We start from the raw sequence: 61,539 nt of genomic DNA on the forward strand, positions 1-61,539 counted from the left end.
AAACATGTTGAGAGGGAAACAACAATTGTTTTTTTTGAAAAATCAAAGGAGGATAAGAAAGTTGTCTCGCTTTAATTGCAGAAGAAGTATTTTGTTAATATACAGCAATACATGCACACCGGTTGAACTTTTTGGTTACTTATTCAATCATAAAACTGCGTCTTTTCCTTATCTCCTCCGACTGGAAACTGCAGAAGAACGAAATGAAAACGGAAGACATGTCGATATCAACAGTGTTGGACGGTGGTAGAAAAAAAGTTGATAATTGAAATGGCACTGGGGTTAATATTGAAGAAGTGATGAGTTATTGGTATATAGCTCCACTTGTTTATTCCTTTTACTATTATTTGGAATCTGACTGTTAGTACTCGCGGTGATAACTGATAACTGGTGGCAATAGGTAGTCAAGTTGAAATTTGTACTTGCATGTTTTGTCAACATTTGGGCTGTTCCCAACTTTCCATTGAGTTAGAACTCATTCTTGTTGCCTCTTCATCATACGACATTACTAAAGCAGCCAAGGGATGAGGAGAGCAAAACCTGGAAATACTTTTCTATAAAAATGCAATATCAATAGTAAAAACCCAGGCCTTCTTTCGATTTCTTTCTTCTTTTTTTTCCAAATAGTTCTCTTCAAACAAAATATTATTCATATTATATTACTAAATATCTCTAAAGAACTCAATTCTTACTTTTCACTTCAGTTTCTGGGTTTATTATTTTAATTGAATTTGAATTGGTGATATTAATTATTGTGTTTGTGAAAAAGGAGGAATAAAAAAGTGAAATGAAGGATAGTAATTAGTAAAGAGGAGATTGAATTTGGATGAAGGGAGGGTAGGTAGGTGGCGAAAAGTTGGAATTATTTGTACCAAATGCAGAATTAAGTAGAGGCAGAAAAGGTATAGTGAGGCTAGTGGAGTAGAGTGAGATTAGGGGGTTGTGAGCAATATTAATATTAAACCTGAGTAGAGAGAGTACAGAGTTCAGAAGTTTAGAGGCAGTGGCCACATTTGGCAGTGGGGTTTTCTCAAAAGCTACTTAATTAATCTCCAACGTCTCGTCTCTTCACCTTTCACTCCTAACTAAGCATGCATGACACATGACACCAACTGTACTTAAGACAAACCTTTATACTCTTTTGTTTTTGTTTATCCATCTTTTTTAATTCACTTATAATAATAATAATAATCATCCCACTTTTTTCATTCAAAAATCATTTATATTTTCATGTTTATTGAAGTTTTTTGTATGAGAATATACAACAATGCGGGTTATCGGAGAGCACAACCCTAGTGGGTGGTATCTCACTATGTTATGTAAATTATGTATGCTCTTACTTCATCTCTTCTAAAGTGCTCTGAATGTACCGTACGCGCATGTACCGGAGAAAATCTTGTATGCTCGTGAACAAAATTTACCTCTTTCAACATCCTTCTTTCAACGTGCACAATATTATTAAAAAACTAAAGTAACCAGTTTTCTGTTATTTAAATAAAAATGAGAGAAAAGGAATAATCAACAGTATTCCGTCTCTTTTTTTTTTTTTTTTGAGACTCATTAAAAAAATTTAGAATAGTATAAGCCAGTGAAAACCTTTAAATTTAGAGAAAACTTATGTTACTTCCACTTGAAGAAATAGATGGTCATTCCAAATATTTTAAATCAATTGTTTTTCTTATTTCATTAAAAAAGTAATTTATAAAATTAATTTATTTTTTATTGTAATAATATATTAAGAACAAGGTAATTTTGTTGGACTAATGAAAATAACATATCTTGAAAAGTCTCACATCGTCTAGGACAATCAAGGAAGTGAATGTTAGTGACTATATAATGGGCTTTAAGTCCATGATGTTTCTTGTCCTGAGTCAAAGGAACTTCAAGCTTGTATTCGACTCTTCTTAATTGTTATGGGTTAAATTATTGCTTTGGAAAGTGTGAGTGTACTCGGAGCCCAAAGGCATAGGTGTGTTGTTTGTCTGTTCTATTGTGTTTATTTTATTTCTCTATTAAAAAAGTGATTCTCGAAAGTTTTTTCCAACAATTTTGTATCATGTGACACTTTGGTCATAAACAAGTTGAGAAAAATTGCGTTGAATATTTGTTACATTAACTCTCCCTTCTTCTGCAATTGAGAAGAACAATTCAATTTATGTTTTTCTATCAATTTTTTTCCTTCCATTTGGAAAGTGAGCTATAACTAGTTGGGGATTCAAGATATTAACAATATTAGGTCTACCCTAAATCATTAGCTTTTAATTAAAAAAGTTTAATATTTGTTAAATTGATGTTGATACTTTTTTATTTTAAATTTATTTAATTTAGATTTAGCCAACATTAAATTAAATTTATTTTTATATTAATTTAATTTGTGAAAGTTTAATTGATGTTAATGTTAATAATTTTAAAAAACAGTTTCTTAGATAAAACCTTTATTTCCAACAAAATAAAATATAAACTTTTTTTTCCGGTAGTGAATGAAGGAAGTGAATGGCAACAAAGGAAATATGTGTAAATGAAAGATTAAACGAATAAGATGAGATGAAGAGTATATGAATGAAATATAAGTGTGAAATGAGGAGACGAATGAGGGTGAATAACATGAGTATAAAAAAATTTATATAGAAAATAAGAGAAAAAAAAGTTAAGAGTAATAGAGATTTAGAATCTTTAAATATGAAATTTTATATTAAAAATAATATATCATCCTTATTCGTTATCACCATGACACAAATTCATGACATGTAAAATAGTGTCAGCTTAACTGATAGACTTAAAATAAATATTAAAACCTTTCGTTTACTAGGTAATAGAAAAAAAAAACATTTACTTATTAGTCTTATTATTATTTTTTTTTCGTTTGAAGAACTCTTTTGTTTCATTAAAACAATTTTTGTTATTTCTCAACCACTGAGTATATATGTTGATATTTTGATATTTGAAAAATTTTCTTATATCTCTAAGATATTTTTCAACTTATCATACCCTTAATTATACATTTGTTTTCCTTTGTGCGATTTCTTTCGATAGTCTCTCAAATTGTTTGTAAACATTTGTTAATTTTTTAATATTTTTATTTTTTGTTTGTTTTCATTATGTATAATACTATTTTGATATATTTATCTAATTATTTTTTATTTTCTAACTCATTATCAATCATACTGTAATTTTTTTTACTATAATTGTATAAATAACTTTTATTTACTACAATGTAAAAATTTAATGTAATTGTCATGAATTATTTTTTATTATCATCCAACATAATTGAAGTTCAAAAGATACAAGATCTATGTTAAAATTTTATTATTATGATTATTATTTGTTCTTTGTATCATTTTGATCAAGTAATGTATTATAACTTTTATTAGTGTATAAAAAAAAGATTCATTAGAATTTAAAATATTGAAGTAAACAAACATTTAAAATATATTTTAGTTTGAATATTTGTTGTCTTTTTATATTTTTTAAAAAATATTTTTAAATTTTATCAACTAGGTTTCATTAATGTTTGTAAATTTAATAAATGTGTTGGTTCTCATGAAATTTTATTTGGTATTATAATCTAAAATGTAAACAATTATAATTTATTTTAAACTTTTATTATGATTATTATTTATTCTTTGTATCATTTTGATCAAATGATGTATTATAACTTTTATTAGTGTATGAAAAAAGATTCATTAGAATTTAAAAGATTGAAGTAAACAGACATTTAAAATATATTTTAATTTGAATTTTTTTTTTCTTTTATATTTTTAAAAAAATATTTTTAAATCTTATCAACTAGGTTTCATTAATGTATGTAAATTTAATAAATATGTTGGTTCTCATGAAATTTTATTTGGTATTATAATCTAAAATGTAAATAATTATAATTCATTTTAAACTTTTATTATGATTATTATTTGTTCTTTGTATCATTTTGATCAAATGATGTATTATAACTTTTATTAGTGTATAAAAAAGAGATTTATTAAAATTTAAAAGATTGAAGTAAACAAACATTTAAAATATATTTTAATTTGAATATTTGTTTTTATTTTGATATTTAAAAAAAATTTAATTTTATCAACTATGTTTCATTAATATTTGCAAATTTAATAATTGTTTTGGTTCTCATGAAATTTTATTTGGTATTATAATCTAAAATGTAAACAATTATAATTTATTTTAAAATATTTGATATCGAAGAAACAATAATCCTTCTAATATTGAATATTTGATAATATTATGTTTCCTTTATCATACTTTTTTTATTATTTAAAAAAAATAATTAAAATTAATATTGAAGTAGTAAGAAAATGGGTATGGGTATGGGTACGAGATTATACTCGTTATCCGGTGGGGATGGGGATGGGACAAAAGTTTGATACATGTTGGGTTTGGGTATGGGAATGGAGATAAATTTTTTTTACGGAGATGAGTATGGGATAGTGAAACCCGTGTCCGCCCCGCCCCGTTGCCATCCCTAAGTGTTGAGATAAGAGAAGTTGTAGATTCAACAATTAACATTTGTTAATAAGAGAAATTAAATAATTAATGTAGTTATAACATTAATTAATTATATATTTTTTAAATTAAAGTATCAAATAAAATTTTATGAAAATTAAAAGTTTATTAAATTTGCAAACATAAATAAAACAAAGTTGATAAAATTTAAAAATATTTTTTAATTTTATGAAAGAAGAAAAAATCAAATTATAAAAATATTTTAAATATCTTTTTACTTGTATTTTTTAAATTTTAATTTATACACTAATAATAATAATTAAAATTTAGCATAATCTTTCCTCTCTTTGAACTTCAATATATGTTAGATTAAACAATATTAATGACAATCACATTAAGTTAGTATGTTATAGTAAATGAATTTTCTTTATACAATTCATATAATTATATCGATAAAATTAGAGTTATGATAACTAGCGAAAACACATGCGTAGTCAGGTGTGTGTGTGTGTGTGTGTGTTTGCACTTTTTAATTTTCATAGAAATTTGAATCAAGATCAATAAGAAATACATAATTAATCTTTACAATAGTTGTTAAATGTAAAATTAGAAAAATAAAATATGTACACAAAATAAGTTTATAAAATAACTATTAAAGACAAAAGAGATTTTTAGAATAACAGTTAAAGGTAAACTATTTATAAAATAATTCATTTTTAAAATAACAATTAAAGTTAAAACTGAAATAACGAAATGTGAACACAGAAAAATGATATCATCTTTATATATTGTTATAGATGAGTTAGAAAATAGAAATAAATATATAAAAAGTATCAAAACAATATTTTTCATGATAAAATAAACAAGTAAAATTATTAAGAAAAGTAAAAATGATAAAACGTTTGTCTTATAAACAATTTGATAGACCATTGAGTAAACTTATACAAAAAAAGTATAATTAAGGGTATGATAACATGAAAAAAAAAGCTTTAGAAATCTACGAAAACTTTTCAGAAATCAAACTAATTGAACAATTGAGAGATAACGAAAATTATTTTAATAAAAAAAATCAAGAAAAAAGAGAATAAAAAAGATAAGTTTTTTATATTACCTAGTAAATGAATTATTTATGTTATTGAACACTTAAATTAAGAGTTAAACATTCTCATGTAAAAAAATAAAATAAATAATGAATAAAAATATTAAAAAGAAGTAAAAATATTCAAATGTGAGACATAAAACTTATTTAATTCACATACATCATATTTGCACAAAAGTTGTGATAAAAGAAAAAAAAAATAATTAGAAGAGAGAAAATAAAGTACGTTGGTGAAAGAAAGGTTATTAAATTAAAGATAATGATATATTAACTCACTTTTTTGAATTTATTTTTAACCTAACACTCCAATCATTTTTAAATCAAAATATCATTATCCACTAACTTAAATACTAGAATTATATATATATATATATATATATATATATATATATATATATATTCAAGATCGTTGTATGTATTTCGGTTACTATTTGTTAAATTGAGAAAAATAACTCATAAGTATTCGTGAAAAAAAGAGAGTCAAGATAATATACATGACACACTATAAATTGATTTTATAAAAGGATAAAGCCAAATGTAGAGTTTGGTTTAGAAAAAACATTGTACTACTAATAATTGGCCCATAAAAAATAAATTAATTTACAATTAGCAGAGAATTAATGAATGTTAATACTACGTACGAAATTGATTGAGTAACTTATTAAGTTGTGATGGGGAGAAATATAATATTAGAAAGGGAAAGAAATATTTTTTATAAATGTTATAAAGAAAAAGATGAGAAAATATATTTAGTGCATGGATGGATGTGATGTGATGAGATGAGATGAGATGAGAGTGTAAAGAAGAAGGAAGGAGGAAAAGGCAGTGTCTGAAAAAGCCTGGTAAGAGGTGTTTGTTGGTGTGTTTTGTGGGGATTTGAGGATCTTTCAAATCTCTTCTTCTCACATGCACTCATCGAAGATAAGAGCTTCATTCACTTCCATCTCTTGTGTAGAAACCGATAAAGTAGAAAATTCAATGTGCATGCCATGCTATTCCTATTATTTTATTTTATTTTTTTCATTTCCCCTTTTCTCTCGCTATTACTAGTGCCCTCAGACACAAGTACATTACAGTTTAAACAGAGGACGCTGCTCACAGTACCTTTTGTTTTTTTTTTTTAATAAAAGTAATAAATACTAGTTTTCATTTTCTTTAGAATCATTTTGTTTTAACCATTTTCCAGAGGTGCTAAAGTAAGTCCAAGATTCTGACTCAGTTTGACTTATCACGTATTAATTTAGTTAAAAAATTTAAAACTGGGTAGCAAACCAGGTAAGTTTATGTTTATTTTTGGAGTGAAAATGTGGGAGTAGATTTGAGAAAAATAGAGAAAAAGAAAAGTGAAAGCTTAGTTGTTTGAATTAAAAGAAAAATAAAGATATTTTAAAGAAAATGAGAGAAAATTTTATGAAATTTGATGAGTACATGATAAATTAAAAATAATGACTTATTTGATTAAAAGTTATCATTTTATCTTTATATATAAAAGTAATTTATATTAAATTATAAATAATGTATATTATATTATAATGAGATGTAAATTGAAAAAAAAAGTAATATTCATAAAAAGATATGGTTTTTAGAAATTATGATGAAATATAATTTTAGGGATTAGTGTAATTAAAATTAAGTAAAAATTTGACTTTATAAAATTATTTTAAATTGATATGCTATAAAGGTAAAAAAAAAAAACAGTAAAAAAGTGAAAAATGAAAAATATTAAAGATAACATGATACTTGTGTATAGTTTCATTCTTTGTGGTATTTCAGGAAAGATGTTTTTATCTATTGCGGTTATTTAAGAGAAATGTTTTTCATCTATCATTCTTTTGAACTTTTGCATAGAAGATGTGTTTTTTATCTTGATCGGAATTTCATTTGTAAATAGTGATTGTAATATCAAGATAATAATTAGTGATCATTTTATTTAAAGTGATTGCAATAAGATCTCTTTTGATCTCAACCAATATAAAATTTATGAGTATGATTTTCTCTATTTTTTATTCTCTTTATTTCACTACTTTTGAGAAAGATAAATTTTTACATATTTCTAATATTTATTATTACAACTTGATATAAACTTAGATTTATTAAAAACAAGTTTTGAATAGGTGAAATTTTTTAAAAGTTTAAACGTTAACCTCAAACCAAACTCCTCTTTTATTCCAACAATTAGTTTTATTCTCCAATGTTTATAGATCTTGCTACGCTGACTCTTTCCTTTTATCTCTCCTTTCACTCCTATTTATGACAACAATGAAATGATGACTATATATAATTAAATAATTAAAGTTGCTTACCTTAGTTGGTTTCAATTCCAATCTTCATAAGTTACAGATATAATTTACTAACAAATACCTCTTCCGTTTTTTCAACATTTTAATTTCACCAAATTGTACTTTTAGATTGTACTTTTATAACTCTGTTATACATTTTTAAGGTATAAAAACTAATACATTTATAGTTTAAACTACTATTTCAATAAATCATTTATAATTAGTAGAATGATTAGATAAAAGTGTATTGTTTTTAAAAGCTGTCTTATGACAAAACTAAAAACAATTATATTGTAGAAATCAAACTAAAGAATTACTTCAAAAATACTAATTAAGTCAGACCTATTAGACTATACATAGAACAGTGTAATATTAATAGTCTTCTTTTGTGTAAATAAAATAGTTAAATATCATAATACTATTGTTTTTCTATAAAAAAAAAATTCAATTAAATTAAAATTGCCATAATTCAATTGTGTTGATTATATAATATTGAAAAAAACATAATAAAAGTGAATAATATAACAATTAGCATAATATGTATATATTTTTTACAGAAAAGGGTAAACAAATAAAAAGAGAAAAAAAAGGTGCTAAGGAAACATCGTAAGAAAAAAAATAATCGTAGGAAAGTAATTTTTTATAGTAACAAACAATATAAATTATGGAAATATAATTGTTTAGCAAACATTATTAATGTGAATAATACAACATAATATTTGTATTTGAAAAATATAAGAACTATCCAAATGATGGAGGTGTGGGAAGAAATGACGTACAAAAGTCTCGTTCTGGTGTATTGGATTCAAAATGTGCTTTTGTACAGGCCTCTTGACTTCTACACCCTCTAGTTTCTTTTTCATCCCTATATAGTATGAAACAAAGATCTAAATGGTTGATATAATACATCTCTAAATTATATCATCTAAAAAATGTATTTTATATAGTGTAATATAAAAATATATTTTATGTTAATTCATATTTATAATTATATTTATGGATTGTATACTTTAAAATATATTTTTAAATTGAAGAATATATTTTGAATTATCAAATTTATAATTCATAATTATTTTTTAGACTATCTATTTAGGAATTAACTTTTGAATTCACAATGTAGAAGTTAAACTTTTAATTGTGAATTGTACATTCTAAAATTTGTATAACGAAATATCCTTTTAAATTTTACAATCTAAAATACAATCAATCCGTTATAACTACGGATTGAACAATTCTAAATATTACAATTGTCTTATAGATCGAATGATTTATAACTTTGTTGAATATAAAATCATTATTTCATATTATTCTATCCAAATTTCTTTTGTTGTACAATCTAAAAATAAGTAAAAAATAAAATAAAAAATCAATAACGCCTGCACATATGTTTGAATCCTTTAAAACAAATTAAAAAACTTTCATTGTTAGAAAAAAACACATACTTTTTTGTCAATTTTCTTTTTCTTTTGAAAGTTTTTTCTTTTGGAAACATTTATAAATTTTGTTATGAATAATAGTTTACAGTAATTTTCAATCAATTTCTTTACAAAATATTTTGCATAAAATTTTTTTCGCAAAATTTTTATATAAAAAATACTTGCAAATTTTATAATTTTATAAAAAATAATTATTCACGAAAAAATTATCCATTAATTAAAATTTGTAGGAAAAATAGCAAAAAGAGTCTTTTCTTACAAAATTTTATAATAAATTTACAAAAAAAATCTTACGAAATATTAACAATTATAGTAATTTTCTTTCTAGCAAAAACAAATATATCGAAAAGGGACAATTGGATTGTCCCAACCTATACAAACTAATATATACAAAAGTAAAAACAAATACCAACAATATAACTCTTCCTCTTTAATGGTATGTTTGGATTCACATGAATACTGTTCATGCGGATAAAAAGTGAGTTACGAACGTGCTTGATTATAGTAATTTGTGTTGATTTGAGATCGTGAATTTGTACATGAGTTGCAGATTTTAACACTTACTAAAATATAAAAAAATACAAAAAAAACTCATCACGTTCAAATTTCTTCTTTATCCCTATATTTAACAAATTAATATTAACTTTATATTATTGTATTATGAAATGTGTTCTATAAACTTATAATTCTTCAATTACGTAAATTTAAAAAAAAAATTCATTCACTTACATTTATATATATAAAACGAATAAATTCTTTTATATATATATATATATATATATATATATATATATATAAAAATTCATTTCTTTTATATATATATATAATTATTATTATTATATTAATTATATGTATATTATAATATATATATATATATATATATATATATATATATATATATATATTATAATATATATATATATATATATAATATATATAATATAATTTATTATTATATTAATTATATGTATATTATATATATATATAATATATATAATATATATATATATATATATAATATATATTATAATATATATATATATATATATATATATATATATTATAATAAAATTATATATTATAATATATATATATATATATATATATTATTTATTTATATGTATATATTATAACAATAATATATATAATAATCATATTATATATATATATATATATATTATAATTATACATATATATTTAATAATTATTTTTTCAATATTAATAATAATAATAATAATTATAATTATAATAATAATTATAATTATTATAATAATTAGTATTATATAATAATAATATTGTAAATATTATGTACAGTAAAATAAATTTAAATAAATGTGGAGATATAAATTAAATAGTCTATATTATAAATTATTTTTGGTTATAATTGACAATATTAATAAATCATTTTAAGTTATTAATGGTAACATCAACAAATTATATTTTTATAATTTTAAATGATACTTTAAATTTTATTTTAATACTATTTCTTCTATTTACATGGAAAGGTACAATAGTAATCATACAATTTACTCTATTAAAAATTATAATTTATTAAATTTTATCAATCACCTCGTAGGTAAATTTTCATAAACTTTTCACTTATATCCACTCAAATCATACTATCTTTTCCTTAATTCAAACAATCTCATCTTTACCTACAAATCAACTCAAATCTACTCTCCCAAATTCACATCCTAATTCAAACACAACATAAATGATGCTGCAAAAAACATTAACATGCAAAAGATATTAAAAATTATAGTGGTGTTTATCTAAAAATGTTAACTAAAGTAACATTTACAAAACCTTCTTCTTCAACTATACTCTTTTCCAATTTAATGTCCAAAGCAAGAAACCAATGCAAGTTGAAGTTATATTGAAACAGAAAAGACAGAATAGACATTTCAAAAACACTGGGGTGTAGGAGGAAAACATAGGATGTAAGAAGAAATTGCCTTATAATGACGGATAGATCAGCCCGTAAAATCTAATCCATAACACAGCAAAATTGGGCTTCTCTCTTTACAAACCTTGTATCGGGGGAGACCTTTCTTTAACTCTATTCTAGTGTTATAAGCCTATTCGTTTTAAATTTAAAGAATAGGACTTAATTTTTACATTATGTACAACTTATAATGTATACTCTATATATGAGACTAATTTAGAAAACAAAAATGTTGTAAATTACTTTTCAACTCAAAAGTAGATTGACATTAAATTTTGAAATACTCTGATTTCAGTTCTTAAAAGATACTTGCTTTTTGGTCGCTACATTTATTTATTTATTTTTAACTAGTTCATTTGAAAAATATTTGATGAGAATTAAAACGAAATGAATCTCACATTATATGTAATATAACAAAAACTAAATAAATGTATTAACAGGAATGAAACAAAAGAATAAAGTAAAACTAAAAAGAAGAATATTATGAAAACTAAATTCAAGTAGAAATTTGTTTGGAAGTAAAAGAAAAATGCAACTCCATTTTAAAGAAAAACACATTTTAAGTATTTTTTTTTATCTATAATTGGTAAGGTTCAATAGAATGGAATAGAATTTGAATATCTAAACTGAACTAAAATAATAGAAAATGGAAATGAAATGAACTACCTTTTTGTTTAATATTTGATAAATATTATTCATGAATCAATTTCACTTTTAATCTTTGGATTGACGATAACAGGGTATTTTTTTTGTCATCCTTAAAAAAAATTATCTTCTATACTTTTATTTTCTATTTTTCATTAATTTGATGAGAAAAATGGATTGTACACTTTTCTTTACCAAGTAATTAGTTTTATCTTGTACTTTACTCTTCTATTCTGATTATATATAAGATTTTGTTTTGCATAAACTAATAGGTAGTGGAATGCAGGAACAGCAAGAGCAGCTTTGCGTAAGTTGAAGCATTGAAGGAAAAGCCACAATGAGACAGTGAAGAAAACCCAATTAAGATCTCAACAATCATGTTGCTTCGTCTTTACAAAATCCTTTCTTTTCTTTCTATCTTTTTACATTCTCTTTTCTGAGTTCTTTCTTGCCTTTCAAGTGGATTTATAAACTAAAACAATAACATAAACAGTGAATTAGTTGTCTCCTTTGTGTGATTTTTCCCAACATGTCACACAGCTAATGTGCCCTCTTTGCATTACACTCTTTTTTTACTCATTCCAATGTAAAGGGACCACCACCTACCTAGGCCTCAAATTTCTCACCATTCTTATTGTAGCTTTCGTCACCTCAACCCTCAAACTCTTCTCTATTATATCATTTAGCATGATCCACTAATAATAACGTTTGTCTTTCTGCTTCCCAGTATTTTGTACTACATATTTTGATGTAATCTACGTATATTAATTACTTCTTTTTACCCTTTTCTTCCTCAATCATTTGCAAAAGGAGTTTCTTTTTTCTTTAGTGGCTTAGAAAAGTAATGTTTAGAAAATATATATACGCCTCAAAAACGAAAACCAGACAATCCTTATCTTATCCATGGATATTTTTCAGAACACATGAATATGATGCGGTGGGAAGGATGACACCAAGTTTGAACTTGTAGGTGTATCTATTCCCTTAGCATGACACTCATTTCAACTTATCAAGAAAAATATTACTTTAGTAGCCATTTATGAATAGATGATTAAGAGGTTAAGTAATACACTGCTCTATTCATTTTTTTTGCGGTTCTCAATATTAAAATTGATGATAATTAATGTATTATGAAAATACAGTAAAAAAAAATAGTATAAAAAAAAATCTAGCAGAAAATTCAAATTTTTAAATAAAACAGTATTGTAATTTTTAAATAAAGCTGTACTGTGATTGTATATGTTATAAATATATCATTAGTTATATACTTATGTAAGGGTTTTACTGCTCTGATGTACAACTTATGATTTAAAATATATATGACATAGAAATAACCATTAATTAAATATATAAAATTCTAAATAATTCTATGAATTATTTAACATATAAATCTGTACTTTATCGTAATTTCAAATTTTTAACTTAACTTTTATTTTCTAAAAAATCTTATTAGCTTTTTTATATTTATAAAAACAGTTTTCTTAGGGAGAAGATTCCGTTGACTGTGTGTCGCTAGATGCATTAATGACCTATGTATGATAATAACTTTATTGTGTTCAAGGATTTAGCTTTTAAGGCTTGAAATAATTTTACAAATTTAAATAAAGGATAATAATTATTCATTATTTATATTTAGTAGATAAAATTTAAAATAAAAACTTCAGAATTCATGAATATATGGCACACAAATTAATAAAACTTTAATATATGTTTAATTGAAATATTATTTTTCATTTACAAAAATCATTAATTACTCTACGTATCCTCTTATTTTCCATACATGAATGTGCAAATTATTATTTTTTTCATGTTGATCATTAGTGAAGGACATTGTTGCACAAAAATAATTTTTAAATGACTTCACTGTTTATAAAGTTGGTTCAGTTAAAGCTAAGTTGAAGTTAATTATTATTTAATTTTTTAACAAATAAATATTTGTGTTAATATCAACTATTAATAGAATTGATTGAGTTAATGCTAACTATTTTTAATATTTTTTAATAAATAAAAATATTCATGTTATTGTCAGACAAGCGTTGATGTTAATCAAATAAATACTAAAAATAAAAAAAAAAAATCTAAGTTGAGCTGATTAACACTCATTTCCTTCGTCCATTCATGTCTTCTTAATCCATAATTACTTTTTTGTCCATTATCATTTTCATCTGCAAACATTTTCTTCATCCAGACTCTCTTCCCCCATCTTCTTTATTCATATAATCTCCTTTATCCACACTTATTTCCTTCCTTCGTTACATTCTTCTTCTCTTTTCATTATATATTTTTTATATATATTTTGTTTTGTTGAAAGAGATTTTGTATTGATAACTTTTTTAATGAATGCCATTATCGTTGACCAAACTCGTACAAATTAAATTAATATTAAAAATAAATTTTAATTAACATCAATTAAACCAATACTAAATTAAATTAATTATAAAATAAAGATACATTTAGTTGATACTATACAACTTTAATTAAAAATCAATTTAAAAATTATCGACAAGGTTACATATCGCACTTAACTTGAGTTGAGCAGATTTCACTCATATCTGCATCTAAATACCGATCTTACCAGCTTAATTTTCGAACTTTTAGCGTCACTTGTATATGGTACATAAGATAAAACCAACAATTAGTATAAACTTTTAGCCTACTCTAACAAGTATTTTTCCTATTGTCAGCTTAGGGTTTAGTCAAAATTAGGGTTAATTATGAAGATGAATATATATATATATATATATATATATATATATATATATATATATATATATATATATATATATATATATATAAAATCTCATATCATTTTGCATACAAGTTTGGATACTCCTTTGCACTTATATTTTGTAATTGTTCTTTTTGTGAATAAAAAGAAATAAAGAATGTCCTTCCTCTTCTCTTTTTCTTTTTCTAATTATTATTATTTGTTTAGTTTTGTTAAAACAGTTTTTTATATTTTTTTAATATCAAAATGCAATTATTATTTTACTTGGCAACGGACTGAGGCAGTTTAAAACTTTGTGAGAACTAAACAAAATGATGTAACTTTTGTTACCTTCATATGAGGTGAATAACATGGTCAAATCCTGTATAAACAAAAACTTTAATAATCCTACTTATTCAGTCACAGACGGCACCGATGAATGCGCATGGCTTGGTTGTTTTGGCTTTAAGTTGAGGGCGAGCCCTAGTCTATAATTTCTCTCCACTCTATTGTCCCCAAGAAAACATGTGAAGCAATAATATGAAAAGATAAACCCTAATGAGGTAAGAACCAGTAAGAAAGAAACACTTGATAAAGTTGTGTTTGGGTGCTCCCTCCTCATCCACACTAGTATGATATGAGAATTCTCGTGGCAAGCATGCTAAGCTCTTTCACACTCCTCTCTTTCTGTGCAAGTGATGAGTCTCTCACTATGAGTTCAAACATGCATCATCATTAGGTTTATGGCAGCACGCCTAATCATTGTGTCGTTCCATTACTTGAAAGGAATTTCGTTTGCTTCTTTAATTCACTCCGACACAACAATTTTAACCTGTCGTCAATATTCAATGACGGCCACACAAACAACCACTCGTTGTCCTTCAATATCATTCACATATATGATTGGTTGTTTAAGATTTGCTTCGACATTCGTATATAAACCAACAGCTTTTGAAAACTCACGTCACTCTTGGTCGAACTTTGAATAACTCAACTCCTCGATCTCGTTTCCGACCAGTTATGTTGAAACATTTTGAGACTTCTCTGACAGCTTGTAGTTACTCAAAGTGGCACGTTATGCAGAGAAAACGCATGGGTTAGATGGAGGAGTATTTTGGCAGAGAAGCTGAGGAGCCATCTTTGTGCATACAAAGCAATTCATGCCCTGAGAATGGAGCGAAATATGCCTCTTAGTGAAGGTAATCTTTGTTTGATATAAAACGACATTTTTGGATTCGGGAGTTTCTGTAATTGGTATATGTTCCAGACCTTCATATGATCATATCTTCGTTTTAGTTTGCATTGATCAACTATGCAGTTAAACTCGTGATTTTTTTTTCTCAGAACAGTTTGGTATAGCTTCCAGACTGTGTTCTTAATTAATGCTCTCAAATTGGATATCTCCTCTAACTGTTACAGTTCACTTGATTTTTAGCTATGGTTTTGATTTTTTGACACTGATATACGAGAGAAACATTTGATTGACACCATTTCTTTCTTATTATCATAGTTTTTAGGACATTCTCTGTTTTTTTTTTCTTACTCACTGCGTCTTACTAGTCTTTAATTAGTTTAGTTTTTCTAAATTATTAGTGTGAGGCTTTTACTGTAAACTATAACAAAAGATTACCATATAACATGATTGAGTTAACCAACTTAACATATCTTCTACGTTTTCTGAGTGGACGACACTACAAGTGTATTTATTATTTTCAGTTAGCTTGTTGGCAATAATAATCTCAAACATAGGAGTTGCTTATTTTTGGAATTACCATAAGGTAATAATCCACACATATTGAATTCTGGAATTTGTTTCTGCTTTAAAACTTATTATTCTATGACAGTTAAACTGTCACAAAAATTTTACCCCTAACTTAGTCTATGCTTGGATATACATTTTTCACCGTTTGCGATCAGTCTAACACTTCTTACTATAATTTCCACGTTTTATCTGATTTTAGGGAAGTCATATTTTGAAACCTTCTAAATTAAAAAAAAAAAAAAACACCCCCTTAGCAACAATATAAGAAATTAATATTTCAATTATAATATTATTTTTTTGACTTACTAAATAAATTTTATTTTTCTTGTAATTGTCAAAATATCACCACCTATTTATTATACTCATCACTGACTAATTTTACCGTCAAACTCTCTTATTTTTTATTCTTCACATTAGTGTCGTCCAATTTTCTTCTATCTTTTTTTTTCTATCCTTCACATGAATTATTAAAAATTAATGTGAAAAAAAAATTAAGTTAGAATATAATCATCACCATCCACCTTATCTATCCTTTAAACTAACTACTCCAATATCAAAGAAGAATTGACTTTGAGATGCATTTAATAAAAAATGTTGACTATTCTGTTTTTGTAGATTTTTTTACGCATGAATAAAAGCTAATAACATATTCTACTACTTAGTGAATTTAGAGTGCAATAAATTAATATATATCTGAATTGTTTGAGTATATGTTATCTTCATAAATATTTCGACATTAACTTCACATGTTTTTGGAGTCCAAAATATTTCAGAATAAGGCAGGTATAGGCCATTCAAACTAAATAAATGAATGGAAATTGTTGCATTATATTTGTCCTTGTGCTTCCTTTTTTATTTTGTTATTTATCAAAATATAACAAAAAAAATTGAAATGAATCCCTCAAAAACACATATAGGGTCAAACCCAGCCAACCAATTAAGAGGAAAAAAAAAGTTATAAGAACGTATAGAAGTGTATAATAATAATGGTATAGCTCTTACAAAATAACGCAATCCAATACGAATATATGTTAACTCTCTAACGAAACAAAATAGTAATGGATCGTTAGAAACAACAAAAATAACTACAAAATGAAATTCATTTGTTTACTTTTCTTGGATTCATTGAGTCGTTAGCATATATTTCCCAATTATCAAAGCATAAACTCATTCTAAATTTTGATCCGAGAGTCGTGTCCACTCGAACGAGCAAAACTGTTGAAAGAAGACACGCGCATATAGATAATGGTTTCCAGTCAATGCAGGGATTAATCTCTTTAACATGGTGTTTAAAATTTCACATCTATTTTGCCATACAGAATTTTTGTACGCTTGCAGAAAAGAGATATTAGTAAATTAAACTAGCACAGTGGAGAACGTGTGTGTGTTTACGTAAGAAGCATGTAGAAATATGGTTTAGATTCTCGAATGTTCATACCTTCATTCTCACACTTCTGGATTCTGATAGATCCAAGTAATCTCCTATTTCAAGTACAAACTGAATACACATATCTGTAATGCAAAATTAAGCTGTAGTAAACAAATTACTTTTATCATTAATGCGCAGAAATCTTCCCACCATGGATCGCTTTCTGCTGTAGAGAGTAGAGTTGACCTTGAAGCACTATATATAGGAGAGATGAATTGCATCTAATTAATGGATGCATTTTCAGCCCATACTCCAGCTTCCAGAGGTTCAACAACTAATGATATATATATAGATATAAAACATCTGGGTTTATTATGTACAACAACCGGGACAAACACTATTGTCTTTTTTTTTTTTTTTTTTTCCAACATTCACTTGTACGCACTTCCTATAATTAGTATATTATGCATCATATATGTTTTAGTTACTATATATAATATATATTTATAAAGTTTCACTTCCACAGGTCAATCTGGCAACTGGAGGTAGATGTCGAAGCATATTCCTGGGAAATTTGCTCCTTTTTGGATCCATTGGTTACCACAGAAATTTGTTCAGCCACTTGGAAAATAGGAGCATTGGAATAACTGGTCTCCTTGGAAACATCTTGGTTGTGGTGACTGAGCTGAGAAGCAACAAATTTGTCAAGCACTCGCCAATCTGTGACTTGGTCAACCGCATTATCATTGGTACAGTAGAGGGAATTTTGACTCTGTTGGTGGCAGTATTGTATCTGTTCTTCCTGAGTGAGTGATGAGAACTGCAAGGTGCTTCCGTTGCTTTTGTTGTTGCTGGTTTCATAGGCAAAAGGGACAACGGAGCTGCAACTCAAAGTGGGTGCTGAGTGAGTTAGTTTGGGGCTTTCGAGTTGCGGAAGTTGGAGGAATGCATCGTGGGGGATGTTGTTGTATTGCAATTCCATGAGCTCGGGTTTGCATGGGTGGTGGTGATGGTATGATGCATAAGGCTGAGAAATGCGTCTGGGGGATTCAAAATCTTGCATGAAGGAAACTTGCTCATCGTACCAACATGGTGACTGATCATACTCTCCCACTTTCTGCATTGTAGTCATTCGCTTCTTGAACACTCTGCACACAACCCAGCCTTCTTCCTGAACAGTTCAAAACTATTAAAACCCTAACCATAATCAATGAATATGAATGAACAGTGTGAAGGTTAAATGCATGCATCTTTCAGCAGAATATTATTTTCTCTGAAATTTCACCAAAAACTAGAAACATACCACTAATGTTGTAAGGGATTAATTCCATGAGTGTGAAACTATTGTGTTTAACATTATTCATCTTGAATACATATTATAGAAATTGGGTATGAAACACTTGCGTACCAAACAAAGCAATCACACATGCCTTATCCATAAATGGGTCGTAAGGAAACATTTTAATTTTAGCATTAGTCTGTCAGCGGAATCTTTGTCAAAGCTCGAACAAAAAAATAATGATCTATTATGTCTGGATTTATGTTTTTTATTTTATTTTAAATGGAGAAAACATAGTTTTGAATCCAAAATCTTATGTAAACTGTTCAAAATCACACTGTTAAGCCGAAATTAAATAGCATTCTATTTGTATTTAGGCTAATAATGCTAGATAAACATTGGGGAAGGGAGCAAATAGGCTGGCTGGAACAGTTTTATAACCAAAGGTGAGGTTTGGTTCTAGTTTTCATTTAGTCTCAAATTAATTTGTGTACATTAAGATTCTTAATATATTATTATATTTATTTATTCATAAACAAAAGTTTACATAATCCAATTGAAGTCAATTTAATGCAATATTCAAGTCCACAAAAAAACAAAAAAAATCCAATATGCACATGTAATTAATTAACTTTTAGATTTTGTGAGATTTAAAGTGTTTCATTACAAGTTGTTGTAATAGGGTAATTAATAGTTTTCATAATTGTATATAAGAGGGAGGACATCAGAAATAAAATCATACAAAACTGTTGAGGGTGAGAAACACTTTCGGCCTTGATAAAATTATAAGGAATAAATTATACTTTTCTTTTTTCTTTTTTATTGCAAAAATTATACAGGCATTGAACATTATGCTACTAATCTTTAACATATTTGTATGCATAAAAAAAAATAATAAGCACGATAACTATATGAATAGTTTTTAAATCTTTAACATTTACGAGAATTTAAATCATTAAAAATTAATGAATTAAAACTAGTTTTTAATACAAACATTTTTTTTTTCTGATCGGAAAATTATATTTAAAATAGTTCTATACATATACGAGTTTTACTTTATTTCTTCCATGCAGAATAATTTTGTGTTACTTATTTATTAGACAATTTATAGAATACTTGAAAATATTATGAAATAATATCTATTTCGAATAGTAATTGAATAAACTAGCATGCAGTGAATCACTAGAAAATCAACAAAAAAGACAAAAAAAAAAATCGTGATTTTTGATTACTGCAATACTTATATATTTGAATTTTGGTCGAATAGTTTTTTTTTTTAAATAAAAACTTATGAGTAAATATTTTTGACTAAAACCTGAATGAGTAAAGATTATGAATAGAAACGAAAGCCGAGAAATGTAAAGAAAAAAAAAAACTATGTTTGAATTTGAATGGGAATTACCGGAGGAGTTCCATTTTCATTAGTTTCTAGTCTGTACTCATGCATGATCCAATCAGACTTCTGTCCATTCGGAGCTCTTCCTTTGTAAAACACAAGAGTTTTTCTCATGCCAATCAAGCAATGCTTAGAGTATATTGCCTTGTCTCTTCCCGTCGCTTTCCAAAATCCTGCTTTTGTTGCTCTATTCGTCCGAGTTCCAGTTGGGTATTTCTTATCTTTATGACTGAAGAAATACCAGTCACTTTGTTCATCTGTTCCTATTTTGCATAACTCTGTTTACATCACAATACAAAATGTCATTATCTTCTTCTATGCATGCATCTACGTATTATTTGCTATAATCTATCATTTGCTTGCATGCAATGCCTTTCTTAACTATAACTTTGTAAGAATTACGTACCTTGGAGATCCCATGGCTCAATCTTATACAGATCTACATCTTTGATCACATCTAGATCAATCCTTTTAGACGCTACCTTTTTCCTAAGGTAGTAACCTACAAGCTCTTCATCGGTGGGATGAAACCGAAAGCCTGGAGGTACATGCGAAAATGTGTTCATTTCGCCTCTCAAACAATTAAAACCTGTATTTCAGAAAAGAAAAAAACAAAACTAAATACCTCTTTTGTAAATAAACATAAGGTTTAACATATTTTTCTCCTACATACATTGAATACTATTGCTGACCAGTCCAGAAATGATAATGGGCATCAATGCTATGCAGGTAGCAATATATATATGATACATTGATAGTTTGGTGGAGAAACATGATCAATAATAAGAACATAAAATGATGCAAAATGTTATCATCCCGACATAACATCAGACATGCGTTGTAATAATCGGAGAAAAAAAGGGAGAACATGAGTACCGATAGAGCTGAATAAAGGTTCAAGATAGTTTAACGAGTCTAAATTATAAAAATAAAAAAAGATTAACGAGTTAAAGACAACAAATGAAAAGTGGAAAAGTAAAGCAAATGGAGAAGAGTGATTCATGCCTTAGACACTACGTAAAACAGTTGCTTTGTTTCTATATCTATCTAATGAACGTTTTATATAAAGCAACAAGATTGAGTTGCCGATAATTCATGATATTAACAAGCAAGAGAGAAAACTGGGTAGTTATAAAACACGTCCCTTGAAGCTCTCAAAGAAAGAGGAAAAGAAAACGAGTAATACAAAGTGAGTATGAATTAGTTGTGAAATTGTACTGGGAAACGCACATGTTAATTATTCATCCACTGAATTGCTGTGCAATGTAATATACCTTAATTTGACAAAACTGTAGACATCATGCTATAAAAAAGGCGATAGACTAAAACATGTATTAAATCAACAAAATTACTAATGGCAGAGGCCACGCAAATATCTGTAAGTTAATTAACATTCTTTATCCATACATGGACAATAAGAAACCACTTCTAAGAATCTCCAGTCTTCGTCAAACAAATCTGCTCCAAAACTAAACAACTTTACGCCATAAAAAAATTTGCACTATACATAAAATTTCTCGTCTTTTCCAGGTTCATATTTTCAACATCGAATGCGATGCTTTTGATTAATTAGATCCAAGGAATGAACTCAGAAAGCAGAAGAAATAAAAGAATGAAATGAAAAAGAAAGAATACTAAGTACTGAAGAAGATTCCCACACCCACACGCATCAAATTGAAGTTGTAAAAATGAATAAAAGAAATGATAATAAAAGCGGAAAGAAAAAAACAAAAAGATTATCGATGGCCTGAGTAATCGCTTCACGAAGAAGCCATAGGAGATATTCAAGAACTTTACCTTGTGAAACGTTGACTCATTTTCCCTAAAGAAGAAAAACTAAATTAAGCAAGGGCACACGGCATAGAGAAAACACTTTTTACAAAGCAATTATGGGGTGGTATGAAGTAGTGAATGATGTTGTATGCTGTAGCACCAAACCTTCAGCCTTTTCAGCCTACGGAGAGGTTGATAGAGCACTCAAAGGTAGTCACATTTTCATAATGGCGTCATAGCACGACTTAGAAGTTTCTCGTTCAAGCGATTAGAGTTACACAAAAAAAAAAACATCATCAATTACCAGAAACAGTGCTTTGTTCAGTTTACACTTGGATATATATGCAAATAGACTTGTATGGTTAGGTGTAAAACAAAAAAGAAGACCGGCGTGAGGGGTTAAACCATGATTTGGAGGTTGGTGTCGATGAGATACAATCACCAACCGAACACAGATCGCAGTCTTGTCAAAGATTTTATGACTTTTATTACCATTTGACTCGGGCTTCTCCTTTGTCTGTCTTTTCTTGTCTCACTTGTTTTTTAAAGGTTAAAAAAATAGAATATATCAATTGATCCACCATTTCAACGCTGCTAATTATTTAGAAACATTCTCATGATAAATATATAGTAAAGAGCATGAACTAGAAAGCAAGAAGCCAAACCTCATATGATATAACAGATCGATGTGTAGAAATGTATAAAGCACTACATAAAGAGGATGTTAGAAAAATTAAGGGCAAAGAACAACCTTGATTTATTGCTTCCTCTGAGGATATGACTATGTGTAGACTCCAAGTAGAGTTCCGGAACGGATCTGATGAAAGAAAAAACTGGTTCGCAGCACTAAATCTTGAGGTATCTAGGGTTGATGAGAAAGTTGTTGAAGCTCTCTTTCATCAACAACCTTTTTGTCGTAACTTGGTCAAAGGAAATCCAACAGAACCAGACAAAAAAAAAACAGCACTGAAAGAAAGGCAGGGAGACAGAAGCGGACAAAACAGACAGGAAAAGCAAAGTAGAAAGTTAATTGTTTTCCTCGGGAATTGAACTCAATCTCCTTCTTCTTTGTTCTCAACACTTCTTTGCTTTCACCAGCTGCATCTAGTAGTAGTTTGTATCCGCAAGATGAGAAAGAGATCAGATCCCGAGGATTATTGAGAATGAGAAGAGAGAAAAGGGAAGGAAAAGGAGAGGTTTCAGGAGCAGCAGTGGATGAAAGGAAGCAAATATGAGAACCCTAATAAAGCATTCATGAATCCCTCTCTCTCTCTCTCTCTCTCTCTCTCTCTCTTGTTATTCGTTTTGGAGCTAGATTGCTGTAAGCTGAGTGATAGAAGGGTGGCGCTAAAACGGCTTGAGAATGAGAGAGAAAGAGATGTCAACCTCTAAGTCTAAGTCCACCCACCAGCAACTGATAGAGACCTAAAAAGAATGATGTGGTGTTAACGTTTGAGGTGGCCGGGACCGCAGAAGAGAAAACACAACAAAGATCAAATCTTGAGGACGAATGGAATGGGGTTCTTTAAGATGCATAGATGTTCAAATATATAATGAATACAAATTATGATAATGATGGACAATCGATTATAAGGTTTTTATTTTGCTTTGCTTTGCTTAAGTGGTGACCCTTAATGGTTCCAACTATAACATCCTCCCTCCCTCCAAAAGTTACACAATCCCTTTGTCCCCATTTTTCTATTCCATTTCTTTTACCTAAACAAGTTATAAAATAACAACACATTTCCGATAACATGCTGAGATTGCCCATAAAACACAACTTAAAGAATTAGTATACAGAATCAAACTACAATTGATCTTTAACCATTCTTTTGTTAATCTTTGCTGTTGAGGATGTTTCAAATACAGTAATAAGTAATACAGTGTCGTTGATTTCTTCCCTCTTGAACTTGTGTTACGATGCTTTCTCCCAAAAGAATTGACTCGTTGCATTTATATAATCGTTTATTAGAAACAACAAATCGATCATGAATAGTAAGAGCTAAGGATTGGTGGAGTGATTTCAAAAGGTGAGCTAAACTTCCAGTTCACTCATTGGGGTTATTAATTAAAGTTAATATATAAGTTGAAAAAAGAACTTAATTAATAGTCTTTCTACGGTTGGTGTGTTCAACTTTAATTCAACAAGTTAACACATGTATCAGAAATTTCGCACAGAGGTTTTTTAATGAGGTCTGACAACATTCAAAATGTGTTTTACATCCATTGATTTTGTTAATTGTATCTGGTGATTAAAATATATGTAGGGTTTTACGAAATCTAAGTGTTGCGTAAAGTTAGTTGGTCCACATCTTGCTATAGCCCCTGCTGCTGCTGTGTGAAAATGAGGTGGTGAACGAAACAGTGGTGCAGTTGCTGCTGGTGCTCTTGAAAAAGTGCAAATAAATTAGTAACAGAGAAGTGGTGCATCATTTTAAGGTTTGGAAAATAATAATAATTCTTTTTCAGTTGCATAAACAGCACGCGAGCCCTGGTTGGTTGGTCCGCAATATTTGTTTATTTAAAAATTGTGACGCAGTGTGTATATGTTTTGCCCTTTCTTCATTATATTACTAAAGAAATAAAATCTGTTGTTAAAGCTTCCTCGAGAGAGGAGGGCCCACGAACCGACCGTAGGCAATACGATAGCGACACATCTCCAAATACAGCTTGTGGTATAAAGATAACATAAAAAATGACATTCTTGGAGTCTGCTAAGCTAAGCCGAACTCGACTCCACCAATGGCTTCGTTGGCTTCCAGATCATTGCTAGTGGCTCCCAATCCGTTATGTGGGTAGGCGCATTTGGAATGTTCTTAATTATTTCGGTTAAGTGTAACTTGTCTAAACTTTTTTGTATGTATTGCCTTTTAACTCTTTTCTTTTAAGTATGTGAAAATACTAAAGTGCAGAATGATTTCATAAAAGAAAAGTGTTTTTATATTTTATTTTACCTATAGATAATATTATGTTTACAATTTTTTTTAATTACAAAAACGTGTTTTTCTTTTAAGAAGATACTACTTTTGATTCGTATAGGCTTAAAAAATAAATGTGTTATTAGAATAAAATATAATTAGATAATATATATATATATATATAATCAGTTTTTTAATTATATATATATATATATATGTATATATAATATGAATATTATACATAAAATATGAGGTGCAACGTGTTGAAAACAAAATATGGGTTCAAGGAGAGTGACGATTAGACTTAAGACATGTTCTTGTATTCTTTTGGGAGGAAGGATTAGAAAGAGGGAGAGGAAGAAATTGAAAAGATTAGAGAGTGAAGTTACTCTTGTTTCTTTTAAGAAATTCAGAGGTGATTTCATTTCATAGTGGATTAAGGAGTGAAATTTGTGAAAATTTGTGACTGAATTGACCACGTGACATATTAAAATATATTTAATAGATAAAAAAGATAGATTACCAAAATGTCCCTATTCTTATACATAATATAAAATTATATATAAATAATTTAGAATTATTTTTATAAATTTTATTGAATGATTGAAAATATAAAAAAAAAATTATTAATAAAAAAATGAATAATACAATATATTTTGTATAAAAATAAATTTAATATATAAGGTGGAAAATAATTTACTTACATGGGTAGTGTCACCCTCTAATCTCATCATGGATAGTGAGATTAGATTTTTAGTAGATCTCCTAATCATATCCTTTCATCACTTGTATCACTTCCAAAAGAACACGCTATTCACTTGTTAATCACGCTTCTTATTCTTTGTGAATAGTACATCCACCCAAAAGAACAAAGTGTTAGAATGTGTTTGTTTCTTAAGATGAATTTAGAAGAGTGAATTTGCGGAGAAATAGAAGTGAAAGTAGAGTTATTTGGATTAAGAGGAAGATGGTAAAAAATGAAATTAAGATTTGATATGAAAGTTATTGAGTTGTGTAATAAGTTTGATAGAATAAAAATTATTTTAAAGGATACAATTAGATGATTATTTTTCTTTTATTTGTTTCCCAAAACGGTGTTTTCTAGGAGGTTATGTTTGTAATTTACATATTTGAAAACTTGCATTTCTTGATTTTTCTTCGCATCTTTGTGAGGAAATGAAAATGGTAAGTCCTCTCAAATTCATCCTCGCATATATCAGAAATCATCCGAACCAAACACATCCCACCCACTTTTCTTTCCTTGTCTACAGGACATTTGTAGAAAAACACACACCATTAGGGAAGGTAATTGGGTGTGTTCAACAAGTAATTGGTGGGAGGGAAATTTGGTTAGACTTGTAAAACACAACCAAGTAGTGAGATTTTTGGAACACATATAGATGAGAGTGTTAGAATTTTTGGGTTTTATATATATTATTTAAATGCTTTAAATGTGTTAGCTAGGGTCATTATTTTATTGATTAAAATTATAAAGTGGTATATCAATATTAAGTTTATGACTAAAGGTATAATTGCTATAAATTGTTACTGTGTAAATACCCTAAATTAATATTCTCATTTGATGAGAGACCATGTTTTCGATCAAAAAGTGAAATTTAAATTTAACTAAACCCTACAAAACCAATTTGTAAGATGAGGTTTTGCACCCATTTATATACTCTAAATTAGTTTTATTTCTAATCGATGTGAGACTTCCAACACACTACCTTAACGTCGAGGTATATACATCTCGAGCATAAGACTTGTTAAGAATATTACTTAATATTTTTTTTATTTAAATTGATTTTTAGAAAATATTTCAGTTTTAGAGATATGTTTCAATTTTAAAAATTAGTTATTATTTATTTTAGATTAGGAATGAGATATTTTAAATATTTTATACTTGATATTTGTTATATTTTGCGGTATATCAATAAAATACAATAATATATTCCTCCGTACAACATATTACATATATCTCTTATATATTTCATATCTCTCATATTTTTAAAAGCCCTGAAAATCTCAACAAAACTAAATATTAATGGATAGTCTGATAGCAAATGAAATAATATATCCAACCAAAAAAATATTTCTTAATAACAGGTGATCCAAAAGCCAAATAAATGACAAATGTTGCTAAAATATGCTTCAAAGGTTCCAATACCATAAGACAGTATCTCCTCTGCAGTATGGTGCTGCACTGATAAAGTGAATCCAAGTTCTTATCTTGGAGCAAACACGAGACAGAGAGAAAGAAGAGGAAAAAAAACTTTACTATTCATTAATTAGAAAGTTGATACGAAAAGTTATTTATAATAAACACTGAACAAAAATAATTACAAAGGTCGGTTATAACTGAGGGAAAAGAAGGAACAAAGTAGAGTATAAATTTTTTACATTTGAATCAAACCTAAACTAGATCTACCCTTCCATAACCACCCATAAATTAAAATAAACTTTATTTTTGTTGGAATTAGTTGTTAAGTTGGTAATAAGATTATAAGATTTTGGGGTGTGGAAATAGAGCATAGGAGAATGATAGTTGTGCATGCCGGTACGTTAAGCCATAGCAGCCGTCCGGCTAAAGTGGGAGGGAAAAAGCAAAGAAAAGAAATAAAAGGGTATGATAAAAGGTAAAGTAAGAGAGTTTACAGTGCACAATGGTTTGTCTGTAAGTTGAAACTAGCAAAGAAGTGAAGCAAAAGTCTCAAACGTTATCCAAGTGTCATCCTGTCCCCACCATGCCATGCCACCATGGCTACGCGCTTCCCTTCCTTCCACCTCCATTAATATATCATCAAACTCTTTATTTCTATCTAGATATCACATTTTATTAGTTTCCCTGAATATTAGCCCGAAAGTAATGGGAGGAACAAGTGGAAGGCACAGCAGAGATAATGATTGTTGATATAGACACATTATTGTTTCGGTTCCCCACGTTCAACTGGGGATGCCCAACTCCTCAAAAAGCGTTCTATAAAAATTGGAAAAAGCTCTCAATCCCTTTCTACATTACCATCTGCACCTGCCATCTTACTCCAACATTCTCTGCCTTATCCCACACACTCTTCCTTATCAATAAACTTTTCCTCACCATCATTCTTTTCATACCTTTTTTATCTCTATTTTTATTTCAATCCATTCATGTGTTTCTAAAATTTTAACATTTCTACAATAACTTTTACTTTCTCAGAAAAATTCGGGTAAATTAATTTAGTATAACTATTTGACATCGAGTTGTAGAACTCACTGTTCTACCTTTCTAATGCATTAGCGAGAGAAACTAGGAGTTGTTATTTTATATTCCTCTGGCTAAGATTCCATGTTTGTAAAGCCTGGTCGAACATCTTGCCACCAAAATTTACAAATTTAGGTTTATAATATTCTCTACTGCGGATGTGTTTTCAATGGAGTGAAGAAAATAAATGAGAAATATGAATAAAGAATGAGGAATATATTGAGGAGTTCAACTTTAATTTATTGATAGACCTATCCTTAAGACAGATTTCTGTTTGAAAATGGGCGGAGAGATAACCAAGTTATCATTAATGGAGCCTGAGAAGAACAATATGTGATCCCTACCGTATTCTACTTAAAAAAATTGTATGGGTTGAAGAAACATTTAGGACTCTCAATAGTTGGTTTTATAAGGATTTTACGTGGTTTTAAAAGACAAAAGGACAATATCTTCAAGAAATGTTTTGGTTTGAGTTGATTCCTTGATGGCATTACTAACGATTTTCTTAGAAATGAATTTAATTTGTGTGAATATAGGCATTAGTTTGGTCTCCTATGTGTTCATATATTTAACATCTATAACAATGAATTAGAGTTCTTGAACCTATGTCTACAATATAGTTGATTGAGTTATAATTTGTTTGTTAGTTTACATAACTATGTTTAACTTCTATTTATGGTATGTACTTTATATCTTGAACTGTAATTTGCAATGTATTCTTTATACAAACCCTTTTAATAAAAAATTTGAGGGTGCTTTCTCTTAAATATGACATTATTTTCTTCCTAGCTCTTATAAACCTTTGATAACAATTGGTTGATAATCCTGAACTACTAGACTTTTGGAAGTCAATAGAAAATTATGTTTATCACTATAAAAAAGTCATTAAATAACAATCAATTTTAGAGACAAAAAATAATTAATCACTATACTAACTAAAATAATCTCCATTATGAATAAAAAATTATAATTGATTTGTGAATTAAAATCTAAATTAATCTTTAATATTAGCTACCAAGAATTGTCTAAATTAGTTTTTAATAATAAATTTTTAGAAGGTAGAGGAGGAGGGTGTGACGGGACGACGACAACAAGTAGGTGTCGACATGGAGGTTCGCTTGTGGCAAGGAGATGCATCGATGAGGTAGATGAATTTCAGTCACATAGAGAAATATCAGATGATGGTTGCTCGGGTTAAAGAAGGAGGTGAAGGAAGAGGAGATGATGGTGTTTACTTGGGAAAAATCCGTGTATTTCAAGATAGGTTAACAATACTCCAATTTGAGAACTAAAAAGCATAATATAGTCTTTCAAAAAGCTAACAGATATTCTCTAACTCACAATATACTAGTTCTTCGTAGATAACTCCAACTTCATTGCTAGTATCCCATCAGCTCCTCCTAAATATGTTCCTTTATATACAAAATATATGTTTGATCGCAATAATAATAGAAACTAGAGATAAAAAATGCAAGGGTGAGCTAAATATTACAAAAAATAATCTATAATTGAAAAAGAAAATTAATTTTTTTTCCAAAATATTAAAATAAAGTCAGTTAATTAAAGTTCAATCATCAAACTATAGATAAATCTCTAGACTTTGGACTCTTGTTTCCGAAAGACTGGTATATTGAATGGACTCATGAGACTATGCATCTGTCATACTGACCCTCTTCTCCTCCTTCTATACAACAATAACTCAGGTGGAACATCATATATCTCATCCAGTATAACTTCACTAGCTCCTTAAGTATGATAGTCTTTATTATTGTATTATTTGCTATGTGAAGTCTCCTTCGACTCTCACCACCTAGTTATTATCCTCTATATGAGATTGATACTTGTAGAATCAAGATAGTCTCATATCACAAGTCCCCTACGCTTGACCTTATCCTAGATTAGCATTTCTCTTCAGAAAGCTAATGTGACAACCATAACACACTAAACTTTCACATGTAAATCTATGTTCAAGAGACACTATTTATAATTGAATTTGTAATATGACTCTACAATAGACATTATAGTTTAATGTTTTTTTAATAAAAATATTCATTCTTTCTATTCTTCACAAGTTGTACAGATATTTGTACAAAAATTTAAATGTACAAACAAATAAATTTTTGTACGGTTAAAATTTGTAATTTTGTACGAAATTTATTTTTATCATTTTTTTAACACATAACACAATTCAATGATAAAATATAATTTATGACAAGCAAAGAAAACCATTTGGCAATATATAAACTGTTACGAGAAAGAGGCTCTTGGATGAAAAACTTATTCATTTTTTGTTGTTTTCTTATTCATGCCATCAACGATACAATATACAGGCTTATAATTTTTGTTTGTTGTACTCTCAATGACTATAAACGGTAGTACATTAACTACCCAACGACTATAAATGGCTAGTATACTAACTACCAACAATGGCTATAACATTTATTATGTTTAAGTTTACCTAACATAAATCACCTCTACTATAAACAAAACTTCACAGTGTTACTATCTACGGGTAAGGCTACAAAAAAAATATTTTCTCTGGAAGTTTAGAACTTCCCCATCACTTCATATTTTTTTCTCATTCCTATCCTCAAATTACAACATTTACATGCATACAACATTCTAATAAGCAGCCCAATATGTCATATTCATCATTATGACGTCAAATTTAACTAACTCATCTCTATATTCTTACCGTATAAATAATTACACTTAAGTCATGTTCCAAAACCACTCACCAATTCAATAGGTTTTAAATTATATATTTTAACTGAAAATTTTCTAAACCACTTTGCTACTCAGAAATCCATAATTTCACATAATTAAAAGTCTCAATCAACTTCACACTGCGAATCAAAATACAAAATAATTTCATATATTTCTCCTGTCTAGGTCAACATGCAACTACATATTCCTACTCCAATATCTAAATTCAACAATATGACTTTAAATTTTGAAAGGAATTTAGCTCCTCTTACCTTGTAGAATACACTTATCATGTTCTTTCCCATACCATACATGCTTCCACCACTTAAGATTGTTATAACTATACAACAAAAAAACTCAATCAATGATCAATGCATGATTTTAAAATCACAGGGAGATAAAGTTTTATTTAGGAAATGAAGAAAATACATGCAGTTAAGGAAAACTACATGTATAAAAGAAAAAAACATATTGATTCTACAAAGATGACAGAAACTTGAACTTAGCTTAAGATGAAACTGAATTATATGGTACAACCCTTCAGTAACCACTTTTATGACATTGAATCTTCAAGAAAACAATGAAGAAGGTCCATTTTTGAGGGAGAATAAAGAATGATGGGAGAATCTAAATTATGGGAATTGAAATGGGAAGAGGTTTTTAGTTTCTGAAATAACCCTCTTAAACCTTTAAACTTTTAGTATAGAAAAAAAATATACATAAAATGTTAATTTCAATTTTATTTATTTATTTATTTTTAGGTCTCATGGAAGGAGGATGAGTTGGAGGTGTTGGTGATGGCGTGATGCGACACCAGTGAATAGGAAAGGAGGAAGAAGATGAAGAAATAAAGAAAACAAAAGGAAAGGAAGAGACCTAGTCACCTATTTTATTGATGGAAATAATCGATGATTAAAATTTGTTGGTAAGTACCGACAGATATAATCAACAAATTTGTGATTGTCGATAATTATCAACAAATTTTTGATTGTTAGTAGTTCGTTTATAAATTATTACTATTACCAACCAATTAAACACATGCATAATACAATTTTATTATAATGACATTTTAATTAATTCTTTTTAACATTTTAATTTATTACTTTTCAATACGGTCGATTACCATTAGTTATACCAAAGTTGAAGAAGACATATGTTTTCAAGAATCATGTTAAAACAACTTAATCAATTAATCCTATAAAATTAATTAACTCACAAACTTATTGAGATATAAGGGTCACCTTTAATTAATTATACTTCAGATTGTAATCTCAATAATATTAATGAAGACGAATAATTGATTATCTTTTGTTATGGACTATATATATATATATATATATATATATATATATATATATATATATATATATATATATATATATATATATATATATATATATATATATTAGTATTTTGGAATTGATTTTAAGCCTTGAAGGTATTAATTACACTTGCTTTTAAATATTATATACATTCTTCAAGAAAAACTCCAAGAACTATGAGAGTTTCTTATCAAATATTTTTAAAAAATTCTAGTCAAAAGACACTTTGGTGACATTATTGCAGTTTCTTATTGTTCTTTCAGATTTGGAATATTTTTCATTTTAGATGACCTTTTTTATTGGTTTTTAATTTATATCATATGCCTAGGCTAACGTTTTATTTAGTAAGTCTTTGCATTGATTGTATTTCTTGATAGGTTTTTCAAAAAGTTTTAGTTCATATATCGAGTAATTGCATGTCTCACATGTGGTATATAGTTGTAATAAAATATTATTAAGAAAGTGAAACCAATCTTTTTGAAATTGTGATGATTATAAATAGATATAGAATGGAGAAGATTTAATTTAACTTTTAAGTTATATTATTATCCCAAAAGAATAAAGAAAGTGACATCATATGTATCTACTGGTCCGTTGCTGTATTTGTTAACATATTCTTTTTTTTTATAAGGGTTGGGGCAACCCTATTGTCCCTATTTTCAATTCATATTTTTTATTGCTGATAAAAAAAAATATCTACTGGTCCGAGTTAGGTTGAGACGTATCAGATAGTTTTAGTGTTTAATCCTCTTCCTACTCTTCAATTAACTAATCCTCTCCACTACATATATTGAGATAGATGTTCTCTTCCAATGAAGGTGGTGTGACCTTGACAAAAGAACTTGCAAAGATACTCATAACGTTCAATATTCAGTCTGTCTTGCATTTTTTTTTTTGTGAACTTATATATCAGCTCGTATAGTTTGTCCTGCATTGTTATTCTTAAATATCACACAAGAAAAATTAAAAATTATAATACGAAATTGATAAACCCACATTTTAATTCTAGTAAATTATAAATTATGCAAAATAGAACTATGTAAACCGAAGAATTTAAATGACCAACCCTCTGTACATTTTTTCCGAGCAAACTAGAAAACCTCCAACGTAATCAATCTATCTCACGTTATCATACCTCCAACGAGAGTGATGTGATAATTCAAGATAATGCCTAAAATCATAACCTAAAGGTCAAATCCGTATTGGTTACTAACTAGGGGTTGAAAACTTTTGTTTGTGATCTTTAAATGGAAATTGATTCAATCTTGTTTAAACTAAACAACGAAATTCATTTCACCTAAAATCGGGTTGAATGGGTTCATAGATCAACTTAAACTCATTTACACTCTTCATACTATAAACTACAATATTATATCACATTTACAAGTATATATATATAACTTCTACGCATGATTTTCCGACCTATACCTAAAGGACATAGCTAGGGTTCTTACAAAAAACTACTATTATATGTTATTTATTTCCATTATTTCAAATAATCACACCTTTGTGACCATATGCTATCTATACTCATGATTTTAAATTCGTCATCGAAGCAAATAGTGACAGAATTAATCATTTGTAGTTATATGTTGTCTATACAATGGTTTCAAATCCATCAATAACACAAACAAAAGGAAAACGAATATCAGAAGAAAAAAAAAGTTTATAAAGGCACTTTATGCATTATAAATTTGGCAAGAGATTTATCATCATTATTCAGCTGGCACACGTAAGATAGATTCCATTAATTAAATATAATGTGACCAACTAAAAATGGAATTACTTTTGGTGATTATAACTGCTGTTTATTCCACTAAGGGGGAGAGTTTTGTGTAGAATTTTGTAATGAAATGAATGCACCTCCTACCTTACACCTCTTCTAACAAAAACTTGTATTATTACAGTCATAATTAAATTAAACAAACGCCCCCAATGCATGCCGATAAAGATTTCAATTAAAGACTACCCACCACACTAAATTTTTCCCATCACTACAATACAAGTGCTTTGTAAAAAAAAAAAAAGTTCACCATTTAACCTAATCCATATTACAAGTCCAAATAAGTTAACCAATTTCAAAATAAATGAACATTTTTGACACACAATGAATCAGTTTTAAACTTATTTTTATAGAATATATTTTTTAGAACTAATTTTAATCTCATTTTCCTCAAAAAAAGTTCGAAATAAATTAAATCAGTTTTTCATAGAAAAACGAAATAAAAGTGTTAGGAATATACTTAAACGAACTTTTCTATAAGTTCTTTCTAAAAATAAAATTGAGAAAAAAAATTAAAATTAAAATTTCCATATAAATGTTTTTATATAATTTTTAATTTTTAACTTGTGTATTTTTGTTTGTACAAAAGTTGATTTTTTTTATTAAAAATATTTATAGAGAAATTTTGTTTTTTAAAATATTTATAATATAAAAAATATTTATTCACCTTTAATTTTTTTGTAAAGATTTCTTTTGAAATATATATCTTAAAAAGTTGACTTTAAATTTATATTTGTATTGAGGTACAAATTACGCCGAAACGTTGTGAAAAAAAGTTTGTAAAACAATAAATTAAAAATTAATAAAGTAAGAAGAATGAAATGAATTTTGTGTATTAGACTTTCTCTTTATAAATTAAAATATTTGCTAGAAAAAAATAAGAGATAATAGGTTATATGTAAAAGTTAATCAAATGTTTATAATTTTAAACATAAACAATAAAATAATGTAAATAATAAATAATAATATTAAAATTTAAGATAGTAATAAAAAATAATTATAATTATTAAAGGATGGTAATAAAATTATAATTTATTATTTAATTGAAATTCATTTATAAAATTTTTGATGATTAAATATGTTTTTAGTTCCTAAATTTAGATGAAAAATTAAATTCGTCTATGTTCTAAATATTTTGGTTCTTAAACTTGTATACATTTTGATTCCTAAACATAAAAAATGAATGAATATAGTCTTTTATGTCCACGATGTTAATGCTTTTTAAACTTGTTAAACAATGTTAATGTTAATATTTGAGTTAAAATTTGTCAAAATTATGTTAACAACTCAAATGTCATCCTGAGACTTGTTTGACATGTAAAAAAAGTTAACACGATTGAATTTGAGGAACTATTCATTTTTAAAGTTTTAGGACCAAATTGCATAAAAATTTAGAACAAAGATAAATTTTAATTTTGCGTTAAAGTTTACATACTGCAAAACATATTTAACCTTTTTTTTATAAAAATAAAATTAATTACTTCACTCACAAACTTTTTTTTTATTTTTATTATTTTTTTCTTAGTTCAAACAACCTAAATCTTACCTCTATTTTATCTCAAATCCATTTACTTTTACTCACTTAAATCTATTATCTGATCCAAATTTAAGCTTAACTCTACATTTCAAAAATAAGATTAAACATTAAGATATGTAATTTAAATCTAATTCAATCTTATATATTTGTAAAGTAAAATTTAATTCACTTATATTTAATTAATGTTAAGTGTGTGAACAAATTTATATAATTAACTTGAAGAAATTAACTAGAGCTAGTTCACTCGTATACATTTAATTAAAGTATGTATGTTTTATTTTAAGAAAGACTTAACCTTTTATATTTACTAAAGTTAAAATTTATTTAAATAAAAATTATAAATAGTTTTCAGATATATTATACTATTTAACTGTTCTGGCACGGAAACACATGCACAGCATCATGGATCGTTTGTTGGCAAGTGCGTGATGGCTAATAATTACAGATATCAATGCCTCTTACTTTTTGGAGAAAAAAAAATATAGTAGTTAATTGTTTAAGGTAGCCAAGCGACTAAAATAAAATATTTATTTACAATATTATTATTATTATTATTTTGTTTTCCGCTGGGAGTATAAATTGTTAAAGTGAAAATAACCGAAAAATAAAACAAAGTAGAAATTAGAAGAGTTTGTTTGAATAAGAATTAGAAGGTTTGATTAAAATGAAATATTTTACTAACGATAGATATTTCGGATTGTTTTGAATTGAGAATAAAGAAATATGTTGATTGAAAATAAATTGGTAACGTGGAAATACGTTTGCTGAGTCTAATTTAAATTTGTGTAAAAGTATAAATACAATTTTTTATATAAAAATCTTGTAATGTGTTGAATGTAGTAAAATAAGGAAAAATGGTGTTCATCAATTTAACATTTATATATAATTAAAAAAAAAATGAAAGATGGATACAACTTTTAGGTGCCTATAGCAGACAAGTTATAATTGGATCTTATTGTTTGCTTTCAATTGGTTTGCCTCACATTAGAGTCCGCCTTCACTAATGGGCTTCTCTTTTCTTTTTCCCCCTTCAAATTCCGCATCTAAAAAACCTTCTCTCTTCATCCCTTATTTCTAATCTCAATGACAAACTTTGCTGGAGGATTTTCAAAACAAAAGTTTATTAGGAAATGCAATTGAAACAAAATACATCCGACATTGTTAATAATAATAAAAAAAAATGCATTCGACACTGTTAATAATAAAAAAAAAACTCGTTAAAATTAGATCAAATATATCTCAAATTATCATTTGTTGGTCAATCTGATATGAAATATTATTTGAGGAAACAGTTCTTTGCACATATGTATATTTTAAGTCCATATGTGTTGAGATGTACATTTGTATACATGAGTCTATATGTGCTGAAATGTACGTATGTGTATGTACATCTATATGTCAAAGCCCATATGTACCGGAATGTATATTTATATCCTTAAGTTTAGATGTAGATGTGAATTGGACCAAGATGTACCTGTTTCTTGTTGAAGCTGAGATGTACTCATCCCTAGGTGGGGTTGAAATGTACTCAACTCCCCTATACACCAGCCCTAGGCTCGTTAGGAATGAAATGCTACCAAAGTTTTCTAATGAGCACGACTAGAAAAAATTAAAGTGTCTTTTGTAATATCATTGTATAAATAAACAAAGTGGATAATACCTCAAAAATAAAATAAATATTCCTAACAATGTTGTCGACCGGACCTGAATTGGTAAAAAAACCCAAAATTTATCTAATAGATATGAAATAAATCCATGCTCTATTTTCAAGTCCATAAACAAATTATGGTATGTTATTAAACTCTTCCAGATGAATTTTTATTTGACAGCAAACATGATTAACAAACCAGCATCTTGTCTGAACATTTTCTTTATAGCAATCGTAGAGTGGCCATGGAGCATATCCGATCTTTTCTGTTTATTTTAAATTAATTTTTTATTAATATTAATGATTAATAATGTATTCAGTGGAAATGAACAAAATATATATATATATATATATATATATATATATATATATATATATATTTCAAAACGAAATGCAATGGTTTTAATCTGTTTTTCTATTTTGCCTTTTTTTTTTCAGTTTATACATTTTAATTATGTAACACAAATATCCAAAATCCAAAACACCGATTGATTCTTTTTCTGAGCAAATGAATCCAAAATCCAATTATTCTTTTTCCAAAAGTTTATCAAACTTCACTTGTGTTTATCGTCAATTCTCAATAAATTGCATCATAGGTTGATTTTTTTTATTATTTTGTTATTATATCATATAATCTCACACACTACTAGGAATATCTTGCTTCCTCTGTATCTTCCCAAGGTAAAAACTTGTAAAGATAATGCCAAAATAGGAGTAAAACAATTGAGGAAAACCAAGAATTCTTTTAAACATTAACAGACCAAATCTTGCATCATTTCATAAAAGACATCATAAAGAAATATTTGGACCATTGACAGCTCAGCCACTTACTCTTTGTCTCAACTCTCAAATGTCTATCTGCAGACCTTAATGCTTTTCCTTTATATCATCGTTGGTACAACTATAATGACAACAAAATTACTATGTCAAGTAAATCACAGTTTTCAACCAACGCAGAATAATTTGAGTTTATATAAAAGGGTGATACTCATGAGATGAAAAAGTAAGCCCTCATTTGAAACTCTCTTCTTTGAATACTTCTTCTGAGAATGGTCAGAAAGTCACACAAGAATTCGACGCGTGTAGTCTTGAGATTGGTGTGGTGTTTTAGACAAGGAACCAATAAACTGTGTTTATCAAAGTTGGAATCCAAGTATGCTCAATTGGGTAACGGTTCAACAGATCTACCAAAGGGACATTTGACAGTGTGTGTAGGCGAATCAGAAGATGAGAAGCAACGTGTTTTGGTGCCAGTTACTCACTTCAATCACCCCCTTCTCGGAAAGCTATTGGAAGATGCAGAGAAAGTTTACGGCTTCGATTATCCTGGTGTAATAACCATACCCTGCACAATCTCTGAGTTCCAGAGAGTTCAGAACATTATTGCCACCACTCCAACCTACAACAGGCCCCTTACAATTTGTTGTTTCATCAACTGAAAACTGAAAACTTCATATTCTCAACTCCATTCATTGGAATTGAGATTTAGTTTAAGAGTTTGTAACTCAAATCTCTACTCTTTACTATAAATAATAGATGTGACAAATAATGTAATTAAGAAAAAGAGATAAATAAAAAAATAAGATAAAAGAAATTAAGCAGGTGAATGCATATAACTTTTCTTAGACCAATACTCTGGTGTAGTAGTAATAGTTCTTCTTCATACATGAAGATCAGGTTGAAGATCCCTTTGGAAGGAGCTTATAAACCACATCACTAGAATAGTTCAAATCCTCCTTCTAGTATTTTACAAATATGTATCTCATGTCTTTTTATCCTTAACCAAAAAGTTGATTAACAAGGCTAGGAAAAATTAATTATAATTCCTAGAATAATAAAGATTTTTTTTAATTTTAAATAAATAGTTTTTAATGAACAATCCAAATAAATATTTAATTAACTTCTCTTTTATGAAGACAGTGCATTGCAGAACTGGAACAGTGACTGGAATTGAGTGAAACTGTGTAACTGTGAATGTAATTTGTAAATGCTAGTTACTTAAATTGAGAACGAAAATGCTTGAGAAAAAGAGGATTTAGAAGAAGAACCGATATTCATTGCAGAGAAATTTGGAAGAGAACTTTGGAGCTCCAATAATCACAAAAACCAGAGAAAATAAAAAACGGGAAACTAGAAAAACTAAAATGTCTGATGATCTTTTTTCTGAATAAGATACAAGTATTTTATAGATTAAAAACTATGATGAAAACTAAACAAACAGTTCAGAGCAGGTTACATTACAGTCAATACACCAACTTCAGCTTACTAACACCTAATTATTTCTACAAACTAATCAGCTTACAGGTTTCCAAGTTATATGTCTCTTCAAGTTTCCAAAGCTTCAACTGTTTTTAATAGGTAAGAACAGGTCACTGTAGCCAAGTTTCCTCTGATTTCTTCTTTCTAGCCTGTCATGTGGTACTGGTCCAGGAGGTTGCACCGTGATCATATGGTTCAACTCAATTACCAGCCACTCAGGTTGCATGTAAACAGGTAATTGACTCTTCAAGCTTTCACTGCCTCAACTTTCCTTCACAGGCTAATGCAGGTTGCTCTTGCTTGTCTTAGCTGTCCAATTAACTTCCAATTTGGTTGCTATAGGTTGCACATACTAGTCAAGTTCAGTACCTCTGCAAACTGTTCCAATTTTTCAAAATTAAACAACAATCAGCATAGAGTTATGTTCTTACACTCAAATTAAATATTTAAATATGGAATGCAACACAAAAAGAATCAACTTAATTGAAGTTTTGTAACAAAAGTTATAGGCCAAACAGTCAAAAAATGTCATAGCCGCCAAAATGCACTTTTATGCTTATTCACAAAAAATTTCTATCTATCAAGTTCAAATTAACACATTTTAAGAAAAATAACATTTTATCTGGAAAAATCAATTCAAATCTAAAACAAAGAAATAAGAACAAAATACATCCTATGGAAATGTAATTAGCCTAGAAAAATATCAACAAATGGGTTCCCAGTATATAATTATCACAGCAAATGTCGAGGTGCTTAATATGATGTGTTATATTGATCTGCTGCTGCTCTCGTATCTTTTCTTTAGGGCTCATTAGCTATTACCTCATCATTCCGACAAGCTTTGACTTTCATATATTTCTATATTCCGCAGCTTTGATTTTCATATATTTGTATTCTTTATGTAATTAGTTTTTTCATACTATTGCGAAAGTCCATATAATATGTATCCTGCATAATTTAAACAGTCTGGACTAAAAATAACCTAATAAAGGTTAGAACCATAGAAAACAATCGTCAAACAGTAAACTTCATGTACTGATGTTTACACTACATAAATTGTTTTTCCTGCACTAATCACTATGATTTAAAAGCAGTAATCACTACATCTTATTTCCAGTAAACTGGTTGTCTTGTGCCAATAAATTGCACTTGATGCGACAAGAGAATTGTCTGGGCCAGTAAATTGCACTTAAAGCAACAAGAGAATTGTTAGATACATAAATTGTTAAATACATAAAAAGTACTATCATTTAGAAAGTCAAGCAGTGCAAGCTACAAGTCTTCAAATTAATTGAATTTTTTGAGGTACAAGAACTCAAACTAATTAGCTTTTCTGATATGAAAAGTATGCCAGAGTACCGTTTCAGTATGGGCTTGGTGTTCTGTGTTCATTTTTTTGTGTGTGTGTTTGATGTTCAGCAGAAGCAGAATTCATGGCTGCAGCTAAAACCATATATCAAGTTAAGAAGTATTCTAACTGATTTCATTGCTGCAACTAAAACTATAAATCAAGTTAAGAAACATTCTGACAGACTTGGGACTGAAGCAAGAACACAGCATAGAGATGTTTGTTGATAATCAAAGCTGCGATTTCAATCTCAGTGTTTGCAGATATATTTACAAAATCATTCTCATTCAGAAGATTAGAACTTCTAAGAAAGAATCTTGAAATTTACAATCTCCAAGACAAGGGGTGCTGAAAGAGTGCCAATTTTAAATAAGTCAGATTAGTTCTTTTTGTTTTAGTTTTAAATTATCCCATTATCTGTGGAAACTCCTAAAATTGAAGAGGATTATCCAATATCTTTAATCTATTATTCATTCATATGCTGTTCGGTACTTGCACATTTGTTCATACAATTACCAAGAGTAACAAAACTCGATAATATGTATATTTTAATCTTCCTTACGAAGTTAAACATATGTTGCTTGTGATTAATTTCATGAAAGGATAGCAACAGATCATACTAAAAACTAAGATAAGAAAGATGTCCTGGATTTGAAGGAATGGCTTTCACCAAGATATTAGAGCACGAAATATACTAACTAAAATTGTACTTATTTTATGTAAAGGGTATTATTACACTTATATACACGACCAGTATAACTACTATGCTATTGGGCTACTCAAGTTATACAAAAAACAAATTTGATCTAAGCAGCATAAACCAGTAGTGAGAATGCAATTCAGAGTATTACATTATCAACCGGTCTTTGTGTGCACAGCCCAAAATCAAGCACTGTATCCTATGTTTGATGGATGTAATTGGCCAGCTTGATAGCCACCACAGGCTGCCACACACGCATTCTCCATGGAGGTCTCAGAAACACCACTGTTGCATATGTTGGCGAATGCTCGCATGTGTTTCATTCCATACTGAGTCAGAGACCCACAGTGAGTTTCAAACACCCGGACCTGCAACCCCAAGTTGTGTATCAGTCATCAGCTAATAATAATATTTAAACTGATGTTTCCCTTTTGTGGAATATGTATTGGACAGGATTGGTCCAATCTCTCATCACATGCATTTTGGTGAGTCTTGTGCATGGATCACACCATGTGTGGAAGAAGTGATAGAAGAAAATTTATTTAAGGAAAAGAATACAAATGTGCAATGAATGTTAACAGAAAAAAGAAGACTTAGTTATTTTCGTTTACCATTGATTTTAAGCATGTCCAGTCATCAACAAGGGGAAGACCGGGAGTCCTCACGGATTGTAGAACAGAAGAAGCTTTTCCCGGTCCATACAACAAAACTCCAATCAATTCCACGCTGCCATCTAAGTGTTTCCTATGCTTCACTGTCTCCGTAATCTGTTTGAGGATGTCTGTCTTCTTTTCTGGCTGCTGGTTTGATCTCTGATACTGTGAAACAAAACCAGTTTTGTAACTAGATGTGTTATTATTACCATAGTAACAGTGTTTTAGCAATAAATCTGATTACTTGAAAGTGAGGACGTAGAGAAATCTATGAAGGGGCATACCATTTGCCACATGAAGAAAAGTTCTGCATCTCTCTGGTTAACAACTTCCATTTTAGCTTCTAGTCTGTTGTGTGGAGGGAAGTTCACAGTGGCAGGATCAAAACCTTGGTATAAATAAAGCTTTTCATCTGTGATGTTGGCATCACCATATTGCATCACATGTGAACCCATCCCGTAGTCCTGAAGATTTGAAGTCCTTTGTTTTACCTGCACAAGAAAAAATGTTTCTCAGTTTTCTTTTCCCCCAATGCTAATATTCAAAATACACAGGAGTGCAATTCATTTAAAATTTCTTACCGATTGGTATTGTTGTGCCACGGATTCTCTTTTCAGATTGTGACTCTCACTGCAGAAAATTTAAGTGGAAGTCAGTTTCGCCATTCAAACAGAGTGAAAGTTAACATAATATCATCAATCCCTTTGTCACTAAAAAAATTCAAATTTTGGCGGCCATTACAATTTACTTTCAATGTCATCAAAGGCCAAAACAAATAACAAAAGGACGTTGACCAAAGTGAGTGAGGTGCAGAACTTTAAGTGAAAAAAAGCCTTCTTTTTTATGTTTATGATGGGTTGAAGTTGAACACAAGAAAAATGTATTTATACCTGTCTTCCATCCAAGCAACGCTGTACAAATCCCCCAGGCAAGTGATGTATTCTGGAGGAGGAGAAGGAATCATTCCTGGACAATAAGTTCCCCAACTATTCTCTTGGGCATTCGATGCTGTTGTGACAAAAATATTCAAATCCTTGGGTATTATACCTTCAAAAATGCTCCCACTTTCACAAGCTTCCACGTATATCACCTACATCGCCACATCGTAACTTTTTCACAACTTAATTAAAGTTATTGGCATCATTTTCAGTCATCATATACTTAAGAAATGAATTTTTACCATCTTCTTGTAGCCTCCAGATGCATGTTTCTTCTTCAAGACATCCATAAAATCCATGGCATAAAGGTAGGGCATGTTTGGCATCCCTACAATCAAAATAGAAATCACAAAGCTATAATGTCTTTATCTAGTATAAACATAGTTCTGGTTTGAACAGTTTTTTGCCCTTGCATAATTTTACTTCATATAACTATGTTCAAATACTGTATACCTCAATGACTGAATTCTGAAGCTTCATAATTTTAGAAACAACTGAAAAAAAAAAATGAAAAGCTTAACTCACCAAGAACTCCTGGACCTCCATGATCAGAGTAGTAAATAAATATTCTATCTTCTGGTTTGCTATTAATCACCTTGCCACTTCCTCCCTTCACTTTACTCTTGTCCCCAAGAAGAACGGCGTAGAAGTTCCGGGACGTCACATTCTCACCAGTGTAATCCTAAAATAAATTAAAAAATAAATAAAAAAATCAAGGGACAAATTCAATGAACAGAACACCACAAAAGAAGCGATTTTCTAATAGTATAGGTAACAAATCCTTTTCTATTTACACCAAAAACAAGAACAAAAGGTAACGATTCGTTTTCTATTTGTCACTGTAATGATTAATTTGTTTAGACAATGAAGCTAGTGCCTTATGAATTGACCATTAAAATATTACTATTAGAAAAATACCATCAATAGTGATCGCAAACTTTAGACATCTAATGTCTATCAACAACCCAATAATTGCGTTACCAGTGTCCTCCCCTAATTTATCAAATCAAACATATTAGATTTTAAGTTACTCCACCACCATCCATATGCCAAGTACCACAATTAATTAAGTCAATTGTTGCCAGCAACAAAAGTTTCATACGGAGTTTTATTGTTCTTATCTTCTTCTTAAGAAAAAGTTTATTCCCGAGTCAAATGGAAACTTTCTTAAACTAATTTCTTATCAATTAAAAGATAAAACATTATTTCAATATAATTCTCATAAACATGAATTTCTTACTAAAGAAAGCTGCTTGTGAAAAATATTCATCAATTATAAAGCATTTTCTTAAAAGAAACTCTTAAGAAAAAATTTCTACCAAAATAACATTTTTATTAATAAAAAAATAATTAATTATATATATAAGTTTCATTAGACATGATCTAATATCAACGTCGCTTTCCATAAAAAAAAAAAAAAAAAAAAAAAAAAAAAAAAAAACTAAACTAGGGATGCCACACCTAAGAAAAACTTAAGACTTATATGCTCCAACGCACAATCAGACAATGACATAAAAATGTTAAATCTTTTTTTCGTAATTTAATTTCTGTTTCCCACAGCGACTAGGTATGATTAAATGTTTTTGAAATACTTTTTTTCCACCACACTTTTTTTTGTGTTTTTCCATTGATAACCATACACGTCTCTCTTCTTTCTAAAAGTGAGAAATGAATGTTAATATAGTACAACTGTATCTCAAAGACAAAAGACTCGCTTAACTGATATGCGCGTTTTTTCTTTCAAATATACAAGCATCATACAATCCGCAGACATGTTGCACCACCTTATTTAAAAAAAGAAAGGTCGAAAAAAAAAAAAAAGTTTTCCATTTCGAAACACGAACATGGAAACCTTGGCAGTTGTTGAATAATTGAGAAAAATTAAAGCGTGAAAGTTTGACAGGAGCCAATTAATTAAGCATTAGCGGAGCTAATCCCACTAGAAGTACAAAAATAATTAAGTATGTTAGCTTAAATAGAAAATGACCTTAGGAACCCCAGCATAGACATCTGGACCCTGAGGATGGTTGATGATGATTCCAGGTCTGGGATTCAGGTCGTGGTTGGCTATGTCGTCGTACATAAACACCACAATGTTTTCTTCTTTCACTCCACCTTTGATCAGCAACTGGTACGCGTGGCACACATCTGCCTGTACTTCATCAAACCATTAGTTAAAAACAAAACCAATTAACTCATTATTATCTAATTTTAGAAATCGAAATAAACCAACTCACTTGATGCCTGTAGTTTCCGTAACCGTTTGAACCGGCCACCAGAACCGCCCATCGCGTTCCCACTTCATCCGAGTCAGCATCCACCGCTTCGCTGGGTAACTTTATGATCGAGCCCTGCTCCCTCCGGTTGGGCCTGGCGCCTGCACCCTGCACTCTCATCAGCGCCACCAGCATCCACGACCAAACCACGACGCTGCAGCACGTGGTTTTGCTGAGCAGAGAGCGTCGAACGGCCATGTCAGTGAAACGATGAATTCCGTAACAGTTCTGAGAAGAAGTGTGGAAATTTGCAGAGAGGTTGGTGAAGCAGAGGAGTGTATATTAAGGGACTGAGGAGGTTAATGACCCTATGGCATGCAAATTCAGAAGATGACACGTTACAATGAATTAAGGGTGCGTGTCTTGTTGAACTGCCTCTGCCAGAATGGTGTGAATTTGGATGCAGGGGTTTACTTATGTCTCTCACTCACTCTGCTCTCTTTTTCCGGGAAAGCGTGCACTTTCTATCAAAGGCATGGGTCTCTCTCTCTCTCTTGCAGCTAATCTATTTATATTCACTCGGTTAACCTCGGTTTCCACCGTTAACATTATTATACCAATACATGTTGGATTCGTGAAAGCCAAGTACAACATAAAAAAATACGCTTCAATAATTGGATCTATTTATATTGGTTTTTCTAAAATAGTCTCTGCAGAAAAAAAATGTTTTTATCTTTCGTATTCTGCTTTTAATTTAATGCTTTATTTTTTGTTTTAAATTAGTTTTTTATATGTGTAATAACAATTAAGATGTAACACACCGCCAAAATAAACTGATGAATATTAATAATATCAATGTTATTCGAAAGAAGGGTAAAATATATCCTTTTATAATATAATGTCAATAAATATAGTGTTTCATGATTCTTTTACATATATATATATATATATATATATATATATATATATATATATATATATATATATATATATATATATATGTGTGTGTGTATTACGTGAAGACTTCTAATAATAACTTATTTTTTAAAATTAATTTATTAAATTTTAGTTTTCCGATATATTTGAGAGTGTTGAATTTTATAGAAACAAAAATAGATAAATTAATATTTTTAATAATATAAATAAAATTACATAAACTACAAAGAGAAATAATAACAAAAACAGAATGTGACTGTATTCAGATACAAAATTATATTTGAGCTTAAAAGGTAAAATGATTTATTTGTTAATTCAGCGTAAACATTTATAATTTTATCTCATTGAATCCTTTAAAAACCATTTCATTGGAATTAGAGAAAAATATATTTAAGATAACTTCATAAGAAAAATAATAATGTATATTATCTTTAAGTTTGGAATGGAATCAACTACCCTACTTTTTTCTGACTTTTTTGTCGACCAAAGACTTTAGGTACATCACGATTGATCCGGTGACTTTATTTTAAAATAAAGACGGTATGCGAATATCTGTACCGTATTTCTATGTTTCAACTCATTTCTTCTATAATTTCATATACCTTATTTATTACATCCGTAATTGATATTTTTATTTCTCTTTGCTTCTCCTTTCTCTTATTTATACCAATTATTTTTCATAACTAAATATTTTCTTCTTCATTATTCTACATAAGCAATATGGGTTATGAGTTATTTTGATGCTCTAGCTCGATGTGAACTAAAACTAAATCATCATACCCACAAACAATAATCCATAACTGTGTTTCATGCCTATCCGAATACTCATTGGCACCATAATTGTATTTTATGCATAACCGAGTACACCTTTTGAAGATAACATTAATGAAGAAGTCTAATCGTTCAAAACTATGGAGGTTATGAAATGATAGGTAATATTTTGACCTATCTTAAACAAATCGTACTGCTAAGACTGAGAGGTCGTGTAATGATAGGTAAAATTCTAACATACTTAAGATTGAGAGATTGTGTAGTGAAAACTAGAATTTCAATCTATATTAAGCAAGTCTAATTACTTAAGACCAAGGAATTGTGTAATGATAAATAAGATTTCGATCTATCGGAAAAACTTTGAAATATAAAAACTATATATATATATAAGGATTTAAACAAACTTTAATAAAAAGATTATTTCTTTTTTATTTTAGTCTTACATCCAGCTTATAGTTGTAACTAACACGCGTGTTCATATAAAATGAAATGATGATTTTATAAAGAATTGTGTAGATTGAATGTATATCTGGGGTATCTTCCATGCAAATTTAATATCAGTTTTAGTAAAGTTGACATACGCAAGTCATATTAGTCCCATAATTGATGCCTTTTCCATCCATTATATACATTTGAACTCGTGTTTCTTCCAAAATATCTAGTACTTGCAATTGTGGTGCTATTCATAATATTTTTCATGCCACATAATTATTGCGGTTTACAATCTTGGTTTTTTCTTTGAACGAATGACGAGGCGACTATTAGAGAGCCACAGAGGCAATTTAAGTATTTTTTAAAGCAGATATTTTTATGGCTAATCAATTCAGTATTGAATGAATCCACTGACCCAACCAAGAATATTATCCTTAGGAGTTCTAATCAGTATTGATTAGAGCCACTTAAATAAAATATCTTATTCTGGTCTTTCGAGTCTCAACTTTCAAGTGGCTTTATATGGTTTAAGAAATTCTTAGTACGTGGTTGAGACTCTAGATTTTCTATTATATATGTGTGGCTCAAGTTAGTTGAACTAAGTTGTGTAGGCCCGTTGTTTCCTGGCTACAAGTTGAGTTTGGTAAGTTGCAGCTATAACCCTACTCATAAATTTGTTGCTTCCAAATTCTCTTTTTATTCCTATATCTCTATTAGATTGATGAGTGTCGCAAATAATTAAATAAATTTAAATATATACAATGACAGACACATAATTTTATTTTATTTTATTGTCTTTAAAATTTTAGGTTAAAAGTACTCTTGAATAATTATATATATATATATATATATATATATATATATATAATATCTCTTATAATTCTTATATAAAAAAATATATAAATTTAATGGTAATATAAAATCAATAGTTAAAATTTTAAGTTAAAAGTGTTATGAAATAATTTGTATATCTAAGACGAATATTATATATATATATATATATATGATATTTTTTTTGTTCATATTTTGTTATTCTAATTTTATTTTTAATTATTATTTAAGCAATTAATTATTTTATAAATAGCTTATTTATTCTAAAACCTATTTTTAACGATTATTTTAAAAAAAATTGTGTACATATTTTATTTTTCTAATTTTATATTTAATGACTATTTTAAAAATTAATTATATATTTTTTATATATTAATTCAATTTTTTATGAAAATTAAAAAATGCGAACATACAAACGCGATAGCACTTGTGTTTTCGCTAATATATATAAAGATGACATTTTCTTTTGTGTTCACATTTCGGTTTTTAGTTTTATCTTTAATTATTATTTTAAAATTAATTTACCTTTAATCATTTTTTATAAAACTTCTTCTATTGTTAACCGTTATTTTAAAAATTTCTTTTGTGTACATATATTATTTTTTTAATTTTACTTTTAACAAAGATTTTAAAAATTAATTATATATTCTTTATTGATTTTAACTCAAACATTTATGAAAATTAAAAAATGTGAACACACAAGTGCGACAATGATATATAACCATAATCCATAATATATAAACCCAACAATGAGTCATTTAATCCACAAACATATGCAAGTCTATTTTCAATACCATCACAAAAATAAATAAATATAAAAACACACCATTTGAATTTAGGAATCCATTGTAAAACTAATGGTTTGACAAATGGACCACATCAATGAATATAATTTACCATGTGAGTATCTCATATATCTAATATCACACATTTGAGATCATTGTGATATTATATCCCATATCACCCATTTGGGATCATGGTGACAGGTCCTCCAAAAGTGAGTATTATTTTCCATGTATCATAATATATTAAGTCTCTCATCAAAGACTCTTAACTATAATGAATAAACCATATGTTTATTTTGGGTCAAACGAAATTTCTCAAAATAAAAACTTTGTGCACAATAAAATGAGAAAAAATGAAATAGAGTTTTATTAAAAATAATGATTATCACAACATGGAACCAATTTTCATTTGCACTAAATGATCCTTAAAATTCTTGAATGGCATGCCTTTATTCAAAGGATCGAAAATCGACAATCATCAACTCAGTGTTAATCGTGCCCAATGACCACTTAACACGTTTTCTTATGGCTAGATATGTAATGTCAATATGCTTAATTTGACTTCCACTTCTATTATTCTTAGTCATAAATAACGCAACAGAGTTATCACAATACAACTTCAATGACCTAGCAATTAAATTCACACCTCTAAACCCAGATATAAAACTCTTCAATTATACACCATGTGAGGTAGTCTCAAAATAAAAAACAAACTCAACCTGCATACTAGATATTGGAAGTAGCAGTCAAGGTCTGCTTTTTGCTGCTTCAAAATATAGCTTCACTAGTTAGCATAAAAACATAACCAGATGTTGATTTCCTGGTATTAATGCAACCAACAAAATCTAAATAGAAGTAGTCTATCACCTCCAAACTATCAGTTTGACTATACAATATATATATATATATATATATATATATATATATATATATATATATATAGTATAAACAAAAACAAACTAATAGTTTGGAGGTGATGGACAAACTTGCATGTGGGCTAAAGTCTTACTTCAATAGACTTACCTCACCAAATGATAAAACTATTAACTATTATGTTTTATTGATATAAACACACATCTTAACAAATGAGTCTAGTGACATAAAACTTGTTTGTGGGTTAAAGTCTTACTCAATTAGACTCATCTAAGTGAATGATAAAACAACTATTAGACTACGTTCCTGCTCTTCCTTCTCTCAATTTTTGTGGGCAAGTTGAGAAGAGAAATATAATCCAATATTGAATACTAATTAATCATAAAGATGTAAGAAAATTCTTGTAGGTAAAAATTCATCCCATCACATATAATTAATTACAATTAATGTTTATTACATGATTATAAATATCAATCCAACAGAGATTTTGTCACTACTTTCTAATTCATTAAAAAAAATATCTATCATTCAAACATTTAAAATAAACTAATCATACAACATATAATTTATATTATCCTCATATTCTAAGTGCAGTAAAGTATAAAGCTTCACAAAAATTGTGCTAAACCAAATGGTTTTATACTTTATTGTTGGTTTCATATAAAAATATATATTACGTACAAAACTTGTAGTACGTAGAAAATCGTATAGTACGTGTAAAACTTTATAGTACGTACAAAACTTATAGTATGTAAAAAATCTCATAATATGGTTTTCTTCAGTTTTATATGAAAGAGTTCTTTTATCAAAATATTTAAAAGGATAAATCATATGTCAATCATATCATACAGTAGTCCAAATAGAAGCATTACTTAACCATCACACCATAAAATATTTCACGTTAAAATATAGATATAAAGTTATATACTCCTTATTATTTTAACCAAAACAAAGGTGCATTTTCAATTCATCTTTGACCTCAAAATAATCAGCACACTCACTATTCAAGCATGGTGTCAATTGTCATAAGCAAGTGTTGGGTATTGGGCTCCCTTCCTATGTGAAGAAAAGACCCAAAAGGTGCATTTTCAATTCATCTTTGATCTTAAAATAATCAGCACACTCACTATTCAAGAATGGTGTCAATTGTCATAAGCAAGTGTTGTATTGGGCTCCCTTCCTATATGAAGAAAAGACCCAAAAATTTGAGAAGTTCATGCCTCACTTAATCTAGTGGAGAAGGGGCTGTAAAATAAATAGAGAGACAAAACAATAGAGTCAAAACACATTGAAAAATTGAAAATCCTAGCACATAGAGAGAGAGGTAGAGGGAAAAATTTGTTCACGTTTTTTCACATAGTTGTCACCGTAAAATCGGCACTGCGGATTCATTCAACTTTGGATTGGGCTAAAAATTTTACAACAGGTTCGGAACACATTGTTCTTCATTCTGACCGGTCGGATCGTCGATACGAGGTCTGAGTTGGGAGATATTAATTTCGCACTGCACCAGTGATTTTATAGGTTTTTCTTCTCTTGTTCTTCTCTATGTGAAAGTTTTGTTGCTTTGTTATTTGGTTGGGTGTTGGCACTAATTTGTGTTGTTGATTGAGAATCATTTGTACTCTTGATTGATCATAGTTGAGCTATTTCTTTGGCCTGGACGACTTGTGGTTTTTTACTGTTGATTTGAGAGGTTTTCCACGTTACAAATCTTGGTGCCTTTATTTGTGATTGTGGCGATTTATTATTGTTGCTCTTTGATAGTTGCCCCTCATAGATCCTTGCAAGTTAAGGGCAATTATATCTGCTTCATTCTCTGGTATATTATTTGTGTTATTGTTAACCCCATCAACAAGTGACCGCGTTTTACATTATATGAATCTCGGATTTATAGAGCAATTCTAACCAAGCGTCGAAGGGTCGCAATGCGAATGCTCCGTTTATACTCATAACCGCATAACCCAACATTGGGTTAGCGTCATCATCAATAGTAACACCTCCGATGCCAATAATGTTATGTTTGACATCAAACACAATAAAGCACAAATAAATAATCCAAAAAAAAACATGATAAATTTAAACAATAAAGCAAAGGTATTTAACCTTGATATGATACCAAATATAAAACTAATGCGGAAAATGATTAAGGACTAACCTTCAGTCATTGTCACTGTCATGAGAATCCGAGAATCCTTTAGTGTATTTTTTCGTTTCAAACTCTCATTCTCTAAACTTTGATGACATAGTATATTGTAGAAGAGAACAGGTTTCATGACCCAAAGCACATAGCACCTACGAAATTTATAGAGATTTCTCTCCATGAGAGAGTAGTTGCCAAATAAATTATTATCAATTATATGGGATTACAATATCAAAATTTATACAAAAATTATAAAATTAATTGACAAATAGATCACATCTACAAAAATAATTTACCACGTGAATATCTCGTATATTTTATATCACACATCTGAAAATTTTCCAATATCCATAACCAAAAATACCAAAATTATTAACATATATTTACCGTACAATCATATCATTAAAAATATCATGTTGTCAAGGGTTTTTTCTTTTCAGTTATTGACAAATTTTGATCGTCTTTAATATCATTTTTTCTATATATAAAGTAATTTAGCAGTAAAAAGTAAAAATATTGTACCTCTCCATTCAATTATTTATTTTGTTTCTTTGACTGTATCATATGTTGCTTGAACTATCAACAAGTTGGTGGAAGTTGAACCAAGAGAATATTCCAGAGTTAGTTGAACCGGCGTTGTTCTTAATATATGTAAGAGAAAATATGTCTTCCAATGGTGCTTAATTTGTGTTATTAATTTGCTTTTTACTCTTTGACATTATATGGAGATGTGAAATGTATCTACCTGCGTTGTTTTTCATGCACAAGGGTTGAAAGGGGTTGGTTGACTTTCAGATTCATTGCAATGGGAATATTTTTCTTATAAAATGTTCTTAAATTATATTTTTTGTGATTCTTGTGCTATGTCCAGTTATTTGTTTAAGAAACACGTTTTAGTTTGGCTCAAAGAGTTAATAAATTTAAAATATTTAAACAAACACATTTTTTTATTTAGTTATGTTTCAAATAAATTCTATTTAAGAATTTGTTTAATTTTAATTGAAAGCTTACGTTTTTATTCTAAAGGGATAATTTTGCGTGCAACAAAATTTTCATTAAGTTAAAGAAAAATTGTATGTGTAATATAAAATGTCTTCCTTAATAATTTTGTTGAGAAGAAAATGGATATATATAATTCTTCGTCATTTAATTTATTCGAATTAAGGAAGTTATTAAGAAACTTTTGTTTTTGAATGACATCCTTAATTGTTTTGGTCATGATCACATCTAACTTTAGGGTAATAATTTAAGTTTAATCTTGTAACATTTAATTGGCTGCTTTCTCTCGGAAAGATTCACTTCCAAGGACTAAGTTTAGTTTGACTCAGAATTGAGTAAGTGTTTGATTATTTGTCGAATTGACGTAGAATTAATTTTTTAACCAGAATTAATATATTTGGTTTTTAAAATTAATTAAAAGGTAAAAAAATTGACATTGAGAAACAGTTAATTTTTATTTTTGCGTTAAATAATTAATTAAACTAGAATCAATTCTCCAAACTGAACCAAACATATTTCTTTCCAACAATTATATTTAAATATCTCAGTAAAAGATGTGGGCTCATTTTTATAGAAAATGTTAAAACAAAAAGCAACGTCTGATTTGAAGAAAACTAGTAAGAGACAAATAATTTTGAATAGGATATTTAATATTCAGAAGACTCATGGGGCTTGAGAGAGAAAAGGTAATAAAAGCTCTATATATGAATAAAAGCTCTATTTAACCATTCATCAACCATAAAATACATGATAAGAAAAAGATAGAACAAATAATAATGATTATTTTTCTCTTATTGACTTGTAAATAATCAAGAAAATGTATTTACATACAAGCTTGCACGTTGTTGAGATTTAACTAATTCTGATAACTATATATTACAAATATGTAACTACTATTAATTTGGATAAATAGTTAATTCAATATAATAATACTGATATATTTTTTTAGTATAATAAAAAATTTTACTTAATACAATAATTTTAATTATGATTATTTTGTTTAAAGTCCATAAATGATTAATATATAAATGAGTGTATATTTGATCTTTAGTAATTACTTAGTTTAATAAAGAAAAATTAATTTTAATATGACTGAATAGTACCTCAAATTTAGATAATAAATAGAAGATAAAAAGACTTGTATCAAGGTTAATTTCATATTTTCCTCTAATAAATGCAGAGCTAAATGATAAAATTAAAGTTTTTGTAATAAAAGTCTAATTTTTTTTATTATATTGAAAACGAAATATGTATGATATAATGTAATAAATCCACTATTTACCTTGTTAATTAAGTTTGTTGATATGCTCATGAGATCAACCTTGACTAAGAGAGTGTCATGCCTTTTGCTTTTGCTCAATTTGATTGATGTGGTTTTTCTATTGTTGTTTTATGCCCGCATCAGGATTGAACAAAAGATTACAAGAAGGCTGTTGAAAGGGGAAGAAAACTAAGATCACACTACAAGATGATACCCAGAGCTTTGACGAGGAAAAGTACTGCATTGGTCAAAACCGCAAAATGTTATAAAGATTATGAACCTCCGCAACTCAGACACCTTCAAGAAACTGAATGAAGCCGAGAGCACCAAAAATATTTTGATCTAAAATTGGACGATGAGGAAAGAAAAAAAGGTATTATCTCTTTTTCTGCAATTTCATATCATATCTTGCAAGAATCTCACCTCCTTTTTGTTGGCAACAATGATATCGATGTTTCGGGAAGTAACCATTACATAAAAAATGGGTCAATGAAGTCATACATCTGAAAAAAAAAATATCATATGAAAAAAAAAATATATGAGTCAAAGTCTCACATTAAATAAAAAAGACAAAGTTAAACACTATATAAAAATAAAGACTCATAACACCGTTATCTTGAAATTTTGGGAGTTAAAGTGATATCAAATGTTTTATATGTGTAAAACTAATATCATATAACCATATGAAAGGACAATTTCTCGATCACTATAACCATATCCTTTAACCAAGTATCTCATGGTTATATGTCTCTTATTTCTCTGCCAAAAAAACGAGGATAATTTTCTATTGGAAAATTTTGTCCTGGTGAATTAATTTCCTGGGCATGTCAATGCAGTTTATTTTTACTCTCTACTGTTGCGTACTGCTTTCTGCCGCGGATTAGTTACTGTCCAACGTTGTATAAGTTTTTCTTTTCATTCGGAACGACAATTTTGGTTTCATTTGTACAATATACTTAGGTAAAGCAGGTTCGTAATTTTGGTAATTGCTGATTTGGCTTTTAGTATTGTAAGAATTGAGAAACCGTAGACCAGTGCCATTTCTGGCGTTTTGGCTGTTTGTACGGGAATGAACATTGATTGGGTTCTCATCAGAGGAAGCGAAATCTGAAAATTAGTTTTACGTTTGTCGAATTAAGGATGGGGCTTCAAGTAGTTTTTCCTTTACAATTCTAAGCCATTTTATGCTCTCTTTTTTTCTTAAGATTATATTTTGCATTGTAGTATTTTTGCCTTCAAATTCAAACTTTTACACTATTAGTTAATCAAACAATGTTTGCTTACCTATCATTTATGGCATCAAACGGGGATAGTGCTACCAGAATTTGGTGATTAAGTTGCCAAAATCACTGGGTATGTACTGTTTGTTTTACACACCTTCGAAAAATCACCGGGTCACGTGGACATGTTTGATTTGTAGTTTTTACTAAAATCAAGAAAAATGATATTTTAACCCATTTTTTTTTATTCATTTTTAATCCATTACTTTAATTATCATTAGATCATCTTTTTTTATTCTTTTTAGTAATGTGATATGATAATCTAATGGTGATTGAAGTGGTGAGTTAAAAGTAGATAAAAAAAGTTGATTAACGTATATTGTCCTAAAAACAAAAGGTAAATAATTTTGGGTTCTCCAATGGTTTTGCGAATCCATGTTACCACGCTTTGTTTCCCCCCAAAACAACAAAAAATGCATTATTATTGGCCCCATATCAGTTCATTATCTCTCCAATGTGGAAGAAAAATCGTCTCCTATTTTTCTTCTGAAATTTGAGTTGGCTAACCTTGTATTTGTACAAGGAAAAATTCAATAAATAAATACCAAAAACAAACCCAACTATTTAACAATGGACACAATACGGGTATCAAAAGGTAAGAAATTCCTTGTTGGGAGACCAAGCAAATACACTAAGCGGCAACTTCTTGCTCTTTTGAGGCAAGTTGGTTCTGAATGTGCTGTGGCACCACATCAAACATGGCTAATTGCATTGTGTAGGATGCACGGCCCTTTGTCATCCCCCTAAGTGTGCTAACGTACTGGAACATCTCAGCAAGAGGTACCAAGGCATCAACAACCTGCGTTTGTCACCAACAAAAGCAAGAAAGGAATAAGTCCACCTCCAATCCAAACTAAAAGCAAAACAATCCACTGAAAAAAAATTGAACATTGTCTTCATTCATCCTATTCACCTGTATCCATGTGGTCCTAATGACCCAGAGAACCAACAAGGAGAAGTTTAAAAGGATAATCCAAGAGAACCAAGTAACTAAACATACCTTTAGGCCACCTGGTTTGTCACCAAAACTGTTGATCTGACCTCTTCTTGAGTTGAGATCACCAATTACATCACCTAGATGTTCTTCAGGAGTAACAACTTCAACCTTCATTATAGGTTCAAGCATCCTCGGTCCAGCTTTTCTAATTCCTTCTCTAAATGCTCCTCTTGCAGCCAATTGGAATGCCAACACACTTGAATCTACATCGTGATAAGAACCATCTACAAGTACTGCTCGTACATCTACAACTGGAAAGCCAGCAAGCACACCGTTGCTCATGCACTCTTCCAATCCTTTCATCACCCCAGGAATGTATTCTTTTGGTACAGCACCTCCTTTGATTTCACTCTTGAACTCATATCCACTACCTGGATCCATGGGTTCAAACCTTACTGTGATATCTGCAAACTGACCTTGTCCACCTGACTGTTTCTTGTGCACATACTTCACTTCTGCGATTTTGGAAATGCTTTCCCGGTAGTTTACTTGGGGGGCACCAACATTAGCTTCCACCTGCGTTGACAAATATAGATAATGTGATTTTCACAAAAATTATGTTATTGCCACATAATCCTTAAAATATGTAAAACTAATTTAGCATAAAACTACTAAAGGAAGAACAGGTCACACCAAGGGAACAATCATATAAAAAAGGAAAGGAATAATAGTACACCAGACAAATACCAATGTCTTATCAGATGATATACAGAGATTTTATCAAGGAAGGTTCTTTACCCCTTTGTTCTTATTTTACAGGTAATAGTGAAAATTGGAAGTGCAAGCAAACAGATTCCGTTACAATCTAATGAGATAATATGTCCATGTTTATTTGCTATTATTATTTCTAATTGTAATTATTTCATGCACAGCATCGAGGATGGAGTTAAAAGTTTCAAAGACAATAACAGCTAATGAATAAGATATTACCTTAAATTCTCTTTTGAGCCGATCAACAATGATTTCAAGATGTAATTCTCCCATTCCTTCAATCACTGTCTGGTTTATCTCTTCATCACGGGAGAAGTGGAAAGAAGGGTCTTCCTGTGCAAGCTTGATTAAACCAGTTGCCATCTTGTCAACATCAGCTTTAGTCTTGGGTTCAATTGCAACCTTAATGACAGGATCAGGGAAGTCCATCCGTTCGAGCATGATTGGACTATCAGGGTCACACAATGTTTCACCTGTTATAGTATCTTTCAAACCTGCAAGAGCGATAATATCACCTGCCAAAGCTACTTTAACATCCTCTCTGCTGTTTGCATGCATTTCTAGAAGTCTACCAATTCTCTCCTTTTTCCCTTTGTTTGCATTGAGTACGTAAGACCCAGCACTTAGCTTTCCAGCATACACCCTGACAAATGTAAGGGAGCCAACAAATGGATCACTCATGATCTTGAAAGCTAATCCAGCAAAAGGTTCATCATCACTTGCTACCCTCTCTATTGTCACTTCGGGGTTTTCTGGGTCACTGCCCTTCATTGCAGGCAAGTCTAGTGGTGATGGTAGATAATCAACTACAGCATCGAGCAACGGTTGGACACCCTTGTTTTTGAAAGCCGAACCACACATCACTGGGACAAAACTGGCTGATATGGTTCCCTTCCTAATTAATTTTTTTATAGTTTCCTCATCCGGTTCAATTCCTTCCAGGTAGTTCTCCATAGCCTGGTCATCTAACTCAACTATGGTTTCTATCAGCTGGGATCGGTAATCCTGAGCCAGTTCTTGAAGATCTTCCGGAATATCTACAATCTCAAACTTGGCACCCAGCTCTTCTCCTGACCAAACTATAGCTTTCATCCTAACAAGGTCTATAACTCCCTTAAAACTATCTTCCGAACCAATTGGTAACTGAATTACAAGTGGTTTAGCACCTAAATTTGTTACTATCATGTCTCTTGTTCGATAAAAGTTTGCTCCAAGACGGTCCATTTTGTTGACAAAACAAATTCGTGGAACCCCATATTTGTCTGCCTGCCTCCACACAGTCTCTGATTGTGGTTCCACACCAGCAACACTGTCAAACAAGCATATAGCTCCATCCAACACCCTGAGAGCACGCTCCACTTCTAAGGTGAAGTCGACATGACCAGGAGTATCAATAATGTTGATCCGGTGCTTATTCCAAAATGTAGTGGTTGCAGCAGAAGTAATGGTAATCCCTCTTTCTTGTTCTTGTTCCATCCAGTCCATGGTTGCAGTTCCCTCATGCACTTCTCCAATTTTGTAGTTCCTTCCAGTATAATACAAAACTCGTTCAGTCGTAGTAGTCTTTCCAGCATCTATGTGAGCCATGATACCTATGTTACGATAATCCTTCAATGGAACACTCCTCTTTGTGTCTGGAAGCAAAGTTAAAAAGGGTCATTTCCAAAAGGATGAAAGAAAGCCAACCACATTTCATAGTCCTACAGAATAAAATTGGACCAAAATCCGAAAAACCGGTACCTTTAAAGACACCTTATCTCACTTAAATTCTCAATTGAACACACAAATAACGGTTTTCTCCCTTATATCACAACTTAAACCAAATTCAAGAATAACACAAATATTAAGCATGATACGAAATTGAAAGCCAACCACATTTCATAGTCTTACAGAATAAAATTGGACCAGAAAAACAAAAAACCATTACCTTTAAAGACACCTTATCTCACTTCAAATCTCAATTGAACACACAAATAACGGTTTTCTCCCTAATATCACAACCGAGGCCGAAATTCAAGAATAACACAAATATTAAGCATGCATGATACAAAATTGAAACAAACCCAAAAAGCGGAAATTGTAGAAAAAGAAGTTTCATTCATTTCGATTTCCCTCAATAAACCAAGTCCACATTCAAAACATTAGAGTAGTCGCGAAGCAGAAAGGAAGTTGGAAAAATTAAATAAAAGAAATTATTAGAGAAAAGGAGATGAATACCATCAGCGGCCATGGCGAAAACAGAAAAGGGTCTTCTGGGAGCGTGTTGGCGTGGAAAGGGAGTATTGGAGTTAATGCGTGTGCTCCCGAAAAAGTGTGAGAGGGAAGAGGAAGTGAGAGAATGAGAGGGTCGAGGGCGAAAACCCATGAAGCGAAGCGGAGAGAGAGGGGTTGGTCTTCTCTGAGACCCATTGAGGTTGCAAAGAGTGGTGGTGGCCACCCTCAATGATGACTCTGCCGCCATATTTTGAGCTTCTTCTCGTCCTCTGTTCTGTTCTGTTACAGTGTTTGAGATAAACAAACCCACACACTCACCCTGGCCTCAAGTTTTCGGTAAGGCCTAGGAACAAGATAGTGTCTTCTATTCCCCTGCACTTTATATATATATATAAAAGAAATCATTTATTAAGGTATATATAAAATTATAGCTTTTTCTATTTTACGAATTTAAGCTTCACCAGAAATAAATATAAAAATTTATTAATTTAATATTTGAGAGAACAGGAAATGTTGTGCTCCGGTGTCTTAATGACCTACAAAATATGCAATTAGCTTACATGGTTTTAGTTTTTAGCTATCTATTTTTCATGGTTGGAAAATAAAGGCAACGTGGATAACAATTAGCCCTCTTCTTTGAGTAGGGTTCTCTTTCCAAAGGATTGAACTCATTATGGCCTTATACGAACCACTAGTTATCACAACATATTGCCATTTTCCTTTATCTTTACTTTACTGGTTTTAAACATTTTTAAATTTTATTGTTCATTAGAGTATTTATAAAATATAAAATCAGAAAAGAGACTTACAAAATAAGAATGAAATCTAAAATCAAACAATAATAAAGTTCAATTAATAATGGACAATGTATTGAGAAAGAACCGTTAGATATATTGTCAATATTTTTAAAAGGTGTCACGTATAATTTATTCATTAGAATCTTTTCTTTTACACTTATACCATGTACTTTTATTTCACACCTAGATTTCTTTTTATTTTTCTTAAATTTCTTTGAATTTTGTCTTCTGACATTTTTTTTATACAAAAGTTGACACTCCAGTTACTTTAAGAATAATACATCTTAAATAAAATAGCTTCGCAACTCTTTTAGTCACAAAATTATGTAGCATTTAAAAAATATATGAGAAGAAAGAGAATCCATCTATCAAACTAAATATTTACATATCATATCTTGATCATGCATCATTCTATTTAAAAGATAACCGGACTGATTAAACATTCATTGTTTTGGAGGTTATATGTTTTATAATTATTTGTTGATAAAAAATATTTAAAAATTACTTAATTATATTTATTTACTAAGGTTTAAAATAAATTTAAAGTATTTTTCTGAAGTTTCGACATAAATTTCTTTCTAATTCAGTGAAGGTTAAAATAATTTCCATTAGTTACATTCATTTCTATGGGTTATATTAATATGTAGTAAATAATATTTGTTAAATACTATTTTTTTTCGTAGTAAAAACTTTTCTTCAGCTAAGGGCTAAGGGTGATCATAATGGTAACGAATAAGATTTTTAAAAATTTAAATGTAGATTCAATGAAATAGATTGGATCCAATATTTTAATTAGATAAATTAAATTTAACTTTTCTTTTAATCTAATTTAAATTGAATTAAATTTAGATGAAATCCAATTTAAGAATTAAATTAAATCCAACAAAATTTATATAACATACCTGATTATTAGGTTTGTTAGACATGAACTAAGGTAACTCGACTTAACATAAACTTAGAATAACTCATGTTGACCTGGATTTGAGCACAAATCAACTTGACTTGATTTGGAGTCATGTTGACTCGGCTCCATCTTTTATCTCAGGCTAACTCGATTTGACATTCAACTTAGGCAAACTTGATTTTACGTAGACCAAT

General features: G+C 29.0%; 3 protein-coding genes across 6 annotated transcripts; all 3 read right to left on the reverse strand.

The window, feature by feature from the left end:
* Positions 1–17,856: 17,856 nt before the first annotated feature.
* LOC114177117 (NAC domain-containing protein 7-like) lies at positions 17,857–23,649 on the reverse strand. Its single transcript, XM_028062368.2, has 4 exons — positions 22,894–23,649; positions 20,776–20,958; positions 20,376–20,647; positions 17,857–18,865 (listed from the first exon to the last, which is right to left on the reverse strand). The coding sequence occupies exons 2-4, from the start codon at positions 20,933–20,935 to the stop codon at positions 18,209–18,211; spliced, it is 1,089 nt and encodes a 362-aa protein (XP_027918169.1). The 5' UTR covers positions 20,936–20,958; positions 22,894–23,649; the 3' UTR covers positions 17,857–18,208.
* A 14,376-nt stretch (positions 23,650–38,025) lies between these two features.
* On the reverse strand, positions 38,026–45,957 carry BETA-VPE (beta vacuolar processing enzyme). Of its 4 annotated transcripts, none has more exons than XR_014993457.1 (11): positions 45,433–45,957; positions 45,183–45,347; positions 43,721–43,877; positions 43,438–43,523; positions 43,148–43,347; positions 42,839–42,887; positions 42,542–42,748; positions 42,216–42,422; positions 41,756–41,972; positions 40,916–40,993; positions 38,026–39,934 (listed from the first exon to the last, which is right to left on the reverse strand). XR_014993457.1 is itself a non-coding variant. In XM_085670721.1 (10 exons), the coding sequence occupies exons 1-9, from the start codon at positions 45,667–45,669 to the stop codon at positions 41,790–41,792; spliced, it is 1,491 nt and encodes a 496-aa protein (XP_085526847.1). In that variant the 5' UTR covers positions 45,670–45,957; the 3' UTR covers positions 38,026–39,934; positions 41,756–41,789. The 4 variants fall into 4 exon arrangements, 2 of the variants coding, with proteins under 2 accessions (XP_085526847.1, XP_027918860.1); XR_014993456.1 differs by having other exon boundaries at positions 40,916–40,999; XM_085670721.1 differs by lacking the exon at positions 40,916–40,993.
* Positions 45,958–56,179: 10,222 nt separating this feature from the next.
* Positions 56,180–60,005, reverse strand: SCO1 (Translation elongation factor EFG/EF2 protein). Its single transcript, XM_028063672.2, has 4 exons — positions 59,648–60,005; positions 57,650–59,064; positions 56,723–57,235; positions 56,180–56,521 (listed from the first exon to the last, which is right to left on the reverse strand). The coding sequence occupies exons 1-4, from the start codon at positions 59,889–59,891 to the stop codon at positions 56,354–56,356; spliced, it is 2,340 nt and encodes a 779-aa protein (XP_027919473.2). The 5' UTR covers positions 59,892–60,005; the 3' UTR covers positions 56,180–56,353.
* Between the last annotated feature and the right edge of the window lie 1,534 nt (positions 60,006–61,539).

Source organism: Vigna unguiculata, chromosome 3, assembly GCF_037176805.1.
Source record: "Vigna unguiculata cultivar grain cowpea cultivar isolate G323 ecotype 2 chromosome 3, ASM3717680v1, whole genome shotgun sequence".
NCBI lineage: Eukaryota > Viridiplantae > Streptophyta > Magnoliopsida > Fabales > Fabaceae > Vigna > Vigna unguiculata.

Excerpts from the sequence above, each read along its gene's own strand:
- LOC114177117 (XM_028062368.2), bottom strand. The coding sequence starts at position 20,935 with ATGAACACATTTTCGCATGTACCTCCAGGCTTTCGGTTTCATCCCACC. Across the intron at positions 20,648-20,775 it reads TGAGCCATGGGATCTCCAAG|AGTTATGCAAAATAGGAACA; the intron begins GTACGTAATTCT and ends TGATGTAAACAG. Across the intron at positions 18,866-20,375 it reads ATGAAAATGGAACTCCTCCG|GAAGAAGGCTGGGTTGTGTG; the intron begins GTAATTCCCATT and ends TGAACTGTTCAG.
- BETA-VPE (XM_085670721.1), bottom strand. The coding sequence starts at position 45,669 with ATGGCCGTTCGACGCTCTCTGCTCAGCAAAACCACGTGCTGCAGCGTC. Across the intron at positions 43,878-45,182 it reads TCTATGCTGGGGTTCCTAAG|GATTACACTGGTGAGAATGT; the intron begins GTCATTTTCTAT and ends AATTTATTTTAG. Across the intron at positions 42,888-43,147 it reads GTTGCTTGGATGGAAGACAG|TGAGAGTCACAATCTGAAAA; the intron begins GTATAAATACAT and ends AATTTTCTGCAG.
- SCO1 (XM_028063672.2), bottom strand. The coding sequence starts at position 59,891 with ATGGCGGCAGAGTCATCATTGAGGGTGGCCACCACCACTCTTTGCAAC. Across the intron at positions 57,236-57,649 it reads GGCTCAAAAGAGAATTTAAG|GTGGAAGCTAATGTTGGTGC; the intron begins GTAATATCTTAT and ends TTGTCAACGCAG. Across the intron at positions 56,522-56,722 it reads ACAAACCAGGTGGCCTAAAG|GTTGTTGATGCCTTGGTACC; the intron begins GTATGTTTAGTT and ends TGACAAACGCAG.